The 72,089-nt window shown below is 44.4% G+C and overlaps 1 protein-coding gene across 1 annotated transcript; it reads right to left on the bottom strand.

The window, feature by feature from the left end:
- Nucleotides 1-24,039: 24,039 nt before the first annotated feature.
- On the bottom strand, nucleotides 24,040-34,203 carry LOC120840490. Its single transcript, XM_040211073.1, has 4 exons — nucleotides 34,197-34,203; nucleotides 31,415-31,485; nucleotides 26,618-27,266; nucleotides 24,040-24,065 (listed from the first exon to the last, which is right to left on the bottom strand). Exons 1-4 carry the CDS (start codon nucleotides 34,201-34,203, stop codon nucleotides 24,040-24,042), a joined length of 753 nt encoding a protein of 250 aa, XP_040067007.1.
- Nucleotides 34,204-72,089: the final 37,886 nt, after the last annotated feature.

A 72,089-nucleotide genomic window follows, 5' to 3' on the forward strand; every position in this document is an offset into this window, starting at 1 on the left:
GTGTGTTTAACCGTTCAGCGGTCGCGGCGGCGCTCAAGATCTTCCGCCAGTCGCGTCGGAGGGGTGCGATCACTTGGCAGTGGTTTGCCTCACGACGAGCAAGTTGGCGATGGTTCTGTTTTCCGCAGGAGAGTATAGCTTTGCAGCGCCGACTCACTTTGTCACTGGGGTGGTTAGGTGCACGCAAGTCACCTGGCGAACCAAGCACACCACACCGACACACATTCACAAGGTGCCTGATCATGTCGCCGACATCAGCCGAACGCCTGCTTGAAGACGCAGTACGTTAGTAGGTACGGTAGCCTGTCTTCAAACCGAAGCTCGCGGAATGCGTCTACGACGAAGATGATGGACGGCCTTCTCAACAGCCGGAGACGCTCGAACCAAGATCAATCCATACCGCCGTGATAGTGACGGCGGAAGCGCAATACGGCATCCAAGATCCCTCGCAGACGTAGAAGTGAACACGGCAGCCGAAGATCGAGCGTGAGGGACAGCCAGAGCAAGCAAGCACTACCGAAATTAACGAAAGAACTGTGCGAGCAAGCTGTCAGCTGTAGTGGCGGAGCGCGGGAGGCTCGGCTTACGGATCGGCTTATGACGACGTTAGGTTGGCTAATGGATTTCGCCCCACGCTTCGCTTTATTTTTTCGTCAGAAACTAGTGAGAGCAACTTTCTATCCCAGTTTTTTGTTATATTTTCTTGTCCCAGCAGACAACAGACACAAAAACAAGTGTTTTGCCGTGTTAAAATTGTTTATTGACGAAAACGTGTTCTATGTGCACGAGACGAATTTGCGATCGCAATTGTAATAGACATCACTTAAATGTCATTTTAGTTGTCGTCTGGCAGGTCCCATCATGAATGTCATTTGAAAACCTGAATGTCATTTGGCGTAAATGCCATTTTAGCTGCCGTCTGACAGGGGTATGACAGGGGTATTAGAAGAAGAGGTCAAAGGGGGTAGACAAAGCAGCTCATCTCTCTCTGCTGCCTCCTGCGCTGCACAGGTAGGATCTCTTTCCCTCCTTTTATGTGGTACCTTGGGGTTGTTGTTGTTCGGGTGGCGGTTTGCTTTCCAAAAGTGTGGAGCCTGGGAGTGGCTTATGCTGTCTGGGTGAAACTCGTTGATCGTCTTGTTTATTCGTTTGAGTTCCTTCGTTCTCTTTTTCTTTTTTCTTCATGCGTTTGGAAGTGTATTTATTGGTGTGCTCAGATCAATAAATTTCAGCTGCGTTTGCGATTTCGTTGTCTTCGTCCGTTTTTTTTATTGTTCCCCATCTCAAGGTCTACAAGATGTCGATTTATTACCAGCTCGCCTGCACTCTATCACTGCTTACGTCAGGGTTTGCTTCAAGTAGAAGCGCGCCTGCTGTGGTGCGGACCATGAAATCTCACAATAAATACACAAAACAAATTCGAACGCCGTCGAAGCACGGGACAAAGCTAAAGCGTGTTTCACATGCAGCGATTTTGGCCCTAAAGCGGCGCGATTTCTGCCGTCGCGGCGCTCGTGCCGCAGAATTGCTGGTGCTGGCCAGAGCGCCGCGACGGCAGAATTCGCGCCGCTCTAGGGCCAAAACCGCTGCATGTGAACTAGGCTTAAGACGCTGAGAGTAACAAGAGACGCGGTTTCACGCGTTCCAATAAAATACCAAAAAAAGCGTCGGGGCGCTATACTTCGTTTCACCTTATGTGTGAGCGAAGGCAAAGGTGGAAGCGCGAGCACAAAAACTCCGTGCCTTCAGGCTTTGCTCGAGCGCGCGAGCTGGGGAGAAATGCAAAAATAGCTGGGTAGCTAAACTCGTGGAGCAAAACATTGTTCGCTTTTTGACGTAGCGGGGGGAGTGACCAAAAGAAACGCCGCAAAGTTTCCTCCTCCCTGCGCGCGCTCAACTTCGCAACTTTTGACGAAAAATCCCCCGCGATCCCTAGGCGGTGCACGAGAGCACGAGACAGCGCGGGGAGGCGAGCGTTCACGCCGCTCGCTGTACGTTGTCTTTGAGCCCTCTAGCGCCGACAATCCCGTCATGCCTCGCCCAGGCAAGGAGCGAGAGCAGACGACGAGAGTTCGTCTGCTACGATGAGACATTCGCAGAGCAGAACTGAAAGAAAAAGTTGGTTTTCTGCTCGAAAACGCGTCCCGCGGGCCACAAACTCAAACGCGAGCTTGAATTGTAAGCGTCTGATATTTCACGAAGGGACGAATCGACGGCCCGTGTTTTATTTGCAAAATTTGAGTCGTTTTGTAGCCGTACAAACGCTGAAACCTACCAGTGTGTAATGAAAGGCCCAGGACAACCACAGAGGCCGCGAGATCTAGCACCATTTGTGTATGGGTGAGTAGTGGAACATTTTTCAACAAAGCTCCCACAGCAGAAACCTGTGACGCATTCACTCAGCGTCCGGGAAGGCTAAACATGGAGACGTTGCCCGAGACTCAAGCAAAGTCACATTTTAACGGCAGCTATCTTGCCCCGTCATATTTTGTTTTGCGAAAACTCTCGTTCTCAATGCCCTCACCAGGGAAATAAAAAGTCTTACGAAACGTATTGCTAGATGTTCCAAAGAACTAGTTTTAAGCCGTATCCTTTCAGTGGTTCACTCATAATACTATGCTTAAAACGAAGCAAGCTCTTGCGCGTACAGTGCCATCAATTTCCTCAAGTGTATGCTGCTTTGTAGTCAGCTGGTTTCGGAAACTTACGCCGTCTGTAGATATCTCTGACAGCCGAGTTGCTTAAGTGGAAGTCATCGCAAATGTAAGTCCCACGTTGCAGCAACCAACGTTTATAGATAAACGATGGCAGCGACTGGGCACTCTCGCATTCCCACCCATCACGTCGAACAGAAAGGCGCTAGTTTCGGTTTGAGGCCGGTACTTTTCTACAACATCTATGGCGACAGCATCAGTCTGCACTCGGTGCATTCGGCAAGTTCGTTCGGGGCCTGTTCTTCGTGCTGCACTCGGCGGGTGTAATGCATCAGAATTCTCACAGTGCAAGTCTGGATCGCGAATCGGGAGCCCGTCACTGGCCTCACCGGCGGCCACTGCTTGACGACAGGCAATACGCCGCGTCCTGTCTAGTTCTCCCTTCGTTTTCGTCCTTGTTGCTTTGGCCTATTACACCATGAGGCAATACACGCAAGTCTAAGGGAGAAATACGCAAAAATTGGAAGCTTGTACGCGGTGCTCGAGGGCGAGCATTTTATGACGTGCTGCAATGATTATGTCGGGGTCTTGGAGATCAAATAGACATTCGTCAAGCGTATGAACATAGATTAAAAAAAAAATTGGCCGGAGCACGATTCACTTTACCGACGTCGCTTGCTTCGGTTGCTAAATAAATGGCACGTTCAGCGGCTAAACGGCACGCTCCGAGTTTCAGTTTGTCACGGAAGCCCTCACAGCATTTCAAAAAGCTTTCACCATGAAGCACTATGTACAAGCGGTCAAAACGATGCGAATGTCCCCAGTAAAGGCCTTCTAACTTATCGATTGCTGAGTTTGATGACTGCAAAATCACGGATGACTCCACAGTAACTCTCGGTAGCCCTTGTATCACTAAACACATCACAGTTAACGCCCAACAAAGTCGCCCTGGACCTTCAACCACACAACATTTAGTTAAACAAGATTGGTATTTTAACGCGTTTAATATTCTTGCCCACAATATTAACTGTTACTTGCGGAAACACGATAGAAGTTTCATGGTAGAGAACAACCTACTAACGTAATAAAATTGAGTTTTTCCGTTTCTCCTATAGCATGCATAAGATCGTGTCAAGCGACGACTGCCGGTAATGTCGCTCGACCCCAGCAATACAGGCCTCTATCCGCGATCTAGCCTCCTAAGAAATCAGTGGTGCCAGTGCTGTTATACATAAATCGTTTATTTGCATCGGCACACCCATACCTGCCGGATGTCGGGACGAGGCGCAAAACCGTAAATCCGGCCAATATTGAAGCCGGTTTTCGGCCGATATTGCCTCGCCACTCGCCACGAAGCAACGTGCTGTTTCGGCGACACGTTTGTGTAATTTATTTGTTATGTCATATTATTGGGTCCCGGGCCACTGTGTACACCCCAAGAAAGAAATGGACTGTGGTAATTACACCTGGACGAGAATCAGGCACGTAGCCAGAATTTTGGTTAAGCGGGGGGGGGGGGGGGGGGGGGGCGATGACAAAGTGTTCTATGATGGGGAGGGAGGAGAGGAGGCCCCAGCAAAATAAAAAATTTCGGGGGGGGGGGTTATTCTCCCCCCCCCCCCTTGGATACGTGCCTGACGAGAAGGGGTATTGTAGTTTTACATCTTTATAAAAAGGTGTAGTGCATTAAAAATCACTCATTTTTAAAGGTGTGAAGTTTTTTTCTTTTTGTAAGGCCTATTTCTACACTTATTAGGGTGTTAGTTATGGGTCACCCCACTTAAATGTATAGCCTGACGAGAAGGGGTATTCTGGTTTTACATCTTTATAAAAAGGTGTGATCCATTATCACACGTTTTAAGAAACGTGTTTAAAAAATCACACATTTTTAAAGGTGTGAGGTTTACATTTCTTTTATAAGGTCCATCGCTACACTTATTAGGGTGTTATTTATGGGACACCCTACTTACATGTATAAAGGTGTGAAAATGTTTAATGTGTATATATCTCTAACGGAAGACAATCTCTTTCATGTGATTATATCGCGTGCCGATGAAACGATCTGTCAACGACACGTCGTTCGATGATCTGATTTGACCGCCAATGAGTGACGACTGCCAGTAGAATTTCGGGGAAATAATTCTGCCGGCTGCCGGGAGACTTGACCCTACCCAAGAATTACACCGGTTCTTGTTTGTTTGCCAACATTCTGAATTGTATACCAGCTTATTAGTACCTCTTCGGATATTACAGAAAAAAAACAAAAAAAACGATGGCAGCCGCAAAAACTCTGACAGCCCGGCTCAAAATCATATGGGACACTGACAGGTGCTCGTCAGTCGCCACCACGCCTTCAAAGCTACCGGTTCCGAAGAACCGGAGCGCGCAGAGAACTTGTTGTTCCACGGTCCGAGGCGGCGAACGAAGCTCGTTGCAGAGTCAACGCACAACGGCTTTCGATAGCAGGTACTGTCGCCGAAAGTCGTCGTCGGGGAGTTGAAAGGCGTCCCCGGTGGTCTCAGTAGCGACGCCGAAGGTGGCGGAAGATAAGCTCGGCCGCAGCGTACGGCACCGCAATGTTGACAAAGTTTAACTTCGCCTCGATCCGAAGCGAAGATCTCGAGCTCAAACCACGGCTCTTGCAAAGTTCGGAAACGTCACTTTGACGTCAGCGACAACTTCGACAAACGAGGTTTCTCTTTGACACAAACTTCGGAGGGATTTTGAGCGTCAGCAGGTCGCCTAGGGACAATCTGCAAAGCATGAATTTTAGCTTGGCGTAGGGATGTAGGGACAAATGGGCGCTACGTCATCGGCGAAGCCGTTCAATCAGCGGGCTCCTCGCGCCTCTCACGCGCCGCACGCGCGCCTCGATGAACTTTGCTACATTCTGCCTCTCTCGAAGAAATGAGCGTTCGAATGATTGACACCTCGCTCGGCGCGACGTCAGCGTCGCGAGAGTCCAATTAGCGCGTTCCGCAAACTTCGGGCACAAAGTTGTGCTTGACGAGTTTAGCGACCCTGGGTAGCTAAACTCGTGGAGCAAAACATTCTTCGCTTTTTGACGTAGCGGGGGGAGTGACCAAAAGAACGCCGCAAAGTTTCCTCCTCCCTCCGCGCGCTCAACTTCGCAACTTTTGACGAAAAATCCCCCGCGATCCCTAGGCGGTGCACGAGAGCACGAGACAGCGCGGGGAGGCGAGCGTTCACGCCGCTCGCTGTACGTTGTCTTTGAGCCCTCTAGCGCCGACAATCCCGTCATGCCTCGCCCAGGCGAGGAGCGAGAGCAGACGACGAGAGTTCGTCTGCTACAATGAGGCATTCGCACAGCGGAACTGAAAGAAAAAGTTGGTTTTCTGCTCGAAATCGCGTCTTGCGGGCCACAAACTCAAACGTGAGCTTGAATTGTAAGCGTCTGATATTTCACGAAGGAAGGAATCGACGGCCCGTGTTTTATTTGCAAAATTTGAGTCGTTTTGTAGCCATACAGACGCTGAAACCTACCAGTGTGTAATGAAAGGCCCATGACAACCACAGAGGCCGCGAGGTCTAGCATCATTTGTGTATGGGTGAAAAGTGGAACATTTTTCGACAAAGCTCCCACAGCAGAAACCTGTGACGCATTCACGCAGCGTCCGGGAAGGCTAAACATGGAGACGTTGCCCGAGACTCAAGCAAAGTGATATTTGAACGGCAGGTATCTTGCCCAGTCATATTTTGTTTTGAGAAAGCTCTCGTTCTCAATGCCCTCACCAGGGAAATAAAAAGTCTTACGAAACGTATTGCTAGATGTTCCAAAGAACTAGATTTAAGCCGTATCCTTTCAGTGGTTCACTCATAATACTATGCTTGAAACGAAGCAAGCTCTTGCGCGCACAATGCCATCAATTTCCTCAATTGTATGCTGTTTTGTAGTCAGCTGGTTTCGGAAACTTACGCCGTCTGTAGATATCTCTGACTGCCGAGTTGCTTAAGTGGAAGTCATCGCAAATGTAAGTTCCACGTTGCAGCAACCAACGTTTATATAGATAAACGATGGCAGCGACTGCACTCTCGCATCCCCACCCATCACGTCGAACAAAAAGGCGCTAGTTTCGGTTTGAGGTCGGTACTTTTCTACAACATCTATGGCGACAGCACCAGTCTGCACTCGGTGCATTCGGCAAGTTCGTTCGGGGCCTGTTCTCCGTGCAGCACTCGGCGGGTGTAATGCATTAGAACTCTCACAGTGCAAGTCTGGATCGCAAATCGGGAGCCCGTCACTGGCCTCACCGGCGGCCATTGCTTGACAACAGGCAATACGGCGCGTCCTGTCTAGTTCTCCCTTCGTTTTCGTCCTTGTTGCTTTGGCCTATTACACCATGAGGCAGTACACGCAAGTCTAAGGGAGAAACACGCAAAAATTGGAAGCTTGTACGCGGTGCTCGAGGGCGAGCATTTTATGACGTGCTGCGATGATTATGTCGGGTTCTTGGAGATCAAATAGACATTCGTCAAGCGTTTTAAAATCGATTAAAAAAATTGGCTGGAGCACGATTGACTTACCGACGTCGCTTGCTTCGGTTGCTAAATAAATGGCACGTTCAGCGACTGAACGGTACGCGCCGAGTTTCAGTTTGTCCCGGAAGCCATCACAGCAGTTCAAAGAAAAAAAACTTTCAACATGAAGCACTATGTACAAGCGGTCAAAACGATGCTTATGTCCCCAGTAAAGGCATTCTAACTTATCGTTTGCTGAGCTTTGATGATTCCGAAGTCACAGATGACTCCACAATAACTCTCGGTAGCCCTTGTCTCATTAAACACATCACAGTTAACGCCGAACAAAGTCGCCCTGGACCCTCAACCACACAACATTTAGTTAAACAAGATTGGTATTCTAACGCGTTAACAGTTAAAGGAGCTATGCAACAATTTTTGTACTTTGCGCAAATACCGCTTAAAACGGATCCCTAACGTTAATGACCTATGAAACACGCGTTCGTTTTTCACCCCACGCAATAGAAGTCCCAGAAAAAAAATTAAAGAAAAACGAGCAGCGTTCACCCCCTCAACTCGAAGCCAGAACAAGCGGCCACGTGATCTGGAGCCGATTATATGCCGCCAGTGTTGATCACAGCCACGCGCTGGGGTTGGCAAAGCGCAGGACACGCGCTGAGTTCCAGACATTGTTATGGCTCGGCTGTTGTCGTCGTTGCAGCGATTGGACACGGGTCACAACCCGAATACTTCTCGAGCTAGCAATTGTCACGAGCCTAAGTCGAGTGCCCACGCAATGCTCGGGTCCAATCTATGAACCGCATTCAAATATCGTCACTTGGGTGTAATGCGATCCCCGAGTTACGTCATCAAATTTTGCAAAGGAGAGACTGAATGAAAATGATCGCTTTTGTCCTTGAAATTACACCGCGACAAAGGTGTTTCTTGGCCCATGGCGTTGCGTGTGAGTATCCTTGAGTCCCAGGTGTGCCAGTAAGCTCGTGTAGAGAGAAAAACATTCCAATTGAATATCGTTGCACAGCTCCTTTAATATTGCCCACAATATTAACTGCTATTTGCGGAAACACGATAGAAGTTTCATGGTAGAGAACAACCTACTAACGTAATAAAATTGAGTTTTTCCGTTTCTCCTATAGCATGCATAAGGTCGTGTCAAGCGATGTCTGCCGGTGGTGCAGCTCGACCCCAGCAATACAGGCCTCTATCCGCGATCTAGCCTCCTAAGAAATCAGTGGTGCCAGTGCTATTAGACATAAATCGTTTATTTGCATCGGTACACCCATACCTGCCGGATGTCGGGACGAGGCGCAAAACCGTACATCCGGCCAATATTGAAGCCGGTTTTCGGCCGATATTGCCTCGACACTCGCCAAGAAGCAACGTGCTGTTTCGGCGACTCGTTTGTGTAATTTATTTGTTCAGTCATAATATTGGGTCCCGGGCCACTGTGTACACCCCAAAAAAGAAATGTACTGTGGTAATTACACCTTGACTAAAAGCAGGCACGTAGCCAAAATTTTGTTTAGGAGGGGGGGGGGGGGGGGGGGGGGCGTCGATGACAAAGTGCTCCATAAGGGGGAGGGAGAAGAGGAGGCCCCAGCAAAATGGAAGATTTCGGGGGGGGGGGGGGCCGGGCCTTATGCCCCCCCCCCCCCTTGGCTACGTGCCTGACGAGAAGGGGTATTGTAGTTTTACATCTTTATAAAAAGGTGTAGTGCATTATCACACGTTTTAAGAAACGTTTTTAAAAAATCACACATTTTTAAAGGTGTGAGGTTTACATTTCTTTTATAAGGTCCATCGCTACACTTATCAGGGTGTTAGTTATGGGACACCCCACTTACATGTATAAAGGTGTGAAAATGTTTAATGTGCATATACCTCTAACGGAAGACAATCTCTTTCATGTGATTACATCGCGTGCCGATGAAACGATCTGTCGATGACACGTCGTTCGATGAACTGATTTGACCGCCAATGAGTGACGACTGCCAGTAGAATTTCGGGGAAATAATTCTGCCGGCTGTCGGAAGACTCGACCCTACCCAAGAATTACCCCGGTTCTTGTTTGTTTCCAACATTCTGAATTGTATACCAGCTTATTAGTACCTTTTCGAATATTATAGGAAAAAAAGAAAAGAAAAAAGAAACGATGGCAGCCGCAACAACTCTGACAGCCCGGCTCACAGTCATGTGGGAGACTGACAGGTGCTCGTCAGTCGCCACCATGCCTTGAAAGCTGCCGGTTCCGAAGAACCGGAGCGCGCAGAGAACTTGTTGTTCCACAGTCCGAGGCGGCGAACGAAGCTCGTCGCAGAGTCAACGCACAACGGCTTTTGATAGCCGGTACTGTCGCCGAAAGTCGTCGTCGGGGGGTTGAAAGGCGTCCCCGGTGGTCTCAGTAGCGCCGCCGACGGTGGCGGAAGATAAGCTCGGCCGCAGCGTACGGCACCGCCATGTTGACAAAGTTTAACTTCGCCTCGATCCGAAGCGAAGATCTCGAGCTCAAACCACGGCTCTCGCAAAGTTCGGAAACGTCACTTTGACGTCAGCGACAACTTCGACAAACGAGGTTTCTTTTTTACACAAACTTCGGAGGGATTTTGAGCGTCAGCAGGTCGCCTAGGGACAACCTGCAAAGCATTAATTTTAGCTTGGCGTAGGGATGTAGGGACAAACGGGCGCTACGTCATCGGCGAAGCCGTTCAATCAGCGGGCTCCTTGCGCCCCTCACGCGCCGCACGCGGCCCTCGATGAACTTTGCAAGATTCTGCCTCTCTCAAAGAAATGAGCGTTCGAATGATTGACACCTCGCTCGGCGTGACGTCAGCGTCGCGAGAGTCCAATTAGCGCGTTCCGCAAACTTCGGGCACAAAGTTGTGCTTGACGAGTTTAGCGACCCTGGTCTCGCACTCCTAGCTTTGGCTTCGCTCGCAGATAATGTGAAACGAAGTATAGATATTTTGGTGTCAAAACGCAGAGATAGGAATCGCGTACAATAACGGAGGTTTCATGAACCCGACATTTTCGATCGTCTTGCGGCATTGTTTATTTATAAATAAACAGAAAGATAAAAATCTCGGTGAAGGGGCTATAACTATTGCGAGGCCCAGTCAGATGAGTTTGTACTACCTGAAATGAGGGCACCACAGTTTGTTCCAAGCTTCAGCGCAGGAGGTCTTTCTCGCGCTAAAAGCAAACAGATTCAGTTTTGCTTAATCTTGTTTTGTTTTTCTTTTTTTAACGTCGTAATTTAGGCGGCCAAGAAACTGGAATACCTCGCCGGACTCGCCCAGGATACTCAAAACACTCATACAAAAACGGCGTCTCGTACGGTATGTCAGAATGGCGTCGGCGCGACCCATCGCATTCGTTAAATATTGGCGGGACCAAAATGGTGTGGGCACAATCTTTTCGATTAGATCCAATATCGGCGCAATACGGTGTGTTGCCTGGGCTGTATATTTACACGTATTCATACACCTTTTACGAGCGGAGATAATTTTTTAAATCAAAGTTGAACTGAAAAAATTGATGCACGCGGGACACGTAATTTTCGGCTCGTGTCGGACGAAGAGGTCGATCGGAGTTGCAAAAACTATTCTTTAGCACTTCCTACTCATACGCGCCTTCGTGTTGCGATTAATGATACTCGATGTTTTTACCGCCGTACACCAGCCGCAGTTTCAGCAAAGCAATAAACATGAACGGCTATGAAATCATTCGATAGCATCAACATTACGCCCTTTTCATACCGTGGGAATCAAGGGCCTAAGATTTGCCTATACACCCTCTTTACACGATTTCAGAAACCATCGCTAAAAGCTGGGCGTAAAAAGAACGTGTACGGGGTGTAAGACGTCTGCACACCCTTTTTACAACACTGTTATTCAGAAATCGTGTAAAAAGGGTGTTTTTCCCAACTTGCACCCTTCTTATACCCCTTTTACACGACTATGGGTGTTACAATGTTTAGCCTATAGGGCTTGGTAGCGCTAGGCGTCGATCGATTCAAACGGTTCAGCTATCCATTCATTTATCGTACACGTTGCGTATCCACGCGATGATGAGCGGGCCCATCCGTCAGCTTATTCTTAAGAAAACACTGCAATAAAAAAATTGTTTATCGAAGGGCAGAGACACAACACGTACTTAAAAGCTTACGTGTTTCATGCGTTTTTCTCCAAGTTTGTTGTTACCCGCCTAATATAATGCCCTGCCTTAGAGGTGGGGGGCTAGGTGCCTTGTGGTATATTAAATAAATACAAAATTACGTATTTCGTTTCATCGCCTATCTTGAGCTGCCATACATCTTGGGTGCAGATATGTTTCGACGCATCTTTCTTAAATAGCTTTGCTTTCTTTGAGCGGAATTCGCAAGAAACAAGCAAGAGAAATTACGATGTCAGATTTACTTTCCAGTGCCTTGACGAAATTAGAAAATTCTAAGAACTGCCTCATAAGCATTTGATCAAAACCTATGTGAACAATACAAATGCTAGTGGCTGTCTTTATGTTCATTTTTCTATAGCCAATCTTTCCTTTAAACTCCCGCAAAATTTGAATAGTCACCTAGGTGAAGATTTTATTTTATACACCACGTGCTTTCATCTAAATGTACAGTCACCGAAAATAAAGCTCTGAACCTTGAGTAGCTTTTCAATCAATTTGATTTTTCATACCAAGTTACAGTGCTGACCGAAACGCGGTATAAGAATGAAGCAGATGCCTTTAGGTGGCCTTTGCATCGCTCTTTATACATCAATCGTACTGCTATACTTGGTGGCGGTTCGTGTATTCTGGGAAAAGATTCCATTTGCGAACATGTCAATGATTAAAGGTGTTTTGATTCTGATTACGAATCGTTATGTATGCAAAGAAATCAAAACATTTTTAATACAACGTAAGTGCGCAAGTGAGCTTCTGTACATGGAAAATTTTTGTCTTCTGTACAAACCGTCAAAACATATTTATTTAATTGTTCAATCACTTTGGTGCTTTTTGAAAGAATGCAAGTTTGTTTGTGGTGGAGCATTTAACGTTTATGTGTATGTAGATACCACTGCTAAAAGAACGTTTTTCTTGGTAACCAGTAGAAATGGTTGTACAAATGCTATCACGAAACCCGCGCGCGTTATCTGCCGTTCAAAAACCGGGATCGATTTGTTTATTCCAGATTACCGGTCGGGTAATCTGCACAAAATTTGTTGTCATTAAGTATGACTTAAGTGACCACCTCCCAATATTTATAACCGCCAAAAAGTATTATAAGAAAAATTAACAAAACCCATGCGGACACTGATAAAAAAAAACTGGCGATAGATCGCTTTTTTAAACGTAAACCAGAATAGGGTTTTCCAGGAAGACATTGCCGACAAGGCAGTATCTTCCTGCTATTTCTTGAACTCTGTAATGCATATTTCCCCTTCAAGCTTGTGAAAGCGACAAAACGCAAAAAAAAGAACAAGGATAACCCCGGACTTGCTCTCCGAAATTTGAACACAAAAAGTTTTTGTTTATTTTTTTTACGGACGGCTGCCGAATATTGAGAATAAACATATTTTTAACATTCTAAAATATATAGAAATAATTTAACCACAAAATTAAGGCATACCAAAGAATGGTATTATTATGATATCTACAAGGCAGCACAAGGACGTACAGACGTCATGTGGGAAGATCAAAACTCTATCTTACATCCGAAACGTCTCTCGAACTCTATTGAAAAACTTTTATGACGGCACTCGACTTACTGGATGTACTTTAGCAAATCCCTTTTATGAACATTTTGCCAGTAGTGCGGATAATATTAATATCGTGCATTTTAAGCTTTCAGTTATAAAATAAAATGATTTAATAATTTAGAGCCAATGGTCGAACCAGAGGTAAGTTGATGGCTTTTACAACTAGAGAATACGTGTAAGCTGTGACGCGAACGATATCCAAATAAAACAGATAAAGCTTTTTCACATGATATCACCAGGGGCTATTCTTTATATTTTATATTTCTTTAGACACAAGCTTATTTTGGAAACGAATGCAGTTAGCTAAGGTTCTAAAATTGCATTAAAAAATGTAGACGAAATGGGTAACTACCGACCTGCTGCAAGATCACCAGTTTGTCTAAAGCACTTGAGAATTTACTTTACACAAGGTTAATTAGGTCTTCAAACAATGATAACTAAATTAATACTTCAGAGCTAGGATTCATGCGACAGAAGTCCACTGAGTCTACCTTAATAAGCATAAAATAATGTATTCTTTAAAACATCGAAGGAAAATGTTTCCCTTGAGATGGTTAGCGACCAGTATCTTAGCATGCCGCAGGTTGAATTCTCCATTAGTGGAATCAATAAATTGCTTGTTAATATTGATGAATCCAAAGCTACTGGCCCTGATGGTATCTCCCCTAGGGTGTTAAAGTATTGTTCGAGTGCAGTAGCGAAATACCTTTTTGTCGTTATTTCTAAGTCGATACAGGAAGGAAAACTACCTGATGATTGGAAGGTAGCCAGTGTCGTGGCAGTTTTGAAGGGCGGCTGAAGCTAATGTTTCGAACTATAGGCCAATCCCGCTTACCCCAGTGTGTTGTAAAATTGTTGAACATGTTTTGTACTCGGCGTTAGTAAAGCACCTTGTTTTGATCGGTTTTTTGAATGATGAAGAGCATGGGTTCCGAAAAGGGTTTTCATGTACGACGCAGTTAATCGAGTTTTATCATGATATTGCCACAGTACTTGAACATAGAGGGCAAGTTGATTGTATATTTTTACATGTCGAGAAAGCATTTGATACTGTCTCTTATTTGGTATTACTGCAGAAAAGTGAAGTCCTAAATATTTATAAATGTGATGCACTGGTTACGAGATTACCTAGCTTCAAGGCAGCAACAGGTTGTGGTAAATGGGACATGTTCGGGTCGTGCCTTTGTATCATCTGGCGGGCCACAGGAATCTGTGTTGGGGCCGCTTCTCTTTCTCATTTATATTAATAATATTTTCCGAGGAATTGAATCAAAAATATGTCTATTTGCCTATGATTGTGCATTGTACAACGCAGTGTCTGGTGAAACGGATTTCACACAGCTTATGAGAGATGTTAAACAAATTGAATCATGGTGTAGTTACAATAAGATGTCATTGAACGATAGTAAGTGTGTTCATGTGTGTTTCACAAGAAAACATAATAAATTGACTCCTCATTACTTCATTAACAATGAAAACATTAGAATGAAACCATCTTATAAACATTCGGGTGTTATATTTGCCGAAGACGGAACATGGACAGCGCAAGTGAGCAGTGTAGTTTCCAGGACAGGCAGGGCTCTAAATTTTTTCCAACGGAACTTTGTAATCAAAGGGCTTAAGGAGGCAGCGTATAAAACGTATGTTAGACCGATACTGGAGTACGCCTGTCATGTGTGGGATCCGTCTTACCAGGTTCGTATCAGTGCTATAGAACGTATTCAATCTGTTGCTGCTCGGTTTCTCCTGCGCTCTAAGAAAAATAAAGCACCCCCGTTAGTCATCATGCGTTTTGACGGCTGTAACTACCCCACAGGCTTACTTAACTATCCACTGGGCTCGAGCCATTGAGAGTTAGCACCCTGTTCGCAGGTGACAAGCATGGGGTAGTCACGGCTTATAAACTCTTGAATTGAACATTCAAGTGCATGCAGTCGTTCAATAGTAAAAGTCACTTCAAAAATTTCGAAATGTACTTGAAACTTGTTTTCTTTGTGCGTTGGTTACCATTTATTCAAAATTGAACCGGTCGAAACAGGCGTGTGGCTCAGTTCACCTAAACTGGCAGAAAACAAACATTGCCAAAAAGTACAGGCAACCTTGGTAGGCACCTACTAAAACCCGAGGCAGATAAAAAGTATCGCGGTTGTCCTTTTTTGGTTCCGTCGCGGGTTTTACGAGGTACAGCAGTAAACAGCTGGCAGCTGGCGTCGTGCTTTAGGAATTTAACCGAATCTCTAGGAAAGCACAGGAAGCTACGCACAGGCGTCAGTTGACTTGAATGTTCGCCGGACGAGATACTCTTGTCGTCTTTTATTGTGCGGTTCAGTAAAGAGCGTGCTCTCATTAAAGGTGTGATAGGTCGGTTCTGTGTGCAGATCAGTTGCAAATGGCCTCCTCGGTTCCGCCGAACTTGCACGCCTGTCATACCCAACATTTTTTGCTTTCAGGTGCAGTGAAGTATGAAGCATTGAACACCAAGACTGAGGCCGGACAGGACGAACGTACACAGATATCTGGAATCATGTCCATGTATTTCAGTATTTCTCTGTCTCGGGATATATGATTCGCTCTCACTGGTTCATTTGGCACATTTCATCGAGCATACTCGTTACAAAAATGCTTCAAACAAGTGGATGTCATCTAAGGTGGAGTACTTTGAAGGAGACTAGGATTTCAGGCCTTCCCGCACGCGTTCCTTTTACCTATATAAAAGCCTATATAAAAGATTCCAAGTAAATTTCCAAAAATAAGGCGTTGGCAAATATACACGTGCTATTTGTTCTAGATTTTTTTTTTTTAAAGTGATGCTGCAGACGCCAGCAGGTGCAGCGCAGAGAACTATGTTCTCGGCGTTCTTTTATGCTTAATGCCGGTTCAGACAGGCGTTTCAGTGCGTTTGACTGCGTTGCGTCGAGAACCGAAAGCGAGTCACCTGCTCGCTTTCGGTTCGTGTGAAGCGTGGAATCCAATTCAAATAATCATCTTGGCACGCGATATAAGCAGCAGGGATGTCCTGGTTTCTCGCTGCCACAACGCAGTCAAACGCACTCAAACGCAACTGTCCGAACCAGGCTTGAGATAATTTAGCATACGTATTTCGCGTTCGTTGCAGGTGAAGGCACGGGCCCGAAAGCGGCAATTCTGCGCTGTCCTCTTGGCGCGAGCGCGAGCACATAGAACGCACATTTGGAAGACACGCACTTGAGCAGAAACAATAGACCGATCACACCAGGCTTTCGACGCATGCGCGAGGCAGCCATAACTTTAGTACACAGGAGGCAAACGGCGGTGCACGAGAGTGCTCGTGCCCTGCACGCGCAGAGCTCCAGCGAGTTTGCCGCACGCGCAGAAAGACTAAAGTTCCCTCGATGCATTGTGGCAGCGGCGGCGTTGTCAAACTGGCAGGTGAGATCGGTCTATTGTAGCGAAACAAAGAAAACTAAAACAACGCTTCGGGGAGGATCGGCCGACGGGCTTTGCTAGAATCACCTGCGCGTGCTTAGTGTACTCAACCTGTACTCAACCGCCGCTGAAGTCATTCGGATAGGTAGAAAGAGAAAAGAAAATGCATCAAAAAATTGGGTTGTGTGTGTGTTTATACAGCCTAGAACTTGGTCTGCCTCACTGGGGCGACGAGTCTCCCAGCTGTAGATGAGAAATTTAGCCAGTGCGGTACAGCCGCTAGCCTGGGGTCTTTAACGTGCATCACGCAGTAGTGATACATGACCGCACGCCGGTACGATGCTCATCCAGATCGAAACGGGCAGGGGTGGGGCTCGAACCCAGGATCCCTGGGTTCTGCGAAAATGCATCACCGTTTTCAGGACGTTGTTTAGAGAAACTGGTTTCGATAATTAATACAATTATTTAAACAGGCTTCTGTACACTTGAAGTGTAGGCTAGCGAGAAAACGAAACTTCAAATTTCAGATTTATTTATAACCTGCAGTTCACTTTTGCAATGGATTACATTAGAGATACGAGCGCTTTCCAAAGGGCAGTAGAGGAAAATAATATATACGGGTAAACCTCGCACAGTCTTTTCGTATTTATGCAAATTATGGGAGTTTTCACCATCCTAATAGGTAACAGAGAATACAGCAGTGTATAAGCTAGTGTTGTTGACTAGTCGTGTGTATAGGAATGTAGAGTGTCAATATTTTATGTTATACCTTGTGCTGTTTGTGAACGCGTTCATGTACAAATCCTACGGTGTCTGTATGTCGCGTATGTGTGAAGTGTGGTGTGGAATATGTACTATCAGGGAAAAATGAAATGCGAGCAGAGGAGCGCGTGGCTCGCGGTACAGGCTGAGCCGCCTGGAAGTGAGCCTAGGAGCGAGGGTGCGTGGCCTACTTCGATGTTTTCACGCCCCTCCCTCTTCGCTCACCAAGCTTCAGCAGTGCGCTTCTTAGTGCGCTGAAGGCTATCACCGCTATCTTTGCTGGCTCAGCGCGTGCGGTGCAAAGAAGCTCGCCGCACTCGCCGAGCAGGCAAAGATAGCGGTGACTAGGGTGCCTCAATGTCCTTCTGTTTAGGGTGATGCCATCCTTTGTAGTACCCGATGCCGACAGCACGCGCTCACGGGGAAAATACAAAGAAATCGACGAAAACAAAATGTCGCCATAGCACAGTCAGCGCCACTAACGCGTGCAGGGACACGCTCTTTCACGTGCTTCTGAACAAAAAAGAAAGATAAAAGTGTGGGACAAAATGGCCAGATGTCTCCACCCTAAGCAAAGCGCACATGAAGGCTCCCTAGCGGTGACAGCTTTCAGCGCACTGAGAGGTGCACTGCCGAAGCTGGGGGAGCGCAAATCGAGGGGCGTGAACACATCGAAGTAGGCCACGCACCCTCGCCCCTAGGTTCACTTCCAGGCGGCGCAGCCTGTACTGCGAGCCACGTGCTCCTCTGTTCGCATTTCATTTTTCCCCGATAGTACATACATGCATGTCTGGTGAGGAGCTCAGAGCAAAGACATGGTTTCTTTCTGTTTTAGTTTGAGCGCTCTCCGTTAGGTGGCGCCTGTCACCGCCCAATTCAAGGAGTCGCGCATTTATGTGTCTACTTATTTGAGTGAAAAATATGGAGGCGTTCTATGGCTCCACGGAGCAGCCACAAAGGGTTCGGTTCTCGGCCTCTCGTCCCAGGATTCCGAGTCAAGAGGTCCAACGCGTCAAGAGGTCCAATACTACGTAATAATACGCCGTTTCATCGAATGAATGGACATTTCATCGAACGCCATTTCATCGAACGCCGTTTCATCGAATCGCTAAGGGCCGTTTCATCGAATTTCTCTCTATCGAGTTTCGAGGCATAACAGTGCTTTATAGATGTTTCACCTTACATTTGTTAGGACTAATGTAGTCACTTGTGAGACTGTTTTTAAGGTGGAGTCAAATTACTAGAAATAAAAACCATTGGTATAAAAAGAAATAAAAACAAATGGGTATGCAACTTACTGAAAAGTTTTGTTCGTGTACACGACAGAAAACATGTCACTGGAGATAAAGGACCGACAGTTAAAACAATTTTAAGTGTCTGTGACGTTTTTTTACGGGCTGTCTGGGGGTTTCAGTAATGTGAAATTCACACCAGCTCGTTTGCACATTTACGCTTAGTTGAAGGTTTATTCACGGAAAGCATTTAACTGCCAGGACAGCATGCTTATAACATAGCGATACTCTCCCAGGACAGCACACAAAATAAAACATAACGACACTCTGATTATCAGCTTTATGCTCAAATTGAACGTTTCTGCTTTTTTTTTTTGAGTTTTCAAACTCTACAGAGACAAAAGCTGCACAAAGTTTCAGCCAACATTGTTTCGGGCTACACCTGGACTGGAACCACCTCCCCTTCACTGTCAACTTTATCACCGCCCTTTTGCCTATGAATGATATTCAGGGCGCTTTCTTCGGAAGGCCAACCCGCACCAGACAATAGTAAAGCCCTGGGTGTACTCTGTCACCGAAGAAGACAGAACCCTTTGAGATCCTCGCGTAACCCAAGGTTACACGTACACGCTGTCAGACAATAAAACACTACCCGCTTTCCAGAAAGCACATCGTGCTTTCTGTTGTTGTTGTTGTTTTTTTTTGTCTCATTTTTAATTGTTTTATGTGACATGGAGAGGGGTCATTGTTTTATGGAGGCTTTCTTCTCGAAACAGGTAATGTTCACGATGGAACTTATATCTCGTCACTGCACCCTGTGATTTAAAAAAAGGGAGAATTAGAAGACGTTGTGTATAAAAATTAAAATAAGTTACAAAAATATTACAGGCTGTAACGGCGTTCGATGAAAGGGCGTTCGATGAAACGGCTTCGATGAAACGGTGTTCGATGAAACGGCGTTCGATGAAACGGTATTCGATGAAACGGCTTCGATGAAACGGCGTTCGATGAAACGGCGTTCGACGAAATGTCCGGACCCAAATAATAAATGTCTTTATTTTGCCAACAGTTTACAGTTGGAAGGTGAAAAGGGGAAAAAAAAAAGCTGTAACACAGCTTGACTCTTTCTTCGAAAGGAACTCTTACTTCAAAAAAATTGTTTTATTCATTTTTAGCGATCTAGATGTCGTCATGACACGCGCCAGCTCGTTTTTTACGCGTTCACTTGGTGTTGGCGGGAGGATCCGGACAATATGGTCCCGGACAAAATGGTAACAATCGTCACCGCGCCTGTAAATCCTCCCTAGGCTGAGAAGCAACCACACGCGCCCACGTGGTCCAGATCGAGAGTCGTCATAATAAACAGTCAAAAATCTATTTTGCTGTCGTAGTCGTGTCATGGAAGTTCCGTCAAAAATCTTAAAATGACATACAGAGTTATTTAGATGCTATGCGTCGAATTAGTCACAACTCTTCCGCTATTGTTGTCCGCAGCCACGTGGTTTTCGTATTTGAGATGCGCTACAAGAAACAAAAAGTGAAACCTTTGAGTCGGCAGAGGGTAAAACGTTGCAGACCAGAAAAAACAAAATTTTGGCGGGTGGACTTACACGTGAACTACTTTAGATGGAGTACCGCAAGCAAAATTATGCTTTCCCGCATACTGGAAGTGGGCGAAGCGCCATTCAAGATGGCAGAGCCGTCGTGAAAGAGATGGAGGCAAAGAGGCGTGGCACAAGCGGGGTTTGCAATCCCAGTTGCAACTATCAGATCCCGTTGGCTTTATGAGGTCGAACACCATAGCCGTCACTTCTGTTGCGATTGTATAGCTTATCTATTCCCCTCAAGTTTGCACAAAAAAGCTTTGTCGCTTGGAGAAAAAAGGTTCAAACTTTTTAGCGGGCCACGCTGGTACGCCGCTTGTGTTTGTATTCATATAAAAAAGCTTCGGAACCTCGGAACGAGGATTGTTGTATGTCCGGGCTGTTGGTTCTTCCGGGTGAGGAAAAGTTCGGCCTTAACTTTGCGTTACTTTGTTCAAGCTGTCGCCTATCACTTGAACGATAACAGCTGTCCCATATTCCTTTTGTTTGTTTTCGAAACAGGAGCTACGTCCCTGGGTTTTCTGGTAGAGGTAATTTTTCTGATACTTTGATGAAACAAGGTTTTTCGTGTTTTTTTTTTCTTTTTCTTCTCTATTTTCTGGTTTGTGGGGCTGGTTACACCTCGTGCTTAGTGTTGTCGTTCGTTTTGACCATACTCAATAACGACCACCACCAGCTTCATCGCCGAACCGTGAGTGAAACCCTCCACTGCTATGTCGCGAAACTTTGGATTGCCTTCGTTTGTACCATCGAATCACCGTTCCAAGTGGCCGGTTATTCAGTATCAAAGTCGTCGATGGGCCAACGTCGTCTTGGAGTTTTGTTTCAAGGGAGTGAATCCTAGAAACCCCGAAGTCAAGTAATACAGGTGCCTCAGCTGCCACCGACTCAGCAAAAAGAAGGATTCTGGCGAGAAGATTCCCATAGCACACATGACCCTTGAAAATGGAGCAATGATGACGGACCCGGACTACCCAGCCACACCCCACAGCTGCCACCCGGAAATTGACGCGCCAGTGGCGAAAGTACTTGCAAATCGCTTTATGATGGAAGTACGGACAGAGATCAGACAGAACCGGAAGCGCCCGCGAGAGTCCTTCGATAATGCAGTGCTGTCTGTTGAAGAAAGGTTCCGCGAGCACACCTCTGAAGTTCAGGAGGCCGTTAGAGGTGAAATGGTGACTGGTTACGGCTTCGCATCAAAACGCCGCGCTTTATCAAGAAATCGCCAATTCTCCGTGCTCAAAGGCAACACAGTTGACACAATTCTGCCAGAGTTGCAGATCACCAAGGACCATAGACCCTTCCTCCAGCTTCAAGACAACACCGACGGTCGGCGGATGCTAATATTTTTCGCCGACAAAGACTTGGATGCTCTACAGAACGCCCAGTATGTGCTCGGAGACGGCAACTTTAAGTACAACTCAAAGGAGTTCCACAACCCGGGCCAGCTCTACACACTCCATGCGGTCGTAAATGGCGAAGCGCAGCCAATCGTGTACGCGCTCATGCAGGCATTGGATGTACGTGCGTACGAGGTGCTGCTAACATGTTTGAAGGATGCCATGATACGAAGGTTTGGGATCATTGGGGCCCTTGCGACCACTACAACTTGGATCTTCGACTACGAGGCAGCGGTGATCATCGCAACAAAGAACGTGTTTAGCACGACCTCTAGCACACCAAAGGTTAGTCCTTTCTTTTGCTCTAACGTAAAAAAGAAGCACCCTTGTATTTCTTCATAGATTCAAAACAGCATCAGAGAGTCAGTGCATTACTCGGAGCGAGTTAATTGTTGGTACTTTAACAGTACCACTAGTCAAAGCGGCAGCGGCAAACAAAGCGGTCAGGCGCATTCACACTTGCTGCGAGGCGCCAATATGGATGCGTCTTAAAGCGGACGCCTTAAAGCGGACACCGGTCAGCGAAGTATCAAATTAATTGCATTGTTGGACTACAGTGAAAACGTTGAATTTTGACTGCCCCCCCCCCCCCGTTTTTTTATCTACTACTTTTTTTTTTTCCTTTATTATTTCTTCCGGTGGCTACCTTTGTAATATTTAAGTGCCAAGTATGTTGCTTCATTCTGGTTAATATTTAAAATTATGCACTGGTATTTTTTGTTGTTTCTATCTCATCTATCGCGCTTCCTACCTTCCGTTGATTGATGATACAGGTACGCAGGATAGCTTTTTAATGAATGCTTGAAAAGTGAAAACTACCGTTACATTTTAAATGTAGCACCATTAAATTTTTAATATAAGCATGAAGTAATCTGTGATGGTCTTTATTTTTTTCAGATCAGGGGTTGTGCTTTTCATTTCGCAAAAGCCATCAACACGAAGCGAGACGAGCTCGGCATCAGGGGCCTCTGCAACAGCGACACAGCGGTCAACGAGTGGCTGCGGAGGGTGCGCCACCTGCCCTTCATCCCAGACAACTTCCGCCTGGAATTCGCTGCGGATTTGATCACAACGCGACCACCGCTGGCACCACTAGACGCTGCGCGGCTGCAGCAGTTTGCGAATTACGTAGACGGGTTTTGGTTGTCAAGCCCAGTAGTGAAGGATGTCTGGGGGCAATTTGGGGCACAGGGTCCCCGCACCACTAATATGGTCGAGGGGTGGCATAATGGCCTCCCCAGTCGGCTGAGCGCCTACCATCCAGCCCTGGCTGAACTCATTCAATTCATTCAAGTTTCCCAGTTCACGTTGCAGAACCGAATTCAGGCCCTCTTGAGGGACCCCCTTGCTGTGGCATCGGCACCATCGAGACAAGTCCGGGAAAGGAACGAGAAGCTGCGAGAGGAGATGGCCCTCTTCTCGTCCTATGTTGCAGCAACGGCCCCAACCTTCCAAGACATAATAAATTGTCTAGAGAGAGTTGCCGCGTTCGGGCTCCTCGTGCAGTAATTACGAACAGTTCAAAATATAAGATGTCTGTGCATATGTACTTAAGTTGTTTCCTTCTCAACCCTGTGCCTCTGTTCGTCGAATATCTGTAACTGTGCGTTTCTGTTTCAACATTTCTCATAACACCTTTGTAACGTAAAATAACGCCTAAACAGTACCTAGCTGACAAGTCATGCCTGCCTTGTCGGACATACTAGGCCGAGACTGAATTATTTTGCTTTACAAGGACCAAGAAACGCGTATGCTCTGTTACGCATTGAAAGAAAATTAATTATATTTTGGGGACTATAGCATTCGGCAACCATTTAAAGGGGCGCCTATCGGTACCTATGATTGCAAGTATTTTTAATAGAGCATACGAGAAGCCGGGACTGGACAGAGTTACCCAGGGAAGTATTTGCGAATACAAATACTGAGATACATTAAAGGGCAACTCCGCTCAATTCCGAAAAATTTAGGCTTCCATGTGATTCACATTCACAAAGCACTACTAAACAACTCTACGTCTTCGGATTCGCGTATTGTGAAATATTATTTGTGTAATCCTAATTTAAACATCAGCAGATACCGAAACCGAAACTTTGGTTGCGTCAGGCAACATTGGTATCGGGTCGTCGTTACGTGACGTAATCATGACGATTACGTCAGGTCGAACCACGTGGTCTTGTGACGTTCGGAGGGAGCGAGAAACAGGACACGCGACGCCGGCAGGTCTTTTTTTTTTATTGGACGCGGGCAGGCCGCTTCGCATGGCGTGGACGGTGATGGCCCGGGGGAGAGGGGGAGGGGAGAAGACGAAAGAGCAGAAGGGGAGCGGGGAAACAGACGCACGCAGGGCAGCGCAAACTAGCGCATCCGTGTTACGGTGATCACGTGAACGCCCGGTCAGCCAACACCAGGAGGAGAAACTCATCACGTCGTCGTTCAATTTTGCTCTGAGAAGTAAAAACAAGCAAAACGTGAGAATGACGTACACATGCCTCTGACGTAGTGGTTCAGCGTTGGCCGCTCCAACTCCGTGGCATTGACTGCGCTGATGATTGCGCCTCGCGCCGCATGCTAGAGTTGGCAGATTTCGGCGACTTGGCTCGCTTGAAGGTTTGCTGGCCAGTTTATTAAATATATAAACGGAATTAGATCGTAATATTTTGCATGGGGTCTTCCTATATGATACTGAAGAGGGCTATATAGTTTTCTAAATATCAAAAATGAAGCGGAGTTGCTCTTTAAAGGGAAGGCTTAACGCGAAATGCTGAGGTACAAATTTGTATTTTAGATGAAGGGAATTTGATACCCACTTCTGTAGAAATGGCATAAATGTGTTTTATAACCGAGAAACTGGAAGACAGATACTAAGTTCTACAAGTCCAAAAGATGTCGCCAGGCACTATCCAATATTTAACACTCAAAGACATACTGTAAATGACTTAAATTTCGCAAGGACCTAATTTTCGCGAATTTCGCGAATCGCCTTCAATTCACGAAAAAGAGGTACCGCGAACTATTCCGGTAAAATGGAAACACATTGGAGACTATATTGAGATAATAATATATAATATAATAATAATAATAATATTCTTTATTCAGACAAGTGTCTAGGAGGATGGGGCAAAAGGCGATTTAAATCGCCTGACAGGGCTCCATCCCCCTGTACAGTCAGCAGCACAACGTACAGAAACATAGGAACAAAAACAATCAAATACTAATAGTGGGATTACACTAAGATACAGTGGTATAAAAAAAAGAAATGCGGCCGGAAACTTTGATAAATTATGTTATACCTGAAAGGTACGTTTTCAGTGTTCGTTTAAATGTGTATATTGTGTTGGAATTATTTATCATGGACAGTATTTCAGGGTGGTTGTTTAATAGCTGTGCGATCTGATTAAGTATTCTTTGTTTACCGTAGTTTGTGCGTACTCTGGACTGAGTGTAGTGGGTATGGCGAAATGAGTATATTGATGCATTGTTGATGTAATTTTCATGTACAAACTGAGGGTGTGCTTTTATTTTGTGAAACAAGTAAATTGCCAGTTTTTGAATGAGTGATTGTTTTATTGTAGGAAGAGAATACTTGATAAAATATGGGCTAGAGTGTTCCTTATATGAGATATTGGCAATTGATCGTACTGCTCTTTTCTGCAGAATGAGCAGCTTAGATATACAGGTCTGTGAGCACGTACCCCATACCAAACTGCAGTAATTTAAACGAGAATGAACAAGAGTAAAGTATAACTGTCGTTTTAACCAAACCGGAATGATATATTTGAGCCTATTTATAATGCCTATTGACCGGGAGATGTTTCGCCAGATCTGATCAATGTGATAAGACCAATTAAGGTTTTCTTGAAAGTATACACCTAAAAACTTCTGAGCTTTTACATATTGAATTTCACTATTTCTAAATCTTAGGTTAAGTTCTTGATTAATACTTTTATTTTTTGCTCGAAATATTATATACTTTGTTTTCTCGGTGTTTAGCTCTAATTCATTACATGTCAACCATGCACTTAACTCTATCATCCAATCATTCGCGAGTGATTCAAGTTCATCTATGTTGGCACCAGAAAAAAAATACGTTTGTATCATCAGCGTATAGCACAATGTCAGGTGTGTGGGGACTGTTGACAATATCATTAATATACGCCAAAAATAAGAGTGGTCCAAGGATGGATCCCTGGGGAACACCATATTGTATTTTACCGATTTCTGATTTTTCGCAACTTAAAGTTGTATATTGCACACGATCTGATAAGTAATTTTGAATAAGTTCTAGGGCAACTCCTCTAATACCATAGTTATACAACTTCTTCAGAATTATTTCATGCTTAATAGAATCAAACGCTTTCCTGGAATCTAAAAATATCCCTAACGTGTAAAGCTTGGTCTCAAAATTGGTTAAAATTTTGTCCTTGATTTTCAGTAGAGCTTCCTCGGTTGATTTCCCTTTTTGAAATCCATATTGTTGTTCAACAATTAGGTTATTTTTAATGAAATGGTCCAACATCCTGCAGTTTATTATCTTCTCTATTACTTTTGAAAATACTGGCAATACAGATATAGGTCTGTAGTTGTTTAAATTATTAAGTGGCCCACCTTTGTGTATTACTGATACTCGGGCGATTTTTAATTGAGCAGGAAATATCCCGGTGCTTAATATTTTATCACAGATTGCTGATAGTGGTTGACATATTACCCTAGCAACTGCTTTTATAGATTTAACTTTCAACTCATCATCGCCGCATGCACCGCTGTTTCTTAATGAATTTATTACGTTAAGCACTTCAGTCTCTGTAGTTGGTGACAAAAATATAGACTGTTGTAAACATACGCGGGTATGAAATTCAAAGTTTCTTTCCTGTTGTAAGGAGAAGGTCGGAGCGCCCGAAAGCAAAAAATGAGCATTAAATAGATTTGCAAGTTCTCTACCAGAATAATCCACGTCATCTATTCTAAGGACATTGGGGATGGTACTGCTTGACTTGGACATCAGTTCTTTTGCCGTCTTCCATACTTTCACTTCATTATGTTGAATTGTAATGAATTTATTTTTATAATAGTCTACTTTCGCCTTTTTTATGTCGGAGTTTAACTTGTTCCGTCTCTTTTTGTATTCAGCCAGTATATCGAGGTCTTTTGTTTTTATGAATGTGTCGTAAAGTTTATTTCGCTCATTAATTCGTTTGAGAAGTGTTACGGTAATCCAGGGTTTCCGTGATTTCTTGTGTCTTTTGGCTTTCCTAAATGGGAACGCACCTTCATAGGCTTCTTTTATCTTTTCTATAAACTTATCGTAGGACTTACAAGGGTCTGGTTCATTGTATTTATCATTCCAGTGTATGGCCGATACAAGCGTAACGAAGCGTTCGATACTATAATCGTTTATGTCTCGATAATAAGGGTTAGTTATATTCGTTTTATTGTAGCCAACGTTTGCGCATGGTAGAAAACAAAAGAGAGGTAAGTGATCACTTAAATCCACCGTCAGTACACCAGATACTACGTCATTTCTCATTGCATTGGTCAAACATAAATCAATTAAAGTTTCCGTCTCAGATGTGACACGGGTAGGACAATCAATTACATTTTCATAACCATGTGATTGCACGAGATCTAAAAATTCTAACTGCCATGAGTCAGACAACATCAGATTAATATTAAAATCACCAACTAGTATCATAGGAAGTTTACTCTCGGATGCATACTGAAAAATTTCTTGTAAAAAGTCTAGAAAAATACTAGGTGATCCGGATGGCGGTCTGTACACAACACCTATAATGTAATCACGACACCCTACAAGAAGACACTCATAATTCGCAGAAACACGAGTATATTCAGAGATAACACTGCATGCCAAGTAGCTTTTATAGTAAAGGGACACTCCCCCACCTTTTTTCCCAGTTCGAAATATCTCTGTGTGGTAGTAACCGTTAAATTCAGGAATATGTGAATCATTCGCGTGAGCATGCGTCTGCTCCCATTCAGCGCTGCGCTCTGAATGGGAGCAGACGCATGCTCACGCGCTCGCTTGCTATCATGGCCCAGCCGCTGAAAGATGTTTCCGTGGGTTTGTCTGATAAGGAGCCACACAAAGATTTGTGTGGCTCGTGCTCCAACCGCTTCTACGCAAAACAGCAATACCTAAAATGCTCGGCCGGCTGTAACCGCCGTTTTCATTGTAAATGCATCGACGTGCGTGCCGAAGACTACAACGTACTTATGGAGACTGGTTTCAGCACCTACAAGTGTACATCCTGCATTCGACGGTCATCAAAGCCTAATGATTCCGGAGACGAGGAGGACTCGGCAAGCGTTGAAAAGACACCGGCAGTTCCGTCGATTGTGAACGGTGAGTCGCTCTCTTCGGAGGCGGTCCACATGTTCACAACTATTCTGAACAAGCTGGACTTGCTCGTGACTGAAGTGAAGTGCCTGAAGGCAGAAAACAACAGCATTCGGTCTGAGCTGTCACAAATCCGCAAATGCCTCCCGAGCTCGAGACCGATGCATGCTGGGCCACGAATGCCTTACGCTGCTGTCATGTCGGCGAACGCGGGTGCTGCTCCACCTGCCACGAATGCGTCTGGGACCCTCGATCGACAGTCTTCGTCAGCTTGGACTGCCCCTAACATCGGCAGTCACAAGACGGATTTGAACTACGATACCGCTACATCGGCTGCGTGTGCTTCGACGGTCGCGGGCCGTGCGGGCCAACCTGTTCCGGGGGTCAACTCCCCAACGAACGTTACCGAGGACGGTTTTGTGCCGTGGAAGTCTCGACGCCAAGCAAAGGCCTCCAGTGGAACGTCCAAGAACTGCAAGGTAAAATCTGTACCGCGCAAGGCGCTGTCGAAGGCCCTGTTTGTGTCTAGGCTAGATCCGGACACATCGGTTACAGAGGTGCTCGATATTATCAAGCCTGTTCTTAAGGCAAAGATCGCCTCTTGTGCTAAACTTAGGACAAAATACACCTCGTATTCTTCTTTTCATATATCTGTGGAAGACGAGACGTTCGAGGCCTTAAATAACCCTGAAGTCTGGCCGGAAGGGTGCCTGTTTCATCAGTTTTTCGGGAAACTGGACGCGTCGCGGGTGTCTGAATCAATAGACCAAAATGGCAGCGTCGAAGAACACAATTAAGGTATACTATCAAAACGTCCGCGGATTACGAACGAAGGCAGATGAATTTTCGTCCAACCTAGCGCTTTCCTCTTTTGACATAATCTGTCTTACTGAAACTTGGTTATGTGCCGAAATACATGATTCACAATATTTTCCGAATGACTACACTGTGTTTCGCCGCGATCGTGATTATAGCGCCACTGGTCAACGTTTCGGCGGTGGGGTGTTAATTGCAGTCTCGAGCAAGTTAAAATCGTGCCGTAGACAAGACCTTGAGACTTGTGACGAGTGCGTATGGCTCGAAATTTTATTGCGTGACCGTAGTAAATACCTCATCGGAAACTATTACTTCCCACCTAAATTTGAATGATCAACTTTTATTTCACACTTCGACACTTTAACAAGTCTAATCAATTTTAGCGAATACAAAGTGCAAATTTTTGGAGATTTTAACCTTCCAGGCGTAGACTGGGCCCTTGGCAGACTTGATTGTTGTGATTACTTGACAGAGAGCAAAGCTTCTTGGTTTTTGCCACTAATCAACTTTTATGGTCTTTCACAGCACAATAATCTAACGAATGCTTCTGGCAATACACTTGACTTGCTTTTATGAAACTTCCCTGTCGGCGCGATAGCGTCTTCGTCACACCCCTTGGTGAGGGTCGATGCTTATCATCCGCCCTTTGAAGCCGAATTTTACTTGCCATGTTTATCGCGAGAACTATCGAAATTCATTTACTGTTACGAAAAGGGAGATTACTTCAGCATTTACAGGCATGTAGAATCACACGCGTGGTCTGAGCTATATGATTCCAATGACTCAGATTTTGCAGCACAAAAATTGACTTCGGTAATGAAGGAAGCTATCGAAGAGTATGTGCCTAAAAGGCTCGTTAAACCGAGGAAATTTCCGAGCTGGTTTTCGAGGGAATTGAAGACTGCTCTGCGTAAAAAGACGCGTTTTCATGGTCTATACAAGAGAACGTGTAAACAAGTATGGTACCAAAAGTTTTCCAACTTTCGTTCCTTAGCTAAAATATTGCTTGCACGTGACAAATACGTCCACGAAAGACATGTTGAAAATAGTCTATATTCTGATCCCAAATCTTTCTGGAAACACGTAAACACCAAACCGCATTCGTTTTCACAACATTCATCTCTGCGCTCTTCTAGTAACGGTGATACTCATTATGTTACATCGCCAAAAGACATCGCTGATGAGTTTGCCTCGTTTTTTAGCAGCTGCTACTTACCGCCCATACATTCGGTGAAGTCAGATCTAATCAATGATCCCAGTGATGGGGACTCGCTCTCCCTGTTCAGTGTTGCTACACGGGACGTTGAAAAGGCGATTAAAAAGCTCAAGCCGAAATCGTCAGTGGGCACTGATGACATTCCACCATTTATTATTAAAGGATGCTGTGGGCTTCTAGCGCCAATTTTAGCCCATATTTTTAATGTATCTTTGCGTACCAGTATGTTTCCAGCAATATGGAAGGAAGCCATTGTTGTGCCCATTCATAAAGCTGGTGATGCTGGTATTGTATCAAATTACCGTCCTGTGTCACTACTGTGTGGTTTTGCTAAAGTATTTGAAACCATTATGCAAAAATGTCTTTTCTCTCATTTATCTAAGTATCTGACGCTGCAACAACATGGTTTTATTAAAGGGCGCTCTGTCGAAACTAACCTTTGTACTTTTCTACACTACGCAGCCCCGGTCGTTTCAAACCGAGGGCAGGTTGACTCGGTATATTTCGATCTTACAAAGGCTTTCGACAAGGTTGACCATGCTTTGCTTGTACATAAATTGAAACAATATGGTTTCGCCCCTCAACTTTGTGAATGGGTTTATAGTTACTTGTCATCGAGGAAAAATTTTGTTCGAGTTGATACTGTTTTATCTAATCCGTTTTTCCCAACTTCAGGCGTACCCCAGGGGTCAGTGTTGGGGCCACTGTTGTTCCTGGTATTTATAAATGATATTTTAAAGTGTGTAAAGTTTGCTAAAGTGCTTTTATTTGCCGATGACATTAAGTTATTCTCATGTATTTGTTCTGAAAAAGATTGTGATGCGTTACAGTCTGATGTTTCGAGTATTTTGCAATGGTGCTCATCCAACCGTTTGCCTTTGAATATAAACAAAACTAAAGTCATCTCGCTAACTAGACGTAAAAATCCCTTACATTTTAAGTACACGTTGGGAAACTGTATTATTACTCGAACTGATATGATCAGGGACCTCGGGGTGTTAGTCGATTGCAAACTGACGTTCAGTTCTCATGTAACTACTATTTGTGGTACCGGGTTCAAAATGCTTGGTATGATCTCCCGTTTGACTCGGCACTTCCAAGCACCTGAGGCCATATTACGTTTATTTTGTGCTCTGGTCAGGCCCAGGCTCGAATTCGCTTCTGTCGTGTGGAACCATTTAACGGAGACTGAATCTAGACGTATTGAAGCGGTGCAAAGGCGTTTGGTTCGCATAGTCTATGATCGATACTTCCACAGGAGACTTTACTTCGACCACCATTCTCTGCTTAAGATTTTGAATCTCAGCACTTTGGATGACCGAAGGCTTTGTCGAGATGCGGCTTTTCTACAAAAGCTTATCCAGGGTGTAATTGACGTACCTGACCTTTTGGACAGCATAAAGTTACGTGTGCCAACGAAATTCACGCGACAGTGCGACATGTTCTACCCCGACATGCGATTAAAGGAGTCACCAATCTATCGTATTCAGACATCATGCAACCTCCTTGTCCAGCACGATTTTTTTTTCATGCCTTATTTTACCTTTAACACCTGATGTGTATTTTATGTACTTTGTTACGACTGTTTTATTATGCTGACTGTTCTAATATGACTATTGTGGTTTCCATATGTTTGCATGTTTCATAGGAATCTGACTTCTGTGCACCAATGTCAAAACCATTATGGTGTTTTTGGGCACGCAATAAATAAATATCAATATCAAAAATTCGTAAGCCATGTCTCAGTGAATGCTAGGATATCAAAGCGTAGTTCTAGGCAGTCAAGTAACTGTTCAATTTCGTCACATTTGTTTCTAATGCTTCTTGTGTTTAAATGAAATACAGATAATATATTGTCATTGTGCGCAATGTTTCTATTAACAAGATTTCTGAACGAATTGTTATCATAATAACCGTGTTCTGTGGAACAACTACCCATTATCGAAAAAATAAAAGTAAAAGTGAACTTCGCGTTTCTGATTGACGTATCAGTTCCAGGTAATCTTCGCGTTCTATCCTGATAAGACGGTCACCGGCAGCTTTTCTCCCGAACATCTTTCCTTCTTTGTGCCATGCAAATCGATAGCCCTTTTCAGCGGTTTTGGTCCTAATCTGCCAGAATAACTTTTTGTTTTGAGCTGTCAGGTTTTCATAGATTCGCACTGTAGATTTCATCTGCCTTAGGAGCGCATTTCCCTGTAGCCACTTATCTCGGGTGAGACGTGACGCAAATCGCACTAAGATGACTGGAACTTTGTCGGACTTGGGGGGGAGTCTGTGTGCTGCCTCGATATCTTGCTCGGTCAGCTTTGGTAACTGAAGTTGTTCCGAGAGCGCGTTTAGTTGACCCAGTAAGTTTTCATTTGCGGAAGGTGCCAGCCCGTGTACTTCATAACCATGTGATTGGTTATGCGCGTGACGGAAATTAGAACCCGGGTATTATTACAAAACTTCAGCTTTCATCTAAATCGCGAAATAGTGAGCCCGCAAAAAATAAGTCGTTTACAGTATACGTTGTTACAAATAGTATCTGTCTACTTGTCACCAATAGCTATGTAGCAGTTGTATTGTCCCAAATCATTCGAATAGGTCAAACAGTCAGTAACTCTCACAAGCAGCCATTAATAGCAATATAATTATAAACAGAGAAGATAAAACATAAGGCTCGATGGACCTCTTGACGCGTTGGACCTCTTGACGCGTTGGACCTCTTGACGCGTTGGACCTCTTGACTCGTTGGACCTCTTGACGTGTTGGACCTCTTGACACAAATTGGACCTTTTGACTCGTTGGACCTCTTGACGCGTTGGACCTCTTGACTCGAATTGGACCTTTTGACTCGTTGGACCTCTTGACTCGGCTGTCACGTGACTATTGGACCTCTTGACTCGTTGGACCTTTTGACTCGTTGGACCTCTTGACCATAAGCGCGTCCCAGTGGGATCAGTCGATTCCGAGTCAAGAGGTTCAACGCCTCAAGAGGTCCAACGAGTCAAGAGGTCCAATATTGGACCTCTTGACGCGTTGGGCCTCTTGACTCGCCGTGGATCTCTTGACTCGTTGGACCTCTTGACCCATATTGGATCTCTTGACTCGTGCCTCGATGAGTCAAGAGGTCCAACGCGTCAAGAGGTCCAATATTGGATAGCTTGACTCGTTGCATCTCTTGGTGTGAAATATGTACAGGCAAGGGGTGTGAAATGAGTACAGGTAAAAAAGAGGAAAAAAAAACAATTAGGAGAGTACCTAAGTTTTCTCTTACGATGTGAGAATGGGCGAGCACTACCTTTTCCCGAGTTGTGTTGCCGCAACGGACAGCGTGCTAGTTGCGCGATCAAGAGGGCCTAGGTTCGAAACCAGGCAGGGGATGGTTTCGTGCTCACTTAACCAGGGAGGTCACGTGACCAGAGTATCTTTTTTTGTTTGGTCACGTGACCACAGACTTTTTCTTTTTATTTGGTCGCATGACCAGAGAGATCAAGTGACCAAAGATGTCACGTAAGCAGAGTTTTTTTTTTATGTTGGACTGTGTTGGACAAGTCACGAATTTTGCCAACAGATTTTGCCGACGGCTTTTTCGCTGACTGAGCCAGGTAATGCTCACGCATTAAAAAAGCAGACAACAGAGATGCTAACAATGAAGGCGGAGAAGAAAAAAGTCGGAGAAAGAGCAAAACGTTGAGCTGTGAAGACTTGCACACGGCAGGGGGGATCTCACGAACACGGCTTTGATAAATCGTTTCTGGCCGGTGATGTAATCAGTGTTCGCACGTATGACCCATGATTTGGATTGTTTCTGAAGCGACAGATACGCGCGCGCTGGGTTCTGGGGATCGCATGCTGGGCACTGCATTTGTAAACACCGGAAATCATTGCTGTTATAAACTGTCAAGCTTATAGCAACGTTCGTTTGTTGGGACCTGTGTGCCTTCTCTCTTCTATTCCTGACCACGAAGTCGTAAATATGCATCTACCTTGTTGCTCTCCCCCGCGAATATCGAACACGTAACCAGAAGCCTTTTTTTTAGGACGTGACTACTTCGACATCCGTGTTCGAAATAATTGTAAAACTTTTATGAACACATCTTTCGTCACATACGAAAGATATTTCCATAGCTATTTGTTATATCGACGTCTACCATCACACTAAAGCACTATTATGGTGTTTGACGTCAGGATAGCTGAACATAGTTCTTTTTTTTAATTTCTGTGTCATCATTTTTAAATGTTTTAGTAATTATTTTAATTTGTTCACGTCCCGCCAAAATAGCTTCCTTGACATTATGAATTCCTTGGTCTTCGAGGAGCTTGAAGAGACAGTTTGGCCTGGCGTAGCATGGCGTGAAAAGTTAGTCATTTTTTCCGTTCGCCGTGGTCTATTTTAACTATAGCACTGGACACACTAGATCTATCGGCTTCAAAGATCGACGCGCTTTCCGACACGAACAGTTCTTCAATCGGCTTCAGTCTTTATAATCCAATTTTCTAAAAATTGTTGAGCAACTAACCCACCATCTTACAATTCCAACCGACTAACACATCGCGCAATTTTAACTAAAAATAAGTGATATCGACAGACAAGTGTTCGGTAATTCGTGTCAAGAATGCTTAATTATGAAACGTTTAGTTTCATGGTTTATTTCACAGCATTCTCAAAGATAAATTTTTGAGAATGCAAAGATATCGCTAGAATAAGTATTTGTGGGTGCTCCGTGCTTTTGAATAAGCCAACGGCCCGAACTAACCAGCTATAGCTTGCACCGGTCATAACGTTTCAAGAAGACAATGCTCGCATTCAGTTGCAACACTTTACTGGACGCCAAGTGGCATAATCTCGGCTTGTTTAAAGACGCCCTCCATTGATATTTGAGCTTCTTCTCATGTTGTGTTATTTACCTCTTTAGTGATTCGGTGAACTCAGTGAATGAAAACTAAATCATAAAATTGTAGTGCATCATAATTTTAATAGAACATACGAGAACCCGGGACTGGACAAAGTTACCTAAGGAAGTATTTGCGAGTACAAATACTGAAATAATAATAATAAAAATAATAATAATAATAATATTTTATTTCCATCACACTCGATGGCGGCGACCAAGGGAAAAAGCTGCATACACAGCTTGACGAGCCCTTCACCGCCTAGAGTGTACGGGGACGGGACACAACAGGAAAAAAAAAAGGAGGAAGGCTGAACGCGAGATGCTGAGGTACATTTGTATTTTATATCTCAGGAATTTGAGAGACACTTCCGTAGAAATGGCATATATGAGTTCTAGAACAGAGAGGCTGGAACACAGATATTAAGTTCTACAAGTCCAAAATATGTCACCAGGCACTATCCATTATTTAACACTCAAATACATATACATTCTGGCAAATAGTATCTGTCTAGTTGTCTCCAATGGATATATGTAGTACTTGTATTGTCTAAAATAATTCAAATAGGTCAAACAGTCCGTAACCGTCACAAGCAGTCATTAATAGCATTATCATTATAAACAGAGAAGATAAAAATAAGGCTGGATGGACCTCTTGACGGGTTGGACCTCTTGACGCATTGGACCTCTTGACTCGATGGACCTCTTGACGCGCTGGACCTCTTGACACAAATTGGACCTTTTGAATCGTTGGACCTCTTGACGCGTTGGACCTCTTGACTCGAATTGGACCTTTTGACTCGTTGGACCTCTTGACTCGGCTGTCACGTGGCTATTGGACCTCTTGACTCGTTGGACCTTTTGACTCGTTGGACCTCTTGACCATAAGCGGGATCAGTCCCATAGCCAGTTGAATGGGTGTTCCGCGCGGTGAATAGCGCCAAGTGCGTGCACATACGCGGTGATAATTACCAGGGATTTGAAAGTGGATAACGAATGCAAACAGGTGAGCAGGAGCGTTGAACGATCCGAACCGACGCCGCTTGAATCGGCGATGCTTCGCCTCGCCGCTGTCAACCGAAAACGCCGGATCACTTGCGGCAAGCACAGCAAACAGATGCTCTGTTCAATAAAGACATCATTCCATTTGTCGCTATACGAATCCTTCTTTGAATGTTTTCTGTCCGCGAAGTAAATGGAGCAGGCCGCGCGAAAGCAGTCGCGGACAAACCCCCACGAATGCCCCCCCTCCCATCGTCGCCCCTATTCGTAATGCGTGCGGTGCGGGTGCTTCGAGGCCGGTTTGGGGTGCTTCAGTGCTCACTGAAGGCAGCGAACGGGTGTACGCACTTGAGACTCGTATTTTAGCATAAAGCAGCACAGCTGGCTAGGCCTTACTTGTATTGCTCCACTGTCGTTTGCCAGCCGCCATGTTGCTTTTGGGGGTGGTCACTGTGACTACCTGTTGATTGCGTGCCGTGTGACTACCCATGGGGTCGTTAGTATAACTAAGGGGGGTAGCGATATCTGTGACGGCTTCTGACTACCCCAAATGTATTACCCTGCGACTACCCTTTGTTGACAGTGCGGGAAGATGCGATCGTTTCAGTAGCACAACTGAAATAAAAAAGGAACTGGGTTAGGTGCATTTAAATGGACGTCGTAAAAGGCTGCGCCTCAAATTGTTTTACTCGATTTATTACAACCAAACAGGAATTTGTGCTGCAAAGTTTCTGCATTCACCATCTTACCGTTCTGCTCGTACAGACCATTGTTATAAGGTTCAGCCGTATTTCTCCAGGACAAACATTATGAAACACTCGCTCTTTGCACGAACCATCGCAGAATGGAATTCATTACCGGCGGAAGTGATGTGCCGCGAGACTGTGGATCTTTTTTTTAATGGATTGTGTCCCCCTGCAATAATGCCTGTATAGGCGCTGTGGGTTTTTTTATGAATAAAAAAATAAAGAATTAAAAAAAAACATGTTCTTTGTGTGTTTATTGACTTTTCAAAGGCGCTGGATTGGAGCAATCATAGAATAATTTTAGCGAAATTTTATACTTAACGTTTCTGAGGTCATACTTTACAGGTGATAAATCGTTTCTGAAGCATCGATTGCAATACGCTTCTCTTAAAGGGGGACCAGCAGAAATATTCTTCCGCCTGGCGGAAAGTCCTCCTCGCCCTCTTTTTTTCTTATATTGTGACACGGCGAGGCGAGGGGAAAGGTCCCCTTTTGCGCCGGCTTCTTCTGAGAGGATAAGCCGAGAAAATCCTTGTTCTGAGCGACGGGCGATGGGTGCGGCAGCAGCGACCTCGTGACTTACAGGTATCTTCAGCTCCTATCGCGTAATCTGACCCATTTTTGGCTCTCGCCAAGCCTAGCCCCTCGGGGGTAGGTTTTACAGAGCTGCAAGGCTGCGCCCTCGCAGTCACCGAATTTGAGCTGTCGAAGTTCTTTGTTTTAGCCCGTGGCAAAGTAAACGCATACTTGGGAGCTGCGATGCATCTCCGCACCCAATGAAGGAACGTTTCATAGATATTATCGGTTGATCAAGAAGCTCAACACACATGTGCGAGATGTGGTGATTTGAATATGTAAGGATGACTTACATTTACACAAAACATTCCAGCTTCAAGAAAAAAACAAAAAAAAAACACGGGTTATCACGTTCAAACCTACCTCAAATTGGGATCGATGGAAAAGAAAACTATGTACCAGGCGCGGGCATCTTGTAGAAGGTCTTTGTTTTCTAGCAGTGAGCAGAAATAATTGAAGAACTTGAGCAGACTATGTTTTCAGGCCACGCTATATTTAGCGAGAGCTCGCGCTGCGACTTCGACGCATTCTCCGATGCGCACGCCTGAAGTGCCAGCGGGCCTTTGAAAACGATTTACTAAAATGCCCTGTTGTGTGCCTAACTCGCACAACATGGTGGCCAGCAAAATGTATGAAATTCATATTTACAGATTCCCAACAACCACCTGAGGTAAGAGGGCATCAAGGGTAAATTCAATATTAGAAAGTTTTAGTGGGTCTCTTTTAGCCACTTCGTTAACCGTACGGTCCTACCCTACAATGAAATGTAAGCAAGACTCGCTGTTTACATTCTTTATCGAGTACGGCTATGGAGCGGAAAAGACAATATTAAACCCCCTTTTGGCAAGTCTAGCGTGTCGTGTTATGGTTCAACGTTGCTTGTATTGGCACCATAGCACGGGCCGCCACTTCGAAGTATTTGTGGTGTCTCAAAGAAACTAAAGCAAAAGCAGACACTTTTTTTTTAACGTGACACAGAATTGTATTTAGCATTGTGAAAAACTTTTAGGTACCCTACGCCATAGGCGTAGACTACGGGGGGGGGGGGGGGGGGGGGGGGGGGGGGGGGCATCGGGGCTCGTGACCCCCGGGCCATGATTCTGACCGACATGCTGTTTCGCGCCAAGGAACGAGCTTCTAGTAGTCGCATGTAAACAAAATAACGTCCACGTGGCCTTTATTGACAAAATACATGAAAAATGGAATCCCAGCGTGCTTACGTTAGCTTCAATCTCCAGTTCTGGCGAAAAGCTAACGCGCAGCACTCCCCCCATCGCCCCGGGAAAATGGAAAGTCTACGCCGCTGCCCTACGCCACGCAGTTAGCACGAACAAACTATCGGCGGTGTTTCCTACTTTTTTTTTCTTGTTAGAAGTGAATGATGTTTAGGAAACTGTTAATGCGAGTATCCAACCTTAGCGGTAGATTTTAGTGCGAGCCAATACATTGCTGGGGGAAAATAGCAAAAAGCACCGATGTCGTGTTTTCGCTAACAGTGTCGCGTAATGTACAGTACGCTTACCGCTGCACAATCAACGCTAACGGAGTGAATCAGTAAATTTAGTGGCCCCCCAAAAAGTGGTGTTATTTTGTTTGTTTTTTTATGGTTGAAAAGTTGTTATTTTTATGCAAGCAATTCCGTAAAGAGTGCTTCCATTGGGCACCAACTTACGAGGCATCAATTTGTTCTTATACACTAAATTCTGCATGGCCCTTGCGTAAAAATGTCAATATTGCGTTCGTGCTAGCTGTTTCACGCACAGTAAGAAGACCAGTTCATTGCTCGAACATTTAAACAAGGCCTTTCTTACGCCAAATAGACATTTTGCGAGTACGCTCTATTACTGGGGGTTCATACAATAATCTACGTTGTTTATATGGAGGAAAGAAAGTGGTGGTGAGGGGAGGGGGAATTGAATAGAAAAGACGACTCTAGGGAACCTCGAAGTTTGTAAATATTTCGCACAACCTCTAATGTTGAGTTAATTAAATCACTTTTGGTTTGTCTGTTTCAGAATTTGATAAAAGTCGTGCTAAAGGCCAAGATGAACGAAAAGTAAGATGCCCCTGTTTATTTGAGCAAGAAGCGTGTATATACAAGATAGAACTGAGAAAGCATACGAGTGTAACCGTAGCAATCTCCGACCAAGCCTGAACCTCACTTTTTCCGAAACCACGGAGATGACTGCTTTTGACGACTTGATAAAGCAAGCCAAAGCCGTTAATAAGTGTGACTCGTTGTCAGCTGTGATAATCAAGGCGCTGCGACGATTTCTTGAAACCTTTAATCTCTTAAAACAAGGCGTGTAATAAATCCATTGCCATATTATGCTTAATTGCTCTGATTTTGTAGCGGTATGCATGCATTACGTGACACTGTTAGCCCGAACGCGACATCGCCGCTTTTTACTATTTCTGCCAGCAACATGTATTGTCTAGCACTGAGCTCTGCCACTTAGGTTGGATAGTTGCATAACAGTTTTCTAAACATCATTCACTTCTAAAAAAACAAAATGAGAAAGACCGGCGATAGTTTGTCCGTGCTAACTGTGTGGCAGTATACCTAAAATCTGTTTGCAATAACAAGTTGCAAACGCGTTTCATGTTAAAAAGAATCGGCTACATTTGATTCTTTTTTTAATGCTTTAAAATGCTTTAAAAGGGCAGCACGTGCTATAGCACCGATTTAAGCAGCGTTGAATTATAACACGACATGCCTCGATAGCCGCACTCGATAAAGAATGCTCACAGAAAGGTTATAGCCTATATATTGCTGTAGGGTACGGTTATCGAAGAGCTGAAGACGATCCACTAAAATGTTTTAGTATCGACACACACCATTGCTGCCTTCTCACCTCATGTGGTTGTTGGGATGCGTAAATATAAATGTCATCTACATTCGTTGGCCATCATATAGTGTGAGTTACGCACACAATAATATGTGCTCGCTGCTCGAAAACAGACCTTCTACAAGATGCCCGCGCCTGGTACATAGTTTTCTTTTCCATCGATCCCAATTTGAGGCAAGTTCATTATCAGCCGTTTTTTTTTTTTTTTTTTTTTTTTTTTTGAAGATGGAATGTTTTGTGAAGATGTATGTCATCCTTACATATTCAAGTCACCACATCTCGCGCATGTGTTTTGAGCTCCCTGATCAACCGAGAATATTTATGAAACGTTCCTTCAATGGGTGCGGGGATGCATCGCAGCTCCCAAGTATGCGTTTACTTTGCCACGGGCTAAAACAAAGAACTTCGACAGCTCAAATTCGGTGACTGCGAGGGCGCAGCCTTGCAGCTCTGTAAAACCTACACCCGAGGGGCTAGGCTTGGCGAGAGCCAGAAAAATAGGGCAGATTACGCGATAGGAGCTGAAGATACCTGTAAGTCACGAGGTCGCTGCTGCCGCACCCATCGCCCGTCGCTCAGAAAGGGGATTTTCTCGGCTTATCTTCTCAGAAGAAGCTGGCGCAAAGGGGACCTTTCCTCTCGCCTCCCGGTGCTACAATACAAGAAAGAAAGAGGGCGAGGAGGACTTTACGCCAGGCGGAAGAATATTTCTGCAGGTCCCCCTTTAAGGGAAACGCATCACCTACAAAACCTATCTTATGTGGTGTACCGCAGGCTAGTATATTGTGTCTTCCTCTCTTAAATATCGGGAAAGTTTCTTTCCTTAACGGAGTTAAATTCATATGGAGCGGATAGGAAATAAACGAAAAATCATGAGACATTGCACTCTCTGAAGGTGGATGACCAGCAAAGCTGTTTAGCACACAACACAGACCCGCCCGAGGAGCCAGAGGAAACTAGACACGCGCGACGGGACCTCCACCCCGGGAGAGCCGAAGAAAGGAAACTAGACACGCAAGCAACCGGAACGACGACAAAGAGAGGGTGGCTCGAGCGTCGACGTGGACGACGCGGGTCGCACAGCGACAATTCTTTGAGAAACCTTTGTTATGTACCCGAGTGTCTACTGATTTTTAAAATGGTGCCTATTGATAACTAATTTACTGAACTGACAAAATACTCAAGCATGAAGGAGAAGGCAGGGAATGGTGCTCCACGCTCCGCCCGTGCGAGCGTCTGTAGCAGTAACTGTCCTTAAGCAAAAGCCTAAACCAAATGACATCTTGCACGCGCGTTTGTCAACGCTTTATTTTGGTTGTTTACTTCGGATCTTGATACGTGGAAAGCAACATCGGCCTATTGTCGGTTCCTAGATTTTTTTTTATCGCCTGGTATACGTATATAATCCATGGTAATAAAACCCGAGACTCAGGAACACAGAAGAGGACGAACACAACACAACGTCTCAATGTGTTCGTCCCCTTCTGTGTTCGCGAGTCTCGGGTTTTATTACCATGAATCATCACCAGCTCGCTTGTTTTTTTAAGTATTATTGCAGTTATACATATATAATATTATCGATATTAATTCAGAAACTAAATTCATAAAGTGCGCCGATGCCCCATGTATATTTTTTTCTCTGCAAAAAATACAGATTTTTCTTTCGACAAGGCGGACTTGTGCTTGGGTCGGAAATGTTGAGCAGATCTCATTTCATTGAAATGAATCTTGAAAAATCAAAAGCCATGCCTTCCGCCCCCCCCCCCCCCCCTTTTCGACCAAAAAACAAAGTATTCACCCCTACAAGAAACCTGACCTTAACGGCACCATGACAGAACAGCACACGACAAAACAGCACGCGACAGAACAGCACGGTCAAAACAGCACGCGACAAAACAGCACAGCGTGAAAACAGGACATCGAGAATAAGCTAGGGTTTGGCGTTTTCGGTTCCTATTGTTTTAAAATTCGACGCACCTTTTGGCGTATTTATTCCAAACAGAAGTTTTCGGTTTATTACGGTGAATATCTGTAGACTCATAAACTTCTCGGTTCTTTTCGGTTTATTGTCCAAAACGAGTATACTGACGAAAATGCAATATTTTAAAACATTTGTTTAAAATATATAGTGTGTAAACCAGGTACTGCTTTTCTTTTTGTTGCTGTCTGTGGCAGCCGACGACCTGTCCTGCAAGACGCACTGCGGCCCTATCGTGATCTTACATTATCGTCGTGTGCTCGTATTTGTACACAGGACGAACATGAGCTTCGCACCACTTCGGTCGGTAAGACAAATAATGAAATCCAAAAATTTCCGAGCACTGTACTCAGTGTGCTCTTTCCCCATTTTCACTGCTGCGAGAGGTGCCGAATTCGCGCCGACCACAGAAAACTCAATAAAACAATCGTATCTATGCCCTCCTCTAGTAGACGGAAGCTAAGGCTGTTAAGAAACGCGAGGCATTTACGGACGCCCTTGATTTTTATTTTTCGGTTCACAATTGAACTCTCTTCTTTAAACAAAAAATTGGGCACACAAATTCTTATCGAGTGAAAAACACAGATTTTGTCCTGAAGACCCCTGCGCCCCCGGAGCTTTTGTTGAAAGTTGAACCGATCTCGGAGACAAGCTAAAAAGTGCGAAAGGTTGTTATCATACGTTCAGAAATGAGTCATCCCCCCCACCTCCTAACGTCCTCGAAAATACTGAGCTTTTTTCAATTGACACTGAATTTCGAAAAATTAATTGCGGCGGTAAAACAAAATGGTCGCCAAATAAGATACACTCATCCCTACTATATTTGAATTAAGATAAGGAACTTGATTGAGACTCATCCTTGCTGACGTGTTTGGCTAGCGAAGCTGTTGGACACTATGGCAAATGATGTTATGGTACATTTGATCGGCGACCTTTTTTTTCTGCTGACTATCAACGACACGGAAAAATCCGACAAGCGAACCAACAACAGCTTCGCTCTAAAGGGAGGTTCGAACAATTGTATTTAATTGTTTAAAGCTTTCCGCCCGTCACCTTGCGCCAATGCTTTACGCTGGATGCCGATCGGTAACACCTCTTGTGCTAGAAATCGTAGTTCACTATCAACTTCCGTATATTCCAAACTGTGGGTCTGACAGATCCAGTGGGTGGTCGCGAAGCAATTGCTCGCATCAGTATTGTTTTCTTTATGCATTTCAGTTTAGCTAGCTTCAGCCTTCATTTTTTTATGTAAACTGCTACTAGAACTCACCATTGAAACTTACTCTTGTAGCTGCGCCGCTTTGACGCTGTGCTTTTTGACGCGTGCTGTTTTGGCCGTGCTGTTTTGTCGCGTGCTGCACTGTCGCGTTCCTGATCTTAACCTCAACAGAAATAGATATTGCGAAAAATATTAAGGTTATTAGCGGAATATTTTTTTTTCAAATAGTATGTTATCAAATAACCACATAAACTACATTATAAAACGTTGTCACACGTTGTTGTCCTGTAAAACGTCATCGCTATACTTTACCGAAAACCGCTAAGGTAATGGTTTATAATCTTCTGTTCTATTGCCACCTAAGTTATTGTCATTTTGTTTCGTACACAACCACTTCAAGGAATATTGAATGGGTACACGTATGACAAAGGAAAGCAGTAAGGGCTATGGGCTATACTTCATTGCAGTATCACACATCAGGCATACGTTCTAATAGAGTAGCGCAAAAAAAAAAAAACGGGAGACAGAAGTAGAGCACAGGACAAGCGTTAACTTGCAACTAAAAGGTATATTGAAAAACTTCCACCGAGGACACATATATCGCGCAAAACGGATCCGTGCCCGAGCGCCACAGCTATATTGAATAATATTAATAATAATAATAATGCTTTATTTTCCAGTGCCCACAAATAACCTAGCGGTTTACTTTGTGGTGCACAAACATGAATGAAGTATTATACAAATAAGATAAAAATACAAATAATAAAAGGAGAATTGACGACAAACAAAAGCAAGCAAAACAAAACAAAAAACACAAACAATTAGGGCTACGCCTGACTTGGCCCGCTTAAGCCAAAGGCATCCATTCGCGTAATTGTTGCATAAAATTCTGATGTGCAATAAAAATATCGAAGTTAATCTGATGATCATTATTGAAATCAATTAGAAACATCAAAAGATAACATAGATATGATGTACAAGAGGGGTAACAATTTGATTTGTTCCTAATGATTCGGGGAGGAACATGGAAGTCAATAATAGACTGTAATACGTACGTCGAGTTTACCTCATCATAGACAACTTTGTGTTGTCTATGATGGTCTTTTCATAGTCAGTTTATCTCGGTCTTTTCATAGTCAGTTTACGCAATAGAAACCTGTGAAGCAATGATACATAGTGGTAGAAATACCCCCTTCCTTTCATAGACAATTGTAATCATTCGCCTCCGTACATTTATCTCGATAGCTTCCGCGAAAGCCAGTGAATTCCAAACCACAGAGCCAAATTCTAACCGTGATCTAACCAAAGACTTATACAAATGCAGTAAACATGTAGGTGCAAAAAATAGGCGACATAAACGTGAAATCATACGTAATGTTCTTAACGCTGCATTTACTGTTGTAACAGCATGAATATTAAAGGAAAGTACGCTGTCAGGACAGACGCCGAGATCTCTGATTAACGATAGGGGGGAATTCGGACGCCACCAACAGCAAAGGAAATTTTGTCGCGCTTTCTAGATAGCTCGATAGATCTAGTTTTTTTGTGGGTTCAATGACAGTTTTCCGCACACCATTTAAAAACCGAATCTACATCATCTTGAAGACTGGAACAATCACATACTGACTGCACACTTATGAAAAACGTTACGTCATCAGCGAAAAAAAGAATTTTGGCACCCTTAATGCAAAAAACAATGTAATTTTTAAACAAAAGGAATAACATGGGTACTATAATTGAGCCCTGTGGCACACCGGAACTCGGCATATACTCATTGGAGTAGCTACCGAAAACACAAACCGAATTGCGGCGATGACCGAGGTAGTTCACAAACCAGGCGCAGAGGTGCGGGCTGAAGCCATGCATAGCAAGATTAAGAAATAATAAGGTGTGATTAACCCAGTCGAAAGCTTTTGACAAGAAAATCCCGTCAACCTGGCCTCTTCCGGAAACTACTGGAGCGCAATAATTCTAGAATGACCATAAATTTGATTCTACGAACCTGCCATTCAAGACACCAAGCTGGAATTCAGATATCTCTCTGTTCAAATAAAACTAAATCCGCTTCTGCATTACTTTTTCGAAAACCTTCGCGAAGCCGCATAACAACAAAACAGGACAGTAATTATTAAGTAAAGTAAGATGATCGGCTTTAAAAACAGGAACAACCCGCCGAGTATTTCCAGAGCTTAAAAATATGCTTTTCAGAACTTAAAAATATGCTTCAACACAGGTACAAAAAGAGAGGAGCAAATCTTAATAAAAAAACAGGGTATTCCGTCAATACCGGTGGATAATTAAGGTTTAAGTTTACTTATGGCTTTTAAAATGTCGTAATCGTCAACCTTAAAAGTAGGCAGAAGGTTCCCACACTGGATACCAACGTCACAAAAAGCGCCACTTTCATTGTTATGTAGGCGAATAACAAGAACCAAAAAAAAATCAGCAAAACAATTTGCAATTTTTCGTGGCACACAGTGATGACAGGCATCATCACGAATACAGATATTTGGTTGATTTTCCTGCAAGTGTTGTTCGCTGAAGCAGCAGAACTTCCTAGGATTTTTATTCAGACTATTCTCAATGCCATTTAGGCACAACCGGTTATCCTAACCGCACAGTGTTTTGACCAGACTGCAATATATGCTGAACTTTTGATAACATATCTGCAAGCGTGATTTCTTAAACATGCGATGATAGTGTAGTTTCTTTCGGGATGCAATTAGTAAATCTTTTGAAAACTAACTCGGATAATATTATTGATTGATTGATTGATTGGGGCGTAATGGCGCAGCAGCGACCAAGCCTATAATACGCCACCTACTAGGACTATTGCTGAAATCAAGGTTAAAGAGAAGAAAGAGCTATAGTAGCTTGTGATTTAATAAAGCAATGATCATGAAAGTACAAGCGCATAAGATGTGGCAATGAATACGACGAACTATTAAAATTATAGCTGGTCCAGGAGTCTTGTATCCTTAAGAAAGTTGAAAACACACTTGTGTGGAATCAACGGCTCATCACTGAGTAAAAGGGCGAGATGTAATGGTGTATGCTTTTGGTAAACCTTAGCAAAGTGTCTGTGGCGTTCTTGGTCATACAAAGGGCATACAAGTAAGATATGTAGGATGCTTAACGGAGTGTGGCAGTGTTCACACTCCGGAGCATCCTCCCCACTCAAAAGATGCCCATAGGTAAGACGGGTATGACCAATTCGCAGTCGGCACAAAACCACCTCATAAAAACGCTCGCGGTGACGTGCACTCTCCCATTCCTGAAGTAGTGGTTTTACTGCGTGCAACTTATTGCTTATTTCTCGGTCCCATTCCTCTTGCCACTTGCGTCTTATGGAAAATTTCAGAACAAGTCTACAATCTCTGTAAGGTATTTTCCACAGGTCGACTTCTCGATCCTTAGCTGTACTTGCTGCTCTGTCAGCATCTTCATTTCCGGCAATTCAGACATGTGAAGGAACCCAGCATAATATTACTTTTTTCTTCCGTTTTGTGGCTGAAATTAGCCTGTTCCTTATTTCTAGTACAAGTGGATTGCGACCATCTCCCACTCTGGCAAGAGCTCGTAAAGCACTAAGTGAGTCGGTGTAGACAATTGACTTGTGAAGCTTTTGTTTGACGATCTTATCTGTGGCGAGAAGTAAGCCATAGAGCTCTGCCGTAAGACTACAGGCACTGTCATTTATTCTCCGGACAAGCTGCATCCCAGGCCCGATCACTGCGCAACCCACAGAGGAATCAGTTTTACTACCATCAGTGTAGAAACTTATAAATCCGTGATACTGTTCTTGGAGTTCAAGAAATTCTTGCCTCAGGACTTCGCGAGGAGTGTCTTTTTTGTTGAATTTCGTTAGCTCCAGTTCGCACTGAATGGGAGCTAGATCCCAAGGGGCTACCGAACTCGCGTACTGTGCAACTGGAGGCAACACGTCCAGTCCTACAGACTCCACAAAATTGCGAACCCTCATGGCAAGAGGTGGAACAACTGAAGGCTTATTACTGAAAGTTTGCTCATAGCGTATTTGTTCAATACAGTGTAAGGTTGGATGGTTAGGAACCGATCTAATTCGCGTAAAATATGTGAGGCCCAGTTCATATCTTCTTTTCTCAAGAGAGAGCTCGTTTGCTTCTGCGTATAGACTGAGGACAGGAGATGTGCGATAAGCCCCAGTAGCAAGCCGCAGCCCCTGATGATGAACAAGGTCCAGCATTTTGAGAACCGATGCCCGGGCAGAGCCATACACAATACAACCGTAATCAAGTCGGGATCGAACGACCGACCGATAAATACGTAAGAGACAAAGACGGTCAGCACCCCAGGACACATGCGATAGGACCTTAAGCATATTAAGTTATTTAAAACACTTCATCTTCAGGCTTTTGACATGCGGAAAAAAAGTCAATTTGGAATCAAATATAAGACCTAAAAACTTGTGTTTAGTTTTCACCGGGATAGGAACATCATACATAGTCAACGAAGGTTCGTGCAAAACTCCGCGGCGACGAGAGAAACTCACACAGACGGTCTTCTCATGAGAAAATTTAAAACCGTTGACATCAGCCCATTTGACTAAGTTGTTGATTGTGAGCTGGAGCCGACGTTCACATATGGATGGATTACAAGACGATACAGAAATCTGCAGACCATCGACGTACAGTGAGTACTGAACAGATGGAGCTATTGCGCGGACAATTGAATTCATCTTCACAATAAAAAGAGTGACGCTAAGTACACCACCCTGAGGTACTCCATTTTGCTGTGAAAATTCTCTGGAAAAAGTTGTCCCAAGCTTCACGCGAAAAGTCCGGTTTTGGAGATAACTCTGAATGGCACTTAACATTCGGCTCTGCACACCAAGGCTAAACAAATCCTGCAGTATGCCATGGCGCCAGGCTGTATCAAATGCCTTTTCCAGGTCAAAAAAGACAGAGACACAATGCTGTTTATTTACAAATGCCTCTCGCACAACAGCCTCAAAGGAAACTAGGTGGTCGACCGTGGATCGTCCTGAACGAAAGCCACATTGGTACCTGTCAAGAAGATTATTACTTTCAAAATAAAACATCAGCCTTCTGTTAATCATTCTTTCTATTGTCTTTGAAAGACTGCTAATTAGTGCTCTAGGCCTGAAGCTGGAGGCGCAGGCAGGATCTTTTCCTGGCTTTAAGAGGGGGATAATGACGGCAGCCTTCCAGGGCAATGAGAAAAGACCCTCGACCCAAACTCGGTTGAAAAGATACAAGATGAGCTCTAGAGTAGATGGATGAAGGTGCTGAAGCATTTGGTAGTGGATACCGTCCGGTCCAGGGGCAGTCTGTCTGGACGAATAAAGAGCCATCTGCAGTTCGTGCAGCAAGAAAAGACAGTTAGAGGGCTTTTGCAAACCACCGGTCGTAGGCACAATCTTTTTTTCTGCATGTAGCTTATGCCGCCTAAATGATTGCGTATAGTGTTCGGAACTAGAAACAAATTCAAAGTGCTCACCAAGAACGTCAGCCTGTTCGTCAAGGCTTGCAGGACATATTCCATTCCGGCACAAGAGTGGGATAGAGAAAGCGCCGTAGGAACCCTCATTTTTATGCACACGGTCCCAAACTTCCTTTATAGATGCACTGCTATAAATTGAAGAGGCATATCCTCTACAGCTTTGCCGCTTGGCTTGCCTTCGAATAAACCTTGCCTGTGCCCTTTTGCTTTTAAAACCAATCAGATTACTTGGAGTAGGGTAACGCCTAAAGATACTTCATGCACGATTCTGTTTCTTTTTTGTCTGGCGGCAGTCTTTATTCCACCACGCCTTTGGCGTTTTTGGAAGATGCGAGGACGTCATGGGAATGGCGAGGATTGCGGCCTGTAATATGTGTCGAGTGATATTCAGAGTGACATCATCGATGGAAAGATTATCAAGTGATGAACAAGCTAAAACTGAATAGTTCGTAAATGTTGCCCAATCAGCCTTCTCAAACTTCCAACGAGGGGTACGCGTTTGAAGACCAGCAGGAGGACTGTTAAACTCTAAAATTATTGGAAAGTGGTCACTTCCATATGGGTTTGGGATGACCCTCCATGAAAACAGTGAGTAAAGTGAAGGATGGCAGATAGAAAGGTCGATGGAAGTAAAAGTCCTAGTCCCTGAACTAAAGTGTGTGGCTTCCTCAGTGTTAAGTAAGCACAATCCCGTGGAAAGAAGAAAACGTTCAACAAGTGCTCCTCTAGCATCCCGTTTACCACTCGCCCACAATGGGTTGTGTGCATTAAAATCGCCTAAAATTAAGTATGGAGCCGGGAGCTGACTAACAAGATCCTCTAGCTCTTCGTACTGTAGCTGGTATCCCGGTGATATGTACACTGAACAAACGGTAATCACCCTGTCTAGCAGTATCCGGGCAGCCACAGCCTCGAGTGTGGTGTATAGAGCCACTTCGGTAGATGGGGTTGTGCGCTGGGCAACGACAGCAGCACCACCAGACGCCACAGAGGAGTGCAACCTATCTTTTCTAAACACTTGATAATGGCGCAGTACATTTGACCTAGTTTCTTTGAGATGCGTCTCCTGCAGAAAGAAGGCAACAGGGCGGTGTTCGTCTAATAAAAAAGTGACATCATCATAATTACAAAAAAGCCCACGGCAGTTCCACTGTAAAAACAGAGACATGATTAAGATTAAAACTGGAAATTGAGATTAAAATTATAACTGGCCTTTAGGACACCGCAAGATGACTAAGTAGACACTTGCTTATGATTCATTACTAAAGGGACTACGATCCCTTTGGGGGCGAAATTCTACGAGGTTTATTTTTATTTTTCTTCTCTACGACCTGAAAAGGTACTGATGACTCAGCACCTGAAGGGAGCAGGTCGTCGTCAGAGGGTGACACGCTCTCATCCATCATTTCGTTTACTGACTGCTTGCTTGCGGGCGAGTACGCCTCGTCCAGCTGGCCAGGCTTTCGAGAGCTGGTCGAGGCGGGATTGAGCAAAGCCCTGCCTCGACCTGAAGGGCGTGCCGACGACGAGGGTGTCCGGTCCACCTCCTTTGAGGAGGTGGTCTGCAAGGGACCCTCTTTAGGGCCTGAGGGTGGTGCGAGAGGCACCATCCCTGATGCCTTTGGAGGGGATACCTCATTTGGTGCCATGGTGTCCATAGCCTCCTTTAAAAGAGGCGCGGCAGCACCATTCAGGCACTGTGAACGTTTTGGCTCCAACGACAAACGTGGTCGTGGAGCCGACCTTGGGGGTGCAGGGGGTGTCGGTGGGGCTGCCAGGTCTTTGGGACAAACCTGGGTTCCCACCGAGGTTTTCGGTGACACGCCCCCTGTGCGTGTCACCGTAGCGAAGGGTCCTTTCTGTAGAAAGGAAAGTCGCTTCCTAGCCTCAGGAAACGAGATGTTTTCTTTTACTTTGAAAGTAATTACTTCTTTTTCTTCTTTTCATTTTTTACATGAACGGGAGTAAGCGGCGTGTGGTTCGCCGCAGTTGACGCAGCGTGGTGGGTTTGCGCAATTGTCCGACGCGTGATCGTTCTGACCGCACTTGGCGCACGTGGTCTTGCCCCTCCAGCTCTGGGAACTATGGCCGAACCTCTGGCAATGGAAACATCTCCTGGGGTTCGGCACATATGGCCGTACTCTACAGTTAAAGTACCCAGCCTTGATTGACTCAGGAACTTTGCTCAACTCGAAAGTCAAAATGACATGCTTTGTGTTGATCTCTTGCCCCTCTCGACGAAGGGAGATTCGCTTTGCAGCGACAACTCCTTGGTCACTGAGGCCATCTACGAGTTCATCTTCTGTACTTTTGAGGAGGTCATCTTCGGAGATCACAGCTTTTACTGTGTTAAATGTACGGTGGGGAGGGAGAGTCACTTTATAGTCGGAAACTGAATTTAGTGATAGGAGTGCTGTGCTCTGTTCACTGGTTTTAATATCGACGAGCAGATCTCCGGATGTCATTTTTTTGGCAGAGAAATTCTCTCCAACAATCGACTCAAGTGTTTTGGAAACAAGGAATGGTGACAGTTTTGCCAAAGGTTTCTCACTCTCAGAGTGCATCACAAGGAATCTTGGAAATGTTTCTGCAGATCTAGTGGTATTAATCGCATGTACTTCGGTGCGGCCCCTTTTGGGGGGCCGATCAAGAAAAGTTTTTTGCTTAGTACCCATAAGGATGGGAGAGAATTTCGGTGCCCCGGGTGCACCACCCACCACGGAGCCCAACACGGGGGTAGGCAATGTGCCATAACAAATATGGCTTTGCTTACAATATTACACTACCAGTGCTGCCCAGGCACTATAACCTAGTGTAGATCCAGACAAGGGGTCTATCGCCACCCAAGGTTAGCCCTTGCCGCCAAAGAAGGTGAAAATGAATAAAAGAAGAGTAGAGAAAAGAGAAAGATAGGAGGGGATAGCAGGAGTGGCGACTAGACTGAATCATCCTGGCCGGGCCTTACCAGGACTCCCGTCTACGAGAAGCGGGGCCGAAGTGGTGCATTGCCTCACCCAGGGGGCCCCGAAGGGTCCAAACCTAGCCCGTGCTCGGCTCAACCACCAGGATCCCCTTTTCCCCGGACACGGGAAAGCCACGCAGAGCCAGACGCGGGCGGGCGAACCCGCATGGCTCGGGGTCCGTGGAGACGCCACTCTCCAAACACCTGCTTTCACAGATGACCCCTGCGGGGGATAATGAGAGGAGCGTGCCAGTTTTTTCGGAATAAATGCCTCGAGTGCGCCTTTGAGAACTCATGTCATTTTACTAAAAACCGAGTCAACTTAACTATCCTTAAAGACATCCGACCAGTCATGTTTCTCCAGATATTGGTACAGACAAAGATACTTGCCACGGGAGTATGAGTATTTAAGTGAATGATTGTTTACTCGTTCTTTGCGCGATATATGTAGTAAAATAAGGGTGATGAGTATCAGCAAGCACTAAAGGGTTCAAAGTGGGAATTGCTATCTTCGATAAACACATGTCAAGCAGATTTCCGCAAGAATTCAAAAATGTGTGGAACTGACAAAAATCTAGAAAGCTTCAAAATGAAAGCAGCCAGTGAGCCTTTTTGGAAAGCACTCGCCGTAAAGGAAACGGTACCCGCTGCCAAGTCAATCCCTGGCAAAATGAAGTCGCCATATATCTGGAAGCGATACTTAGTAAAATGCACTGTTTTCTAAAGTCACTCAAAGTGTTCAATAAACGCTGCGTCATCGTACAAAAGAGGGGAAAGTAGTTGCCAACTAAATAGGTGTAACCATCACTCGTTGGAATCTCGACCCAGACACACTCCGCATGAGATTCCAAATCCACCCTCCCGTAAGACTGAACCAGACACTTCACTGCAGTAAGCAGACCATGTCCCAATTTCATGCCTGTTCTATTGTAGCCTCTATCCTGACGATACACGGTATAACCTGAGGGAAAATGATTATTATCAGAAATGCCGGCGCAGAGCCAATTCTCCGTTAAACGAACTCGATCAATGCAGCTAAACAGGATATTCGAAATAAACTGGAGAGTTGGACCGCAAACTACGCGTATTCTGGTAGTATACTTCAAGTGTTTTAAAGATTTTTAGCTGCTAAAGGGCCATCCAGAATGATTCAAGAGCTGTCCACCCTGCCGAAAAACTGCTAAAAAACAGACCTTCTTGCCATAACTCCGGTTTATACAAGATGTCAAACATTGACAGGTCACCAGAGAGGTGAAACGACGCGCACGAACCAAATTTGGGCTTTAGTTTCTTAACAATCACCGATTTGCTGGCTAAAAAGGTGGCCACAAAAATCTCAATGTCTGCCACAGACGTACGAGGGTCCAGCCTGGCCACAAAAAGCGCCTTTGTGACCTGTTTGCGAGGGGCTGCAAGTACCTTCTCGGACTTCGCCGTCCCACTTGACGCTAGAGTTCGCCATTTCCGCTGCACCGTTGTGAAGCCGTCGTCGTCAATCCAAGGACCAGCCGGACGAGCTTCACGTATTTCCCCAGTCACCCGTGAAGAAGCACAAGGAGCATCGCATCCGCCCAGGTTTTGGGCGACTCGACGGCTGCGTCTGTGATCTCGATGAATCGGCTCACCGCTCCCGACGTCAATGGCTGCTTTCCTGGCACGGACGTCGAGGGCTGCTTTCCCAGCACGGACGCAAACGGTGCCGCGGATGCGGCATACTACCTTCCTCGAGGTCTCGAAGCCAAAGGCAGATGTTCGAGGGTTTTCTTGTTGAGCAAGCCAATTTCCGAGCGCATAAAGCTGTTCTCAGCCTTGAGGCTCTTCACCTCCGCAGTTGAGACGTCAAACTTGGTAGTCATAGCACTCAGAAGACGCACAAAGTCAGTTGAGGCCGGCGGCGTCGAATCAAGATGCAGTATTTTCCGTAGACGTACGCATTCGCGATATATTGGCCGCGTCAGGGCTGTCATTTTCGAGCGGCTCATCCGACGAAGATTTTCGGTGTCTGGAGCATTCGTAGCATTTATAAGCAGTATTGCCGTTTTGCATTAGCAATTCGTGACCGTCTTTACCAACGGCGACACATTTGCAATGGTAACGCCTATTGCAATTTCCCGAACAAAGCAGAAATTGTTGCTAGCCATAAAAACGCTCGGAGCACACACCGCACACGTCTGTTGGCATCGTTATTAGTTGCTCGAAATAAAATAAAGACGACACAACGTTCATACGAAAAATGACAAATTATCTTCGTGATTAGAGCCGGCGATAGAAACAGTGTGTATTACTACACTGTTTCTATTACCGCCTTTAACCATGAAGATACCCTTCCATTCGGCAGGGGCGCACAAGCAGTGCATACACTAACCGTCTTCATACACTAACCGTCTGTTATTGCAGTTTCCGTGGCCATACAAGGATCCAATCACTTCAAGAATCACATCATCATCATCCGACCCTGATAATACCTCGAGACGCAACCATAAAACACCAGGGCGACACCAGTGGCGGATTTCTTTGTAAAACGAAGCCAGTCTACCGGCCTGGTCTTCACTTCGGCAGTGGCGCGCAAGCAGTGCATACACTAATGCATACACTAACCGTCTGTTATTGCAGGTGAGCATTACTTTTCTGTCTAAAAGATAATATACACATACCTGTTTTGCGCACTGCAGTCGAACACAGCACAATGTTGTTCTTTTTTGTGCTTGTTTTTGCGATTGGTCTTCTTAAAGTGTCAATTTTCTGCTATGTAATTTCCGTAACTTCGCCTTCCTAATCTGAGATATGAACAAAGAAACCGGTAAAGAAATCGCGAAGGCTGTTGATGACTTAGGACGTGAACTCAGAGTTGACCTTCGAAATATCAAGGATAGTATCAAGAACTGCAATGACACCTGCGATCGTGTGAAGGAAATTAAAAAAAGAGACACACGAAAATCGGAAGGAAATGCAAAGGCTGACTAAACAAAATGAAGAATTTTCCTCCGAGAACCAAAGGCTCAGCGAGAAGATCAAGGAGCTTGAGTAGCACCAGTCATCAAACAATCTTGAAATTAAAGGCACCCCGCTGGAGGTGACCCGTACGACAGTGTAAAACGTATTGGAACTATTCTAGACGAGCCGATCACAGATTCAGGAATTGACGTGTGTCACTGAGTACCGTCTTTCAATACATGGGATAAAAACATAATTGTCCGATTTATGCAGCGCTCAAAACAAGATAAGATACTACAGAAAAGCAAAACGCACCGATTCACGAACAAAGACCTTGACTAAGGGGGGAACAATCACCCCGTGTGCATCAACGAACACCTAACTGCTCAAACAAAAAACTACTTGGTGCTGCCATCTCAAAAAAAAAGAGCGTAGGATGGAAGTTCGTGTGGTCATCTGGGGGCAAGGTCTTTGCCAGAAAAACCAAGAATGAGAACGCAATAAGGATCGCTTGCCTGCCGGATGTTGAAAAGATAGAAATCTGATCGCAGTGACAGCCCTTCTGGACAAACGTAGCGATGATGATCGAAGAAGCTCTCACCGACCGTAATTATTACAACTGCCTGTCATTTAAGAAAAAAATACAGAAGAAACTATAGGCAGTTTTCCGCAATACATTTAAATACAAGAAGTTTAAAAATAAGGTTGACAATCTTGAAATCCTTTTACGCTCTTTATATATAGAATTCGATGCAATCGCACTCACAGAAACTTGGTTAAAAAACGAGGATTTGCCGCCACTTCTACGTGGTTATAGATGTGAAAATGTGTGCAGAGTTAACAAAAGGGGAGGGGGGCGCTATAGCCGTTGATGTAAAAGATGACCTACAATATTAGACTATAGAAGATTTAACAACAATACATGATGATGTAGCATGTTTGATTGTTAAGTTCCCACCTACTGTAGTCGCAGCTGTGTATAGGCCGCCAAACGGCAACCTGCTTGCATTTATGTCATTCATTGAAAACGTATTTTGTGCTTTGCGGCCTTACCTACCATTTATGATTCGGGGTGATATGAATAAAGACTCTGCTCTGAATGATGGACATGCAAGAGAATTCAGATATCTTATTTAACAATACGCCTGTAACAACACCATAACGTTGCCTACTGAGGTTACCTCAGCCACTGTGACATCACTTGACGCTTGTCTAACAAACATAGAATGTCACCAGATTTCATCTGGCGTTATCTTGCACGACATAAGCGACCATTTACCTATCTTCTGCATTGCAACTCTTTCAACCGCGAAAAGTAATCTAAATAAAGAAGCACGTTGTCACCGAAAAAAAAATAACAAAGAAACGCTACGAACTTTTGGCTATTTAATAGATCAAGAAAACTGGGAAGACGTTTATAACGAACATGATCCGACAAAATGTTATAATTACTTCCTGTCTAAATTCGAACGCTGTTAATATATATCATTTCTTCAATGTGAAAATAAAACCAAGCCTAAAAGAATTAGAAAACCGTGGATAACAAATGATTAATATAAAAGAATAAAAATAAAAGACCGCAAGTACCATGACTTCGTACATCATCGCGATCTAAGTTTACTGTCTGAGTTTAAAAAATTTAGAAACAAAATGAACCCTGACTTAAAACAAGAAAAACGTGAGTATTATAAGAATTAATTTCAGCATATTCACAATGACCACCGAGAAGTTTAGAATACAGTAAACGATCTAACAAACAAAGAGCAAAAAAGCTGTTGTGTCACGGAACTGTAATCGATAATGTAAGTGTCGCAGGGAAAGAGCTCGCAGACGCAATGAATTCGCATTTTATCAATATTGGCACGTGCGTGGCTAAAAATACAACTAATGATGACTGTGTAAGATAAAAAAATCAACAAAATTCGATTATGCTTGCTCCAACGACTTATGAAGCAATTTACAAAACAATCAATAGTTTAGATGACAATGCAGCTGCATGTGAGGATGAAATTAAAGCTTTACCAATTAAATGCACCGCTAGCATAATACGTCCAGTATTATCGAATATAATAAATAAGATGCTAAAGACTGGTGTGTTCCCTGATGAGCTAAAAGTTGCAAAAGTAATCTCTGTGTATAAGGGCGGAGGAGAAGCTTAAGTTAATATTTACAGGCCGATATCTGTTCTCATTTTGTTTTCAAAGATATTTGAACGCGTTATCAATGACAGGCTGGATAATTTTTTTCAAAAATTTCATATGATTTCCAAATTCCAGCATAAATTCCAGAAAAACAAGTCTGCCGAATCAGCCCTGATTGAAATAAAAGTTAAAATAGTTGAGAATATTGAGAGAAAACTTGTCATTCTAGGTATATTTTTAGACCTAAAGAAAGCTTTCGATACCGTACCACACGGTATTCTATTTAAACACTTGAGATGTTAGAGGAGTGCGTTGAGTGGCGTTAAAATTAATTGTGTGCGTAAATTATATGATATCTAGTAAAATGAAAATACGTTATGGTGTTCCTCAGGGCTCTATTTTGGGGCCGACGCTATTTTTAGTGTATATAAATTATATAACGGATATGCCACGTTTTCCCGAGATGTCAATGTATGCAGATGACACAAATGTGTTTTTTTTTCAGGTTTAACAAAAAAGAGTGTAGAAAAATTAGCCAATCAATATATTACGAAACTATCCAAATGGTTACATATAAATAGTTTAAGCCTCAATACCAATAAAACTAAATATATGATTTTTAAGCCAACGGGAACCGAGATGACGACAGCGTTATAAACATCAAATTTGAAGGCACGGTACTTGAGCAGGTGGTTGAACAAAAATTTCTAGGTGTTTGGTTCACTGAGAACCTTTCTCGGAATACGCACGTCAGCACACTAAAGGCCAACTTGTCCCGAGTTACTGGCATTATTTATAAAATTCAAAATCTAATTCCTGCCTGGCTTAGACTAACGTTATATTACCCCCTATTTTATTCTAGGATCAGTTACGGCATCATGGTGTCGGGTACAACAACGGCTACAAACTACAATCAAGTAATCATTTTACAAAAAGATATTACGGATATGTGAAAATATAGAGGCGAAATAAGGATTTTAAGAACACAGCCACTCTTAATCAAGTATAATACTCTTAAGGCAAATCAAATTTATTATTTCAAACTGTTGCAATGGATACATAGAAATAGACTCCACTCGACGCCCCATTACAAGTTCTCATCCATGCTTATTACGGAACCCAATTCGAAAAACACGATATGTAAGAACAAACTATGGTCGACAAGCATCACTTTTCAGATCACTAAAATGCTTAGTAGAACAGATATCAACATAAACTTTGACCAGCCGTTTGGTAGTTTCAAACATTTTTGCAGAGAAATCCTAGTGGCGAGTGACGTGGCATTTTCTTTGGTATAAACACTTTTTTTTTCTGGGTGTAACGTTGTTTACTTTTTTTCTACAGTTCAAATTTGCATTGCAGTATCTGTTTGACCTTTTGAATATTGTGTTATTTGCCCATTAACAGAGTGTGCAGATGTTTATATCTTCAAATAATTGTTTGACCTGTTTTGTTTACGCTTCATTTCGTGTTTATTCCTGACACCATCACTTAAGTTTTCTGTTCATAGCGTAATTTATTTCGTTACAGCGTTTTTTTGTTTTTTTTTGGTTTGAGTGTGACTTTGGTTGCTCCTATGTTGAACTGAACGATTGGGGGGGGGGAGGGCAGAGGCTATGTCAGGCATTGTGCCTTTATCTCTGCCCGTCTGCGGAAACAAATCCGCAAAACAAATAAAGAAAGAAAAAAAAACTTTGTTCTTTTACGTGTGGACGCTGTTCCGCCTTTATTTCTCGAGATAGCTGTGACGTTGGGGCACGCGTGTGTGTGCGAGATATGTTTGCTCGGTGGAACTATTCAATTCACCTTTTAGTTGCAATTTAGAGCTCGTACTGTGTTCTACTTCTTCTGTGTCCCGTGTATTTGCACAACTTTTTACCATGTATGGTAACATCCACCTAGGCCGGCCATCCCTTATTTTCATACATCTGACCTATTCAGAAATTTCGCACCATCAACGTAAACCTTTTTATAGCTACCGACTTTCTACTAGCCCAGAGATAGCCACTACGAATAAAAATTTTATGATAACCCTTGGTTGTCTCCCAAAAAATGTTAACGAACATCCTCCCTTTGTCGCCAGGAGGTGGGAGGTGGTCACGCAAAAAAAAACTATGGTACTCAAACGCTAAAATGCAATATTCTTCATTTACTCAATTTTATTAATCTGAATATTAGTTTAAAACAAAATATCAATAAGATAATTTCGATCATTGGTTTCATGGATGCTTATGATTATTAGTTGCAATTAATCTCTTTTTGAAGCAATGGTGAGGGTGCAGGCTAGCTGGTGTAAATTGAGCATAGTTGTAAACCCGAGACTGGGGATACGGACAAGGGACAAAACACAGAACGACACGGACGAAGTCTCAAACACAACTGCGTTTGAGACTTCGTCCGTGTCGTTCTGTGTTTTGTCCCTTGTCAGTATCCCCAGTCTCGGGTTCGTTTGAGACTTCGTCCGTGTCGTTCTGTGTTTTGTCCCTTGTCCGCATCCCCAGTCTCGGGTTTACAACTATACTCTCTTTTTATTTGATCTCTGCTGAATATGTTATGGTAACTTTTGTGTATTGTTTCTTCTGTATGCTGCTAATTCCTGCTTTGCGTCCGCCGCTGTGCACAATAGGCAATCAAGGACTCGTCGATCTTCGTAAGCAGCTTATTTCCTTCATCGCCGCCATCAAATTGTGATGGAGGGAAAGAAGGTATATTAGATTAAAAAATCATACCGACAAATCATACGGATCTTTTTTGAAATTTCACTGAAACAAATATCCTAGTAAGCTGTTTTATAACATATCTATTTTTAATCCCTGCTTTGATTTGTTGTAACATACACGCCACTTTCTCACCCCAAAACTTAATTTTACAGCAATTCGAGATATACAACATTCTTCCTTGGTGAGGAAAAGGCAATGAAGATCTATTCATGAATTTGTATGTCTCAAAAGCTGGTTTCTTATAAAGAAACTACTTTAGTAATGTAAACAGGTTGCCTCATAAAAAACACCAAGTTTACCACAGAGTTTATGAGCCAACAGATGTAGTTATTTTAGGTTTAAGAGCTTGGAACTTGTGTGTTCTAATATATTTACCAACTGCGTAATCTTACACTGACATATAAGTATCCCCCAGTAAGGGGAAATAGCTCTCCTCAAAAATTCTACAGATTTTTGTTTCAGTTTCATGGTGAAGGCAAACAGGGTTAATGTAAAATTCTCTTGAGTTCTTTGCATACAATAACTTTTTAAGCTCCTGTGCGTAAGTTGTAGGGGCAATGTCTGTTACCATATATTTATTATATTATAAGTCAAATATTGTCAGTCATTATTCTGAAGCATAATTGCTAGTGAGCAACATAGGATGACTCCGAAACACGAGACATTTTCAAATGAACAGTCCCCTTGGATGCTGAAAAGGCAACTTGCATAGCATGTGTATTGGCAACACTGATGAGCCTACGTGGACCGCAAATTTTGAAGAAAAAAAAAATGCAAGGGCAGCCTCGAACCTGCTGTAATGGTTCTATCGGCATAAGACCGCGCCGGTAGAAACAAACATCCTCTCCTAGCGCCACGTAGGACCAACCTGCGTAGGCAGGGCAGGATGTGGGCTAAAAACCCTCTAACTAAACTGTAGTCTTTCACAATGAATTACAAAAGGGATACTGAGAAATGGCTTTTCTATGCCCCAAGTAAATAAATCCGACATCCATGGGGGTTGCCCAAGTCAAAGTTTCACCCAGCAGGGGCAAATACAGACAACAGAATTTGCGCTTTATCTGCTCATATGTAAATAGGTTGTGTGTGCTGAATGATTGGCAAAACACAATATGCTGTCGTGTTTGCACACATCAAAATCGCGTCGCGATATATATTTTTTTTGCAATCGTAGATTCGTTTGAAATTTTGTGAAAATTATACATTTTTTCTGCGTGACAGTGAGTTAAACATATTTTGCAACTTTGCAAGCTCATCGTTACAAATTCAATCTATTAAAGTAAAGCACAGATTGGTTATCACCTCTCTTAATTAATTAAATACGCCTACAGTTAAGTCAGGGTGTTGTTCAAAGGAAGCCTTCGTTCCATCTTCGAATAGTTACAAATAATCACGTGAGACATCTGTAATAAGGTTGTTAAGGTTGCCTTACTTTCAAGTCTAAGAATATTGTAAGGTGGCTCTTACGAATACAGTAATAAGCAACATATATGTTCCTAATTCCACTTCAGATCCGCTTACACAATATACTAAGGTGACGATATGGGTAAATAACATGTCAATAAACATAAACGTGACAGAACCAGAACTCACCCTAAAGATTTCAGCGTCCAAATTGACAAACTGCCTCATACTAGAAATAGGTCCATAAACATTCAGGACACCAAAATTCTTCATCCGATTTTGCTGTAGCACTGTTAAATTTCGTTCAAATCGAAGTAGATCAGCTGGTGTCGTAAATTTACTATATGTACTGAAAAAAATATACAATCAAAGTATATATGTTGAAAATATACATTATGAGTGAAAATAAAGTTAAACAAACGTATACGTGTTGAGTTATATTACAATCTGTGAACATTTTCGCAAGCTTGATGCCTTGAACCATACGTTCTTGAGGAGAAAAAAAAACAGCCGTAGGATGATTGAAGAAAGAGTAAGTAAACAGGCGAGCTGGTTGATGTTAAACATATTTGATAAAACCGAAAACGCCGGACGAAGGAGGGGACGAACACAGAGACGTTGAGACGCTTTGTGTTTATCCCCTTCATTCGTAATCTCCAGTTTTTTTTGTTTTTCTTCAAATAGCCGTAGGATCTTCAGAAAAACATGCTTTACCGTGTAAGGTTCATAGAATTATTAGGTCTTTCAGAAAATCAACCATCTGTGTGAAGTTCTTGTTTAGAACACCTTTGTTCACGTTCCACGTATTGAAAAGCACGGCGAAAGAGCCCTAGTAGGGAAATAATCTCGCTACACCACCGTCTCCTTCCGCACAATAACGTCCGCCTGCTATGGTCACCGAATATCATGAGACACGCACGGGAACGCACTGCCTGAAGCCAGCTAGAGCCGCGTCATCTTCTGATTGCCGTCTCCTACCAACACGGCGACTCGGATTCCAAGCTAGGTTTCCTACGGCGCCACCCTGTGCGCAATCACTCTTTGTTTTGCTCGGGAAGCTTTATTACAATCGCAAGCACGAGCGTGCAACGAGCCTGGCTGGAACTGCTCAAGCAAGTGACACATGAGCGATGAAAATGGGCGCCGCGCGGCTGCGCGCGGCAGTATTCAAAGGAACCGGTGCATGGTGTCTCAACACCACCTGGACAGAAGGCCTCCACACGCGTCATCATAGTCAGATCGATCGAGGCGAGAGATTGGGCGCGAGTGCTGCCTCAGTGTTCGGCTGCGGCTCGTGGCCAAACAGCGCGTCGAAGGTCGGGCTCGGGTCCAATAGCCGACCGAGCGCGATCCGACTGTGATGACGTTTCATAGAGGAAGAGGAAACCATGCGGAGGCCTTCTGTCTAGGTGGTGTTGGGTGTCCCCAGTCGACTGTGACGTACGCGCCTCGTGGCGCTGCTCCGCACGAATGGGGGGCCCTCATCTCGACATTTGGCGAAAGTCGGCGAGAAATCCGGTGGCTGTGATTGTCCGGCGCCCGGCTTCATCTTGGCGCCAGGCTTGACCTTACCGCCGGCCATTCAAGGCCGAACGATTTCTCGCCGACGTCTTCGCCAAGTGTCCATATGGGACCCTTGTCGTCTATATATTTGCGCGCGATGCGCCCTGTACCCTAGCAGCGAGGGGCGGAAAGGCAAATATGGCGACCGTACATATGGTTCGTTTCGTTTGTGTTCGGGCTGTGTGAAGCTCGAAAGCTTTAGTGAAAATGTTCTAGTCGTCTGCGAAGTTATTCGAGGTTCCATGCGGGCCACGGAAGATGTTGTGAAATCACACTCTCATCTAGCTACCCGCGATTCTCCACAAACAACAACTGCGGCGCCGAGATGCAGCGGTATGACTTCGAGCTAGATTGGTTTGGTGGCCTGAGGTCAAGGGGGGGGGGGGGGGGGGAATCTGCTGTCGGAATTTTACCGCCATAGGCGATGAAGGATTTAACAAGAAAGAATGCCGAGACGGTGCACTTTGTACCGAAGAGACCTTTGGCGTCGTTAGGTTAGTCCGGGAAGCTATTCGCCGCCGCCGGGAGACGAAGAAACATGACATGTTCCGGATTTTCTCTGCTAGGTTAGTATTTTGGTTTGAGTGGGCTGGTGTTTACTCTCATGCATGTTTATATGATGCTCAGGGATAACGTTTTTAACTGTTCATTTCAATGCCACGGTCCTAACTACTGATCGTTTTTCCATTCAGTGCGACATCCTTGGCATAAAGTCAATAAAGCATCTCCAAGTACTTTTCAAGGAAACGGCCGTGCCTCATAAAACTGGTCGCTTCTGATACAACCGATTTCCGCTAGCGTTCTCTGTTTTATCTGCTCTGGGCCTCTATGCCTAGAACCTCGTAGCGGCGTTCAGGGGTCTGCATAAGTTCCGTGGTATGCTTAACTCAGCAATGTTGGATACGTTGACTACAGTTAACTCAGAAACGTTGGACACGTTGCATTTTAATTTTTGAACGACGTGTTTATATAGTGTAGAAAATTCATAATTTAGACGATTTCGATATGTTTTATTTCCTTCCAGCTTGATCGGTTAGGAAAGAGAAGCAAACATGGCGTTGCCAGTCTTGTGAATATACCTTTTACAGTAATGTTTTCATCGACATTATCACTTTTTAGTAATATAATGGTAAAACAAGATCGTATGCGCCGGTCTTGTTTATTTTTTGAACACTTTCATTTACGTGTTGAACATAAATAGTGCGTTTTAAAGCGAAGCATTGCCAGTCGCCCTAAGTTCGGTGTCAATGTTGGCCCAGCAACTACACGTGCATGGCGCGACGGAGTTTTGCGTGCATCTGCCTTGGATCCAGAAATATTTCCGTGTACCGCCAGTTGGTGCGGCATGCGGAGCGCCGTGCTGACCCAGTTTCACCGCTCATGCGTCCCCTTTTTAAGGGTTCTTCAGGCGGCCGCTTTCCGCTCTACGTGCCGACGTCCAAAACGGCTTCACAGCCATTGGCTAGCGTTGCCTTGTTCACATTAGCAGGCGATATTCGGAAGATGGCTTCTGCGTTTGCTGGCTTCAGACGCTGCCTTCACGCGTTCTTCTATTAATAAAACGCTTATTTGACCCTGTGACGTTGGCCATAGCAGACATAGTTTATCGCGCAGAAGGACACGACGGGATGGCTAGATCAAATGCCCACGTTGGTTTTTGTTTTTTTTTCGCCGTGCTTCCAATGGGCGCAGAAAAAACAAAAATATAGGAATGAGGACTTAACGCAGATGGCTAATTTTCTCCAGCATTTAGTATTTTTGACGAGCTTTACACGAAAAGTGTATGTTTTTCTTGTAATTTGCATGAAGTGTTTAGTGCTGCAACATGAAGCAAAACTACCGAAGAGCCCATTTTCCACCCATGTTGTTTATTTCTTATGCCTTCTAGGGTTGTCGTTGCAGGCCAACTTCGCGCCGTTTATGTAAATCGCCAGCGAAATATCGTATCAATTTACCGCAACACAAAGATCAAAACTGCTCCCTTTTAGCCATATATTTTTTTTAACATCAGAAATACGAATATTGATCGCCGTTCAATTTTTTCATTGCAAGAGCGTTTCACTTGAAACAGGCTAAACTTGTCCTCGTGTGCCTAGATTTTAAACAATATATATATATATATATATATATATATATATATATATATATATATATATCGCGTGTTTTTGTCAGGCTTTATAGACTTGTATTAAAAAAGAAAACTACACTAAGGTGGACTATGTAAGTGAGTTGTACGATCTGAGGGACAAAACATAGGAAGATAATTGTCACGAAAATTTGAATAATTAACTAAAATTTTAATGAACTTTTTAATATACACATAATTTTAATGTAAGTCTTGCTGAGTCCAAAAGAAAACCGCTAAGTAACTAAATGTTCAAAAGACTTGGGGTACAAGAAAGCGCTGTGGAGAGCTAAAATCGTACTGCTCACGCAATGTTGGCGGTGCGAAAACCCGAATGCGAAAGAACAAAGAGCGGGTCGGTGAAAATACAAGAATAAAAAAAAGAATAAAAACACTTAGAGACAAGGACAGACAGTACTTTTCTTTGAATTAGTTGTGCTATTTGTCCTTGTCACTAAATGATTTATTCTTTCTTTGATTCCGGATAAAAAGAGACGACAAAACGACGCGGATGTTTTTTTCGCAAAACTAGCCTCCCCTATCGCATAAGTGTTAACACTAAAGCGCCACTACACTTGCACGCACCCGCAATTTTCCTAAAATATGTTTATTTTGTAGTCTTTCACGAGGTCTTGCAAGTCTTAGTGGGAACCATATCTTTACCTTCAATATCTAAACCGTTAATTAACAAATTTTAGGTAGTTTACACACCTATCATGACGACTACCTCCCCATATTATGTTCCCCATGCCGAATAAGTGACGGGTACTAAGCATGTTAGTGCAGATAATATTAATAGTAATATTTTTATATATTTAAGGATCAGCAGAAAGGCTCGGTCCCTTACGGAGGTGCACCAGCAAGCCCTTCGCTCACTGGATTAAAATCTATAACTATAATATACAGTGTATAAAAAGATATGCAGCCGCCTCACGCGTACGCATATACATATATGCACACGCAAACACATAGTTGCCCACATGGATACACAAACACACATGCACGTGCACGTACACACAGAAACAAACAAACATATAGACATGCATGCACGCACGCACGCGCACACATGCAAACATGCTGTACAGTAAGTCCTATCAACGCGGACCGAAGCGAAGAGGGCTGAAGCATTATTGTTCTCCCCTTGTATACAAGAGGAGGCTTTACTTCGTACATAACCCTAGGCACTCCTCTCTGTGCCGCGGAAGGGTCTGACGTTCCCTCGCGCGAACAGAGAGATGCTCGGTGATGGTTTCGGGGACTAGTGACATTCCGTGTCATTTCATACGAGAGTACAATCGTTTAGGTTGGCCGGTGCGACTGTTCACACGCACGGCTGTGGAAAAGTACTATGGCGGACAATATGAGCTGAAACAGCGCTCTGACCGGCGCACGGTACTACCTGCGCGGCCTGTCGCCTTGCTTCGCACACACGGCGAGCCCTGAGGCCAAGATAAATCCTCACTTGCGCTCACTGCGTCGCTGCGCTCTTCCGGCCGTCTGCTAGCGAGACGGCTGGTGCGACAGCGGGCATGTGTGTGGTAGGGCGGCAGGAGAAGAGGGGGGGGGTCAAGAGATTACACTTGTCGTCCCTCTTTTCAAACTGATTTACTTCATTCTATCGTGTTGAATCACAAAGAAAAAACTGACTGGGGAAGAAAAAATGTCGAAATATCTTAAATTGCAGCTGCGATTAACGTTTTTTTGAAGTCATATCAAAGAACGTTGTAGGTTTCTTTTTTTATTTTATTTTTTTTTTTTGCGAAGTGTAAAGTAGGACAAGAAAGGACATTGTAAAATAAAGGCCAAAATTTGTATACGGGATTTAGGCCGGATCAAGTTATTTACTTTTTTAACTTTTTTTTCTCTTGGGGGGGGGGGGGGGGGCACGGCCGTATAAAAAGAAACAACGGCGTCCATTAATGTCATTGAGGAGGTTTTGTAACCTTGATTGCTATGAGAAGGTTCAAAGATAATATTTCCTTGTTGCTGGGCCCACGTGTTTGTTTCAAACAAAAGAACTGCTGATAAGACACCAGCGTTTTATTTACAAATTCCTAGTCTTAATAAAGTGCAACTAGCAGTCACATATTTACCCGGAGAAGGAGCTTTAAAGTTCAGCGAAGTATTATTCGCAGAGGATAGTGTCCCACACAAAATATTAATAGTCGGCGTGGAAGTTCAACTGCACTGTACAAGAAGATCGGGATCAAGGATGCACCACTCAAAAATATGCGCCGGTTAACGGCGTCAAAAAGTGTGCGTCGCAATCGTAGCAGCAAGTTTTGTTCTAACCGGCAGAAGTCCGCTTTAGGGGGTCCTGAGGCGCAGTAAAACTTACGAAAGAAGTTAATCCCGGACCACGTCCAAGAAGCCTGGCTCGGCCCGAAGCATCTCCCATTTACCTCTCACCGCTTCCCTCAATTCATCGGCAGTGGCGCGGTGGAGGGGACGCCGTGACATGACTACCTTGATGCACCCCCAAACATGTTCGATGATATTCAGATCGGCTCCTCTTGGGGGCCAAGGCAGCTGCTTCAGGCAGCGCTCTTCGAGAAGATACGAGCGTGACAACGTATTTTCCACTTCGGCGCTCTCTTGAAATGCACTGAAATGCATCATTTAGTTGAAAACGTGAACATTGGGCTGCACTTCACCGGCATCGTGATGGTTGTTCCGTCGGCCAATATTTACGCTTGCAAACGGCAGGAAGAGCGCAGTGGCGCACTGAGCGCAAGCGAGAATTTATCTCGGCCTCAGGGTGCGCCGTGTTTGCGAAGTGATGCGACAGGCGGCGCTGGTAGTACCGTGCACAGGCCGGAGCGCTGTTTCAGCTCATATCCTAGTTAGTCCCTATCGCACGCTCCTATATAGTGCGAGCTCCTCTTATTTGGACATTCTCAATGCGAGGCGCAAGGTGGTGTTGGAAAGGAGACCACACCGCAGTACAGCATTTTAGACCGTGGGCAGCACCATCCCTGTGTACCGCGCGCGAAAATCCAGAGGGCCACATAGCTTGAACAAACGGGAGACGGTACCCACAGTGCCCACGTTTCTTAGCAACAATAGCCGTCACATGGACGGGGAAGTTTGTGTTTTCGTGTAAAAGTTGTACCGAATATTTTTAATTAGTTATGTATGGCTAGCGGGACATTACTTAGATGTTAGGTATAATTTTTTACACCGCGTGAGCTGCAGAAGTGCATTACATAACGTTGGGCCGGACTTAGTAGTAGGAGGTTTTGTGTTGGCCGGCAGCAAACTTTGGTAAGGGTGTTCTGTAGATGAAGGAGCGTGGCGGGTGATTCAAATTGCTAACTTCTCAGCGCACTAATAGCACACACACACTAGTACTTAAGACAAACATTCACCGTGCACACGGGCTAAACACTCAACTCTATTTTGTATTTCATTTTTGTTTCCATCTTCGTATGTTAAACCAATACACAAAGTTTGCAATTATCTTCCTGTGGCCAAAACACACCAAAAAATAACGTTACACACAATTTTCGAATTTATCTGCTTGTGAACAGGTAAATTATTTTTCAGACAAGATGATCGATGGGGTATTGACACATTTATCGTTAAACGTAGAAATATGTTAAGCCTCTATTGTTTCCCTAGTCATCAAGTTACTATGCCTGCTTAGGATAGCGCAACTTTGTAGACGTGCCGCTCACCCGCGATTCCGGTAGTGCAGACCTAGATGTCCCAAGTTTGCAATGGTAACGTTGTAGTCGTGTTTAGGGAGTCGATCGTTGAGACATCGTCCAGTCTGCCCAATTTGTTTTTTTTTTTTTTATTTTTTGCACAGGAAAGGAAAGAGGAGAGAATTTTTTCTGCGCACCGAACTACGCTGCTGCGGTGTGTTTGAGTGTAGTTCAGATATGTGTGCGAAGGAGTGTTAAATTTTTTTTGCATGAGCAGGATAGCTTGTTCGTAGCGGTGATCATTTCAAGGTTGATCCTATGTGCTGCCTCTTTGAGACCATGGGGAAAGTTTGGATGTACGGTACATCTAGAGGTCTAGTTTACCTGTCTTAGAGTTTTGTTTTAATAGGTTTACCCTTATTTATTGCTTATAGGAGGCTCTCAGTGATCGGTGTTAGTAAAGCACAAGGGTACCCTGCTGATGGTAATCGAGATATTTGCGCATCGAAGCTCTCTTGTTTAGAAGGTTTGCATGGTTTGTTAAGTGAGCTCTTGAGACAGAGTTTTCTGATACCCCTCTTCAGCAGCTTGGAATGTGCCGAGTGGAAAGCTAGAAGCGGCTTCTCTCCCCGTGGCTCTCGTGACGAGAATACGTGGTGGGTTAACAAAACTAGTCTTAGATTCATGAATCTGAAGGATTTCCGCTCTGGAAATTCGTGTGCTAGATCTAACGGATCCGTCTAGGCTTTAAAATTGGATAGAACGCTGGCCACTGTAGCTGATAACTTGTTAATCTCGTCATCAAGGAAGATAAAGTAATCGTCGTCTCCATGACCGACCCCATGTACACAACATTGACAATGCAAAGTCGGGACATCTAGGTCTACGCTGCCTGAATTGCGCGTGTGCGTCAAGTCTATGCATGGTAACTAGATGAACAGGGAAGTCAATGCTACTGAACATATTGCTAGGCTTGACGATAAGCGTGTCAGAACTCAATCTCTCATCCTGTCAGAAATAAAGTTGGTTTACCCGGCCATAAGAAGATAATTGTGGACCTTTTGTGTATTGGCCCCAAGGAAGCAATTGCGGAAAATGTTTGTATGGCTTACTAGACGAAGAAGAAAATAAAGATAAAATACAAAATAGAGCTGTGAGCTTAGTGCAGTGTGTACATTCTGTTTTCCCTAAATTCTAGTGCGCATATGATATGTGTGCGTTTTGAAGTCAGTAACATGTTCAAACAACTCGCCCAAGCTGCCGTTCGTACAAATTTAATCCTATCTGGCCAAGGTTGATGTGTCGTCTGGGTATTTAATCAGAAGCGACTTCGTAACTTAAGGCATGCCATTAACAAAATCTAGGAATAAGCTGGGACTAAGACCGCTTCTTGAGGCACACCGATGTTTAATTTACAGTCGGCCGAGCGCGCACCACAGTAGAGAACTTCTTGACTGCGGTTCCTCAGGAAGTTGATAATTCACTTGCGGAGAGACCCGAGCGCACCAGAGTTTGAAACATTGTTTAAATGAGGCCAGTGTCAAGTGTGTCAAAAGCATTACTGAGGATTAACTGGATAATATCCGTCTTCTTGTGATTGTCGAGGTTGTTGCTCACGCAGTGAGTCAGGGTCGCCTAGTCCGTCTCACAGCGACGGTTGTGGAAAAACCGTGCTACGTCTCTGCAGGTCTTCGGTTTGTTCCATGAAGTCAGTAATGTAGGTGTCCACAACACCCTAGGAGGAGCGGCATATGATAAATGTTACGGACACTGGGCGGGAGTGTTGCACATCCATCCGCAGTCTCAAACTTACTCTTCTGTATGGGTGTGACGAAGGTATCTCGCCAGGTAAGAGGGATGGAACCTTAGTCAAGGAGTGCCTGCACTACCTTGGGCAGCGATTGCAGAGTGTGTTGCGATATCATCTTCTTGAATAAAATGGGTGCCATATTATCTGAGCCAGGACCTTGAAGTGCTTTGATTTTGGAGATGGCGGTACAACGTGAATCTTCAGTAAAGAAGACTGACCCGAGGAGGTGGTCGTCGGTTTCAGTGCATGCATGTGCACAAGCAGTGGGTCGGGTGGCGGGGCCACCGTACAGCGGCTTTACCGCAGTACCGTAGAGATGATAAATGGTTTGCATTTATCATCTGTACCGTACGGCGGCTAGGTGCTCTAGGACACCTCAGATATGACACCTTCGGGTCGTTCCTCGCCTTCTAGGCTATTCCGGTATCGTAGTGTTGGTAAGCAGCGTGAATAGCGGCCTTACGGGAATGCTGATGATAGAAGAGCGGTAAGCTGGGCTAGTTGGTAAGCATTATACAGCGTTAAAGTGATCAAGCAACGTGAGGCAACTGTAGAAGGATACAGGAAACAGAATAGACACTGAACTCAGAACTCAATAATTCATCCAGAAGAGAAGAAAGATGACACATAACCAACAAGCACGAGCTCATGGAACTAGAACTCAGGACGCGGGGCGAACGCTTCAGCGCATCCAAGCGTTTAAAAAACAAACCTTCCTTTTAAAATAGTGTAAGAGAAGAATGGTCCACGCGAATGGCCCAGGCCTTGTGTAATATAGACCTCGTAGATTTCTTGGCAGTGTTTCTTTTCAAATGACCGATGATACCGCTGCTGGCCAGATTTGGATTACACGTACAGGCTTGACGGTGTTGATGATACTTCGCGATCTGGACAGCAGTGGGGCAAGTAGTTGAGAGGCTTTCTTAAAAAGTCCTCTTATTCTTCTTGTTTTGTAGAACACCCTTGTTTAACCATTCTTTAACACCCTTAGCTTCCGGCTTTCTAGAGGAGGGCATGAATACGAGTGTTTTATTGACATTTCTGCCGTTGGCGCGAATTTATCACCTCTCGCAGTCGTGAAAATGGGGGAAAACGCACCTTTGGCGGGGGGAAACTTCCCTCCGTCAAATCTCCCCCTCGCTTCCTCCACGGCGGCCTTTCTCTGCTCATTACGTGGGTCCGGAGAGCCACTCACACGCTCTTTTGGCTGTCGGTCAATCATTCAAGGCCTCCGCCATTTGTCAGGTCCCGAAAACGGGAAAAGAATGAGACGAAGGTGTCCTTCCCTTTTCCAGCAGGAAGCGAAACGCACGCTTCGACGCACAAATGTGAGTGACTTTCCGGACACACGTGCTGAGCAGATCAAGGCCGCCGTTGAGGGCACGGGCGAGATTTCTCGGGGGGAAATTTCCCCCCGGCAAGAATACGGCCGGAAGCGGAGCGCCCAATGATTTGTCGGAGTCGTGTGACCTGACGATCTTTGTAGTGCCCTGTTTGGCCACCCCTTAAGCTGTGCCAACTGTGCACCTTTGTGAATAGAAGGCCCTCAAGTGGCCTGTGACGTCAACCACCGCGCCCCGAACGTCATGTGTGCCACGGGGGTTGTCTACCAGATCCCTCTCTCTTGCGGGGGAGTCTACTGAGGGCAGACGGGCAGATGTATAGATGTAAGGGCGAGGGAACATTCCCTTCTTTTCTCCCCCTCTGGCCACCTCCTCGCAATTCACTCTAGTCGACGCGGCTGTGAACCACGTTCCATGATATCACAGTTTAAACCCGCCACAGAAAAAAAAACGTGAGGGAGATTGATGAAGCATTTTTACGTCTGTAAAAGAAGAGGAAGCGTGTGTCAGTGTGCCATTTTTAGCTCTGAAGAATGACGAAGTGAACTTTATCATGACTTGTGGCAAGTTCGTTTGATCGCAGAAAGCGTGTGCGTGGAACCATTTTAACGGGTTGTTTGTGTGTTTCTTTTCTTGTTTATTTCGTGTTTTGTGCACGAAGAAACTTTCCGTTGCTAGTCAGCGCCGTGTCTTTCGTTACCTCTTCTTCTCGTCGCTCGTGTATTTTCGCGCTCTTCCCGTTTCATGATGTCAAACCAACTCGCCCAAATTTCTGCGCAGCTGCAGAGCCCGTTTGACGTTGGAAGCCTCGGTGACGAACCCCTCGACTGTTGTCGGAGTGTTGAGAACAAGACCCCCAAAGACGTTGTTCCTCACACAGCATGAGAAGCATTAGCTTCGCTCCTGTAGCCTGAGGGACGGCGGGGGCGCTCTGGTGCAAAAAAAGTCTCCATGAAGGCGGTGACGCTTTGTTTTGGCGCCCGCGTTCTGGACCGAAGAA

Source organism: Ixodes scapularis, unplaced genomic scaffold, assembly GCF_016920785.2.
Source record: "Ixodes scapularis isolate PalLabHiFi unplaced genomic scaffold, ASM1692078v2 PGA_scaffold3__209_contigs__length_174095766, whole genome shotgun sequence".
NCBI lineage: Eukaryota > Metazoa > Arthropoda > Arachnida > Ixodida > Ixodidae > Ixodes > Ixodes scapularis.

Bases quoted from the DNA above. Each gene is read 5' to 3' on its own strand.
- LOC120840490 (XM_040211073.1), bottom strand. The intron at 27,267-31,414 runs TTTTGATATTGA...GCTCACGCGAAT, and splicing joins CTGAGACATGGCTTACGAAT to GATTCACATATTCCTGAATT. The intron at 24,066-26,617 runs GTAAGTCCTACG...TTTGTACCTCAG, and splicing joins ATACAATGAACCAGACCCTT to CATTTCGCGTTAAGCCTTCC.